Genomic DNA, 72,089 nt, shown 5'->3' with positions numbered 1-72,089 from the left:
AGAGAGAGAGTAAACTGGGACTGGGAGCAGCAGGCACGTGACGTCACGTCACCGACACAGCAGTAAGTACTGCCAGTGCAAGTGCATGCATGATCATCGAAGACTAAGTGAATGAATCAATCAACAAGTTTGGCAGTACAGCAGCAGCGCACACTCTCTGTGTGTGCCAGAGTCACTCACCGAGTCACCAGTCAGTGCGCAGTGACACGCACGAGTCACGTCCTTTAAAAAATTAAATTCTGAGGCAGGAGGACAGGTGCACTTAATGCCGCGTGATAGACCCGGCCCCCATAATTAAGTGCCGGTACTGAGCACCGGCAGGCTCCGGCTCAAATTAAGCCCTGAGTAGCACTTAATTAGAGTGTCTTTTTATTGGTAGTCTCAACAGTAAGTCTACAATTGAGGGTTCATATGTACCCCTCAGCCTGAAACCTTGGTGGCAATGGGTACCGATATTCTGGCAAAAGGTAAACCTAGTGGGAGAAAGAAAACCTTCCGTCTATCATCTTCTTGAGCCTAAGTGTAGCTTTAACTGATTTAAAAGGATTTGATCACAACTGGCTGTATTGTAAATTCCAAATAAATGTGTGTATTACCTAATGTGGGGGTGCCACAGACACCAGGCATCACATAAACCTTTGGAAGACGATACTCTGCCAGGTCTATGGTCTTGTGCAGCTCAGTTGCCCTCTGACCCATCACAACTTGAGTATAGTTCATAACCACATTAAAGTGTTCCCCAAGAATAGTCCATCCACATAGCAGCTCTGTCAACACTAGCCCTAGGTCATCAAAGTCTTGGTCGACAAAAGTAGGACATAAGCGCTGACCAGGTAATATTTTCTGTATTCTGTTCTACCCATTGTCTCGACGTAGTGGTCCTTATTATCAGATATCAGTTGTGTTGTTATCTGGGGAAGTTAACTATGTAGTAAGATGGCTATGCATCTGTAGCCCTTAGTATATCCAGAGCAAAACACACGGTCATATCTGAGTAATACCAAAAAGGAGCATTTGAACCCAACTAAGCGAGATTCTTGGAATGGTAGCAAAGCAGGGAGATGCCTTTTAGCAAAGTGTAACACCACCCGCGTGGTAATCCATTAGTTCAAACCATTAGCATCCCATGACCAGATCTTACCATTGGTATAGGTCATCAATCACATAAATTATAGATGAGACGTAGGCCCGGTTGCAAAATATAATTGCATCGAACAAATACGGTGTGACAAAAACTGAAATGTTATGTGCTTGCATAGCCTTATGATATAAGGGATATAGTAACTCCTGCCTTACATTATAAGGATAGTGCAAGTCACCAAAGAGTTCCATAACCATATAGAAGAATGAGGCCAAAGGCCGAGTTCCTTTCTAAAGTTATGGAACGCCGAGGTAACTTAAAATATCCTTATCATGTATGCCCGGGTGTAGTTTATCACATATATTACATGGTCACGCCATCACTTTTCCCACAAACCATTAAAAACCTTGGTGCATAGCTCTTTCAGATGAAAGAGTGAGCATGTTTGCAAACATGAAGAATACAAGTAAAATTTCAAGTGTAAAATTAAACACATCAAAACCGTGTTAGATATTTGTGGCAAACAGATATTATAAACAGTTCAATACAAGTCAGTGTAAAGAAATTAAGCTGCAGTGGCTCAGAATGTGTAGGAACATGCAGAAAGATTCTAGCTTATCTCTTTCTAAGGAGTGCAATAAATAAACATAATATCTCTGCTCGTCATTGTAAGCTATTAAAAAAGAGCAGAAGAAAGAAAAGCACCAATCTGTTTTCATTGCTTTAAAATGGCTGCCTCAATTATACACATGACCTGACCTGCCTTTCACCTGACCACCACAGAGGCACAGTATAAGAATTGGCAGTTAGCATAAAGGATACTGTAGGGTGACAAGTATAGGTGACAAGTATAGGATGTAGGGTGACAAGTTAAAACACGCCCATCATGTTGGCTTTTCAAGTTACACCCCTTTTCATACAATCTTAAATCCAATAGGTTTTTGATTTTTACTGATGAAACATGTATTGCTAAGGCTGTGGGCATGTTACATTGATTGTGATTATCTTGACAAACAGGACAAGAGAGAGGGCCCTTCACAACAAGGATACGGAGTAGCGTTTGTAACAGTAGAATCAAAAACTCCCCTTGGTAAATCACTGTGGGCCCGATTCACAGAACTTAAGACAAAATCCTAAACTTACTACTTTTGCTATTCACAGAAGGCATTTAGTAGTAGTAACGTTAGGATTTTGTCTTAAGTATGTCTAAAGTCTGTCTTAAGTCTGTCCTAAGTGTGTCTTAAGTCTGTCTTATGACTGTCTTGTCTGTCTTAAGTGTGTCTTAAGTGTGTCTTAAGTCTATCCTACTACTTTTGGTATTCACAGAAGGCATTTAGTAGTAGTAAAGTTAGGATTTTGTCTTAAGTCTGTCTTAAGTCTGTCCTAAGTTTGTCTTAAGTTTGTCTTAAGTTTGTCCTAAGTCTGTCTTAAGTTTGTCTTAAGTCTGTCTCAAGTCCGTCTTAAGTCAGTCTCAAGTCAGTCTCAAGTCTGTCTTAAGTTTGTCTTAAGTCTGTCCTACTACTTTTGGTATTCACAGAAGGCATTTAGTAGTAGTAAAGTTAGAATTTTGTCTTAAGTTTCACTTAAGACAGACTTAAGACAGTCTTAAGACAGTCTTAAGACAAACTTAAGACAAACTTAAGACAAACTTAGGACAGACTTAAGACAGACTTAAGACAGACTTAAGACAGACTTAAGACAGACTTAAGACAGACCTAAGACAAACTTAGGACAGACTCAAGACAGACTTAAGACAAAATCCTAACTTTACTACTACTAAATGCCTCCTGTGAATACCAAAAGTAGTAAGTTCAGGAATTTGTCTTAAGTTAGTTCTGTGAATCGGGCCCTGTGCCACTGCTACATAGACATCCCACATATGCTTATAAATACACCGCTTAGACTAATGTCACAAACACAATAATGCTTATTTAAAAGCCCATCACCCTGCCGGTGTATCACTTTTTTTTACACACCGGAGGCGCAGTGTGCCTGCCCATATTTACACACCCACCAAAAGCCACCCTGAGTGGCTTTTGGTGGCCTTGTAAATATGGTTTCCTTTCACGCAACACTCTGCGTGAAAGGGGTGTTTCATGGGTGTTGCTGTGGGTGCTCCCACACAACATCCATTGAACCTGATGCATTCCCAGATTTACAAGAATTTATAAACCTGGGGATGGGTCAGATTCCTGTGCCTCCCCAGGGGAGGTGTAAGGGAGGCACAACAAGGAGAAATATCTTTATTTCTCCTCATTTTTCCGTTTTCAATGTGTGCAGCATTCCGCAGCACACATGGAAAGAGGAAACTACCTCTTGTGAAGGTGTCCCTTCCTGCACAAAAACAATCACCTCTACAACGCAGACACCCTTGCACCATGGCGCAAGGGTGCCCGCATTGGCGCATAGACACCTATTGTGCGCCAGCGCAAGGGAAAAGGACAGGAATGCGCCGTATCTTGTAGATATGCTGCAATCCTGCCCATTTCTTTTGACACACGACAGTGCAGCAGGAAGGCTTGCTGTGCTGCAGTGCCTCAAAATATTGTAAATGGGGCCCTGAGATTTAAGTCAAAGCTGCCACGCTACCCTAAGGGTTAGGAGCTAAAAGAGGCACTTTGTCCCAGTTTGAGTCTGTGGGTCTGTGGTATGGCGGCCTCAGTTCATCAGAAATGAAAGGTCCCTTGAACCCAGGACTGAAGCCCAGTAACTTCTGATTAATCTAGGGCCCCCTGAACAGGATTTCTCACTTTGGTGTAAAGAGTCCTTTTATAGGCGTCTTCTTGGGACCCACAAGTTGTGCTCCACAGATTGGGTCTGGCAGACTCTTGCGTTAAGATCTGAACTTGTGATCAATTGGAGCCACCATCATAGATTCAGTCACTGTGCAAGCAGAAGTTATCCTCAGCTCTCATGCCACCTGCCTCTGTGAGCACTCGTGTCTGTTTGTCTGTCCTGAAGCCCTGCGTTATGGATAATACCTTTATTTATCACCATTTTAATATGGTGCAGACCATACTAGACTGGTGACACAGCACTTTACGTGAGAACAGATTTTAACACAAGGAACATTTTGTCTAGTTTAAATAAATATATATTTTGTTTACAAAAGAACTATTTTGTTTCATTCCGTATGAACAATGAACAACAAAAACTCACATCATGTGACTATACTCTGAAATACAAAAGTGGTTTCTACTTGAATACACGAATGAAAACACCAAAAATATGGTGACCAACTAATAACCAGTATAAGTAACACAACATAGTTTGTGGCTCCGTGAGATATGCATACATTTAGAATATCTCAGGAGTAAACACTATCTCATTGGCACTAAGATATTTCGACCAACTTTCATAATATTCGGGATGCTGATGTAGCAGAAGGGACTCTTACTTTAAGTCGGGTGAACAGAGGCGGCTCCTATGCTAAGGCGGATGAGGGTTGCTCCACTACATTTTGAGCAGTGGATAAAGGAAACATAAAATGAAAACAGCACTATGTTATCATCCTTTTATTTTTCCGGTTTATGGAGCGGAGCGGGGTTTGGCTATGTCACAGCCAGCAAAAGGAGGCGTGGTGGGCACTTAGGTGCCCCATACTATTTGGCCCAGCCACCGATGGCCAGACAAACAGTCATACGCACTTTGCATGTTCCCCACCAGGCTGTAATACCCAGTCTTGTGGGGGACATGCACAGGCTCCCACTGCCTGTCTAAGCGCCAAAACACGGAGCTCAGACCAATCACAACACTGCATTGCGGCGGTGTGATTGGCTAGGGGAGCCTGTTTGTGCTTCTTGCTTCAAGCTGGAACAGAAGAGTATCACGCAAGGCAAGGTGGCAGTCTGGCACCAAGGTAAGTCATTTTTTAAATTTATTTTTCTACCCTCTCCCCCCCCTCCGCCTCACCCGTGCTACTCTGTGGCAGTCACCACTGTGGGTGAACAGTCTAGTTTGTGCAAAAACGACTTCAGCAAACGTGGCCACTTCCATGAACAAGCATTTACAATGCAATGGTTTCGCCTTTGGAAAAGTTAGAGCTATTGGCATTGCTCATGACATTTCTTTTTTTTTTTTACTTATAAATAAATGGCATTGTTATTTACATTGCCAACCTCAATGAAGGTCGAAGTCTCACAATGCCTGTCTCACAAGGCACACAGATACACAGCAGTCACCCACTTCACAAGGCATAACATACACTCAACTTCCGGCATCACAAGATACAAAATGCACTGCAGTACCTTATGCAAAATGCACAAAGTGGGAGGGGGGGCGGGAAAGGCACGGACACCGGGAGGGGGGCGGGCAGGCACACGGACAGCGGGAGGGGGGCGGGCAGGCACAGGGACAGCGGGAGGGGGGCGGGCAGGCACACGGACAGCGGGAGGGGGGCGGGCAGGCACACGGCAATCTGTGTTACATTTCTCCATCACAAACAATTAGATGTCCAAATTGATAAGCCAGCAACTGGATAAAGCCGCAAGCCGCCACAACTGGTACTCTGAATTTTTCAAGTGCTGGGGGTTATGGGGCGAGGATTGTGAAGTGTATTGAGGTGGAAGTCACCCCCCTGTAGGGAAATGAAGAGAGATTTTGGCCCCTGAAGGGAAAGAAGCAATACGCAGGGTCAGAGCTGCAGGCAGAACAAACATCAGGACCTGGAAGGAAGGTGAGTGTACCCATACCTGCAGAGAAAGGAAGACTGTGTTGATGTTAGCATGAGCAAAAGAAGAGAAAGATGGTATTAGTCCATGTAAAGAGAGAGAGTGCCTCTCAGCCCCTACCGTAGGCAAAGAGAAGTCTCTGTCCATCTCTGCAGTGAAGGAATGGAGTGGAGGAGCGCCTTAGTGCTTTTAGGAGGAGATGCAAAGAAGGCGTGTGAGTCCCTGCTGGTCTAAAAGAACCAGGTATTATTCTCAGCAGATAACACATTGCGTGGTGCCAGTTCCCGACAGAAATTAAAACGAGAGGGGTGTCAACCTGGATACGGCTCAGCCTACTCTGTTCCCAAACGAGGGCCCCAGCTAGAACATGTCTGGAATGCGGATGGGGCTTGGCTGGTATTAACGTTAACTGCAGTCATTTCTGCAATGGTCTGAATATGTCCTACATGCGGCATACAGGCTTTCAAAAGGAAATTCCAGGCTAGCAAGCGGCGGATCTTTTAAAAGTGAAAGGCGTGCACAGTCTGCCAGGCTTGAATTTCGAAATGAAAACAGTGTGACATTTTAAAAAATGGTTGCACGGAGGCGAAATGTAAACCGTTTACAAGTTTATGTTTAGCAGATGCTCACTTTTTTCGTCCAAAGCTTCACGGGAGTAGGGAGAAGATGGAGCTCAGAGGTGTTGGGAGGGGGAGGGTGAAGGAGCGCAGTACTGATGCTGTGGGACCCCCAACCGCACGTTCAGGCTGGTGTAGTTTACAGGCAGACCCATAAAATCCGCAGGCAATCTCCTCCTGTTTTGGGTAATTTACGTATCAGTTTCAAATACCGAACTTGCTTTATTTTCTCCTCTGAGAGGCTGTTTTGGGCGGAGCTCTGGGACCAACGAGCCCATTGCGTGCTTTGCAGTGAGGTATTTGTTTTGGTGCTGGAACGCTTTTGTGCTGGAGGGAGGTGCAGTAATTATACGAGAGAGCATACAGGCTTTCATGCCATGGGAGGGGGGCGGGCAGGCACACGGACAGCGGGAGGGGGGAGGAAACGGCAAGGAGGGTGGGCAGGCACAGGGACAGCGGGAGGGGGGCGGGCAGGCACACGGACAGCGGGAGGGGGGAGGAAACGGCAAGGAAGGCACTCACCTGGACTTCCTCCGGCGGCAGTCGGCCGCAGAATGGCGAAAACAAACACATAAAAAAACACGAAACTCCGCCCACCGCCGCGATGACGATCGGAGAGGGAAAAAATCGCGGGAACGCCCACGAATCTGGTCCAGCCTTGACGGACAGATCCGGCTTCCAATGGCTAGAATCCATTTATGGAGCTAGCCAATGGGAGCCGGGGAACGTTCCTATATCCCATATTGTAAACATTAGATTTCGCCTGCGCGAACTGCTTGCGCAGTAACGCCAGGCGAAACCTAAAAAGATGTATTGTTCATCTGTTTCTCCTTTTGGAACAGGGCCATTCCTCTTAAACAGAGGAGGGGGTAAGTGATCAACATATGCTCTGGAAATTCTGTCCTCTTCCAGCTTGCATCTCATGGGTCCCAGCATTTTCTGAGAGGGGGCATAGCTCCACCATGATGTGTACACAGAATAGATCAGAAAACGGAATCTGGATAACACAAACCAGGATGTGTTGTCTTTGGAAAGTAAAACAAATATTGACAACAAATGTTTAGTGGACTAAAAAAGCGTCATAAAATATGTAAGAATTTAAAATATTTAACATTATATTAACTTTAAATAATATATTCATATTTAAAAACATATAGGTATAAAGTAGAAAAAACATAAAAAAATTATACCTAGAAGATACAAAATGTAAATATATGCTTTAAAATAAATGTAAAGAAATAATAGTGTGGGTATAAAGGTGTATAAACAACACTAGTTAGAAAACATTACAGTCAATTCTCAAATAAGACATTATGTGACCTAGGCTAAAAATGGCAGCGTTTATCGGATATAGCTTAGAAATGTATTTTTAGCAAGAACGTGTACACTTAAATTACGGGCATATGACAGTACACAGGTAACTTAATCAAAAAATACATTAACAATCAATATAATACAAACATAGTCGATGTCTGGTTCATTTGATATTGTATGTAAATATATCTTCAAGCCTTCCACAATATGTTGTATTACTATCAGCTATTGACTAAAATCAATGAATTAATATCAATGTCTATAGGGAATACCATGCCTAGTTGAGAATATGTATAGCGGATAGCAACATTCAATTCTATCTATATAATGTTGTACTGTTATATGTCTATGAAATGAAATTCTGTCAGATTTAACACAAAAGATGTTTGTGAAAAGCTAAATGGAATGTCTTCTAAGGATATTTTAGCATTTGTCTTAATTGTATATTAAGTAATTTGTTTTGCTATTTTTTTTTTAAGTCTTTATTAGAAATTTCATCAGGATGATACATTCAGTATGTTAAGAAACAAATGTGAACAACAACTTCTCCATAGATGATGTCATAGATAAAAGTTGAGTCTCCGCCTGCACAACACATCATTGTAACATATCTTGCGACTTCAATCCGACCTTTCCCAGCCCACCGCCCACAACCCCCTTTTACATCCCATCTGTGTTAAAAGGCAATATGTCCAGTGGCAAACAATCATGTCATAAAACCATCCACAACAGTAAGGCTGTGATCTACAAGTGATACATGCATTCAGGTATTCCTGGGCCTCCCCCATCCAGGCGTCGCCGCCCTGAACTTCTCTCCCAGGTATAATGAGTGCGCAATATGTACACTATATGAGTTTACGGGCTATTGCCAGCTTCCGGGGCGGACTGTGGTGGCTCACAAATATTCCCTCGTGCTTCGTTCCATTTCCCCCATATCCAAGACCATTTTTTGGGGCATCCCCTATGGAGATAGACAGCTCTTTCCGCCACCATTGTGTTTTGCTATTTTTAATATAAAATTAACCAGATCACGACTATGTTTGTTATTATACAGATTGTTACTGTATTTACCAGTGTACTTTCATATGCCCGTAACTTAAGTGTACACTTTCTTGCTCAAGATACATTTCTAAGCTTTATTGCTCTCTTCCTGCTCTTGACAAGTTGCCCGTAAGCAGGAGACCCCTTTGTTTTTTCAAAATAAGAGTTTATCAAATATGCCACTACACCACCATTTCATAGGGCACAACATTATCAATAAAGATGCCCAGGAAGTAACACTTTGTACTGTATGATTATCATTATTGAAAGGTAAAGATCCACTTGTTAAACAGACATTTTTCAAACCCTAGATCCAATCGGCTATTTAAGGGCCTTGCTGAACAGGGTGTGCTCTCATGGAGGTTGCTTAAGCATGAAAAACCATCAGCAGCACTTTTTGCAACACAGTCTAAAAGGTAAATAAAGGATCACTTATTCCTGATCAGTATGCATTTTGGAATGTTTTATTTGAACTCATTACGAATAGAATCTAGATTCAGATAAAAACAAATAAGATAAAAATACGGGAAAAAATACATTTGAATTGAGAAAGCAATATGACTGCCAATGCCTTCGTCGATGTAACTTAGAGGGGACCTTTTTACACACATTATGGGAATGCCCAATCATTTCGAAATACTGGGAACCGGTTACAAACCGTATGGAAGACTCTGCCTAATAAATATATGGGAGGCAATGGACTTAACCCAAACTGAACATTCATGGGTCTCAGTGGGGTGGGCCTTGCCAAATGTAACATTGCACAAAAATGGGGAGTTGGGAATCCACCATTACTGAAGGGGTGGGTGGGGGACATGGGCAGGGCCATGGTCGCAGAGATGGACGTTTTCAAAAATAGAGGATGCCCTAAAAAATGGAATTGAATATGGTCATATGGAATACACATGTAGGCGGGATATGCATGTCCCCTTCAACTGAACTTAATCGGCAGTCGGATGGGATGCAGGATTTACCAAATGAAGGATAATGAAAGAAGGATTGAATGAACACAAAATAATATGTGGCTGATTCATTGTAACTATATTGTGCTTGATAATGATCAACTGACTACTCCTTGTACTGTGCTATTTTTGTTTTGTTCAAATAAAAAGACTAATAAAAAAATACATTTGAATTGAACTCTAATTAGACTCTGTAGCAGTTAAATTCACTAGTCTCACTTCAAACTAAGCAACAATAGAGAAAGTGTTGGACTTTGGAGTGGGTCAGATCTACTATTCCCCCTCCAACCTGAGCAACAATGAAAGTTTTGGACTTTGAAGGGTTCAGATGTACTACTTCCTCTCCTGCATGAGCAACCATGGGGAATACATTGGACCTTGGGTAGGACATATTTCACAGTTACTATTCCCGTTCCAACCTGGCCAACTGTAGGAAATATTTTGGTTTTTGGGGAGGTCATATTTACTACCACCTTACCAAGGGAAAGTGCTAAACTCCGGAGGAGTCAGATCTACTATTCACCCTTCGAACCTGATTAACCGCTTCCGTATGGCGCCGATTCCCCCCCTGTGCTGGACATTCCAGAACAGGGTGCGGTCGTGACGGAACCGTTCCGTCATCAGCACAGCTCAACCGTGACTGATGACGGAACGGTTCCGTCACAAGCATCGAAGGGGTTAACAGTAGGGAAAGTGTTGAGATTTGGATTTACTACTGCCACTCCCACCTGAGCAACAGAAAGGAATGTATTGGACTTTGGAGGGGTCAATTGTACTATTCATTTGCCAAATTGAGCAGCAATAGAGAAAGTTTGGCGAGGTCAGATTTACTATTCCCACTACTAAATTTAACATAAACCGAAATATACATTAAAATAAACAGATAACGCAATTCAATAAATATTCAAAATGTATAATATTATTACAATTATATAATTTATATAACTAACTAAAAATTAAGATAACATAAAAAATTATTTTTAACTTAAATAATTGTAAAAGTTATTTACCAATTGAAGAACATTAAAACATGAATACATTTAAAACACTTACTACCCTAGAAACCCAAACCCACAAAATCAAACTAAAAATAAGACTATAAAAGGATTAATAGTGCATAATAATGTAAAAACATAAAAATACTATGAAGGTAATTGTTATATAAAACACAATACATCCAATGAATATAACATGATTGGAACAATTAAATTATTTGCAAATCTAATCAGCCAATACAAAGTAAAAATAATTACCATTTTTATTTAAAAGCATTTCTGAGAATGTGCATACATAAATTAGTTTACATCTTTAATAATTCAATTAAAATGTCTGAAATAAACTATTTATAAACATTTATGAAATATGTGTTAAAAAGACTTACCACCTGACTCTTCTGCAAACCAAACAATCCACCAATAAATGAATACCTTCAAATAAAATGAAAAACGTCTTTATACATATCGCCAAAGCAAACATAAAATAAACATCACCAAAAAAGAATTACACATAATTGACTTTAAAAGAATAATAACTTATAATACAAAAAGTAATGAAACATAACAAAATAATCAAAAAAATTACATTAAATACAACAATATCCGAACACAATATTGAGCACATGAAATTATATTCTTACCTGAGATATTCTGTCCCACAATATTCTTTATACCATAATATTTTTGACATGATATTTGTGGCCAACAATATTTTTGCAAGAATATCAATTTGCTGCACCTTGGAAACACTAATAAATGGCACACTTGTGTTTTAAATATTTACACGAGTAGAGAGTAGATCGCAGACATGGTTTGCACATGCACACTTTTGCAACTTGAGGCACAAAATGATATATGGTCTGCAAAAGGTGACATGATATTTGAGCCATTGTCTTCACCAGGAAACGCACGATCCCAAGGCCTTGCACTTAGGGGCCGAATACAATGTTGGGTGGAAACTTTCCTCCAGACACCATCTCGGAATTAGGACCAACAGACTCGCGTTCGGCGGTTCCGTCCGACCGATTACTATGCGACCGAATAATGTTCAGTCAGACTCCCATTGACTCCTATAGGAGCCAGTCTTCCGCCCGACAACACAGGCTCCTATGAGTAAATAGGGTGTTTGCGGAAAACCTACACCTTGTCACAGGCACCCCACGGTGCGTGTCACACAGAGCAGGGTTTTACAGAGGGTCCCTCAGGTACCCCCTCATCCTTCAACCGGAGGCCATGGGGCCCAGGGCTCGTGGAGGTAGTGCAGCGGTGAAAAGGGGCGGGGAAGAGCCAGGGTGGGGGGGGTAGTAAACTCCAGCTCACTGCCGACCGGCGTGATGTAAATAAATCAATAAATAAAACAAATTTCATTGCACGCACTGAAATGCCAAATGCATTTCAGCGTGCGCAGTGAAATTCGTTTTATTTATTTACATCACTCCGGTCGGCCATGAGCCAGAGTTTACTACCCCCCACCCTGCCCCTCCAATGCCCTGCCTCACCGCACCGCGGCAGTCCCTCCACGAGCCGCTACGGCCCCAAAGTCACTTTCCGACAGTCTTTTCGTGTCAGTCAGACCGACTCGGAAAGGCTGTTGGAAACCAACATCATAATTAATCGGTTGGAAAAGCAGTCTGTAGAGCTGTACAATTCATATCTGAGTGACACAAATTTTCAGAGAGCTGGTCGGAACCGATTCGGAAAGACTGTGTGGTTTACCATCCAACCGCGAACATCGGAATCGATGGGTCAGATTGTAAACCGACCGAGTTGGTTGGACGCGTTCCGACACAATCTAGGGGAATCCAACTGTCGGGAGGAGGCTTTCCGCCCGACATCGTAATCAGCCCCTAAGTCTCTCATTTAGAGACTGCCAGGCCTTTCACTATAATACCACAAACCTGGCAATTGCATCAGCACCGCTGGTAATAATGATATTACTAAATTCTTTTACTGAATTGGGAACAACATCCTAAATTGTTTTCCTGAATGCTCCTCTTCGTTCATAAGTGAAAAGTCAAGCATGCACGCAGAGAAGTGCTATTACCATATCATTTGATGGAAACATCCAGTTAAATAGACAGAAGTTCATTTCCTGCACATTTATCGTAATTGCACAGACTTCTCCACATTCTCAAAATATGGAGCTAAATGTAAAAGCATTAGGAAAAGAAAAAAATATGCCCCAACCTTTTTTTTTCATTAATTCCAAACGTTGAAGGGGGAACTCATCCTCACATTTTGCTTGCCTGGTAGGATGAAAGAAGTGCATTAGTGTCTGACACATCATTAAAAAGTTTTATAAAAATGTACAATCATAAAATGTTCATTTACTGACAAATGAGACGCCACACTCCATTCATTTGCCAGTCACTTTCATTTATTTTAGCAATTATCATCTAAAACCACACAAAGGTCTCTCATGAGATGGAATCATTACTCACTTATAAAACGTTCTCTTTTCAAGAAAGTCTGCTGAGACTTTACGCAGAGTGCCCTCTGCACGGAAGTCCTGTTTGAGATGTCTGTGGCTCTTGCAGAATCTGGGAGTTCATGGCATTACGTGCATTATTAAAATGTACAATGAAAGCAGTAATTTGATTGGTGCCTGGCACGCCCTTCTCGGGTATTCCATTGTATATTTCCTGTACATTTGCCAAGCGGTACGCAGCTATTTACTTTGATTTAAAACTATAATTTCCCATTTTCTGTCTTTTAGCATTTTTTCTGCTGAGCATAACCAAAGTAAGTTCTGGTATGTGCCTACTGCCTTACCCCCACCACAGAGCATTGCTGGGCAAAGGCCAGACCCTGCACCCAGAGGCCACTAAGCACAGGAGCAGTGGTCTTTGGGCTCAGCTCCAGTGTTCAACAGAAGAAAGAAAACCCAAGATAACCCTCCAAAGGTAAGTTTGCAGGGGCTCCAGAGCTCTGCTCAGGAGGTCAAACAGACTGCTTAGATATCAGAACCTCATGGTTGTCACTGCATATTAGTATGCCATCAGCAGCTCTCTAGCTTATTCTAGCACTTCAAGGCACTCTCCTGCCCATGGCAGTGATGTCAGAGCTGAAGGAGAAGGAGTGGGCACCGCTGCAGCTTGGCCTTCCTGGACCCACAAGGAACAGCCCCTCAGGCTAACAAACTCTCTCCATTCCTCCCCTCTCTTGGCCCCAATTCCTTTCAGACGGATTTACTCAGGGCTTCAAGTGGGATGAAGAAACTGGGTGAGTCACTCAAAGGGGCGGTGCCTATGCGCGTATGAGCGTGGCCATAAAGCACCCAAGTTAAACACCTGTGCCGCATGACTGGTATTCTGCTGTTTCTGTCATTGCATCAAGATATATAATACAGAAAGTAAAATTACACCTACAACAAGCCAGGACTATTGGCTTTGTTAATGGTTGTTAGTTGCATAAGATAAATAAGCAACAACCATGGCTTGGTTGTATATAACATTGAAAATGCTCCAGTTCTGAAATGATGAGACTCTGCAAGAACTATAACGAGTTTCTTTGAAGTTACATCAAAGGCAGTGAAGGGTGGCACTGGTGCAGAGTTAAGATTTGTTTTAACCCTGAGGGAAAGGGCAAAAATGAAGAGCCCGATAGGGACCCGTCTCAGTACCTGCTTTTTAGAACTGGTGGTGCTGAGCACTGGCAGGACCCGGCCCACTTAAACCCCTGGACTTACTCCACAGTAATCCACAGTCTGCCTTCCAGGATCAAACTGGGAATCAAGAGCATCACTAGCAAAAATGTTCAAACCAGACATAGCTAAAATGTTCTAAGCAGTCCCCACGCCCTATCGGTCTATTTATTTCCTGTCTCTTTCTTTCCGATCTACCTCTTCCCCCACTTCTTCTATATTTCTCTCTCGTTTTACCTGCTGTGCGTTCTCCCATAAACCTGGGGAGTGGAGGCAGAAGCTGTGGTCTTTCACAAAGCAACCTTCAATGGAACCAGCCCCCTGGGGAAATGTGCAATAGAATAAATGGCCAATCCTGCCCAACCCATATCCACCAGCTGTGGGTCATTCATAGCACGAGATACGAGTCCGATCGACCTGAAGCATCACTAAGGTGCGTGGCCTTGGGTTGGAGGCTCATAAACTCATCAAATGTTTCTCCTGCTCGACTCTCCCTAGGCTTGTGGCCTGACACAGGCAGAGCAGGGCATGCATTACAGCAGCAGACAAACTGCACCATTCCCAGTTCACAGCTGAGCCCATCTGCACAGGCCACGCCTGAAGTACCTAATACAAACACCCAGGGCCTGATTCACAAAGGGCCTCCGCACTCATGGTAGAGGCCCCTCAGTTGTAGGCGAGTATATGCACTCAGGGTAAAATCTCTGCAATGAGAATTCTCATTTCTGCGATTTTGCCCCAAGTGCGGAGACTCCCCCACAACGGCGGGGCGTCAGCCGCCAGTGCAGAGCCCCTTGGTCCTCAGCAGTGCTTAATTTGAGCTGGTGGTTTCTGGTGCTTGGCACCAACACTTCATTATCAACACGAGCACCTATGACACTCAGCCACATGGTGGGACTGTTTGTCTTATTTAGAGATGAACACAACAGTTGTTTATTAATTCAAAATACACTAGAAATGAGTAATACCTGGTGCCCAAGCCATACTTAGACCTCTGAGGGCCTGGAATAGTCTGAATTGTCACACTTGTAGAAGTGTGATGGTTAGTAGTTGTGTTTATATTGTCATTGGCCCTGCTGGTTGGAGTAATGAGTGATGCGAGCTGAAGTAGCCTCCTGATAGGTCCCGGCACTTATGTTTTTTACACATTAAGCACTGGTCCTCAGTGTTTGATCAATACCTTCCCTTCAAAGGGGGCGCAGTCAATCATTACAGCACTTCCAAGAGGACTCATTAGACCACTCCGGTTCCCCACTAAGATATCCTCAGGCACTGTAAAATGGGGAATGCGTCGAGGGTTCTCTAGATTGTCTGCCTCTTTGAAGGGCAATACCTGTGCTAACTAGACCCTGCACCTGGACTTCTGGCATTTCTCCATTTCCATAGCGGATGCCCTCATGCAAACAACGTAAAACTCCCTCAATAGTGTGTGGGCACGCAGGTGTATAAATAGCACCTGGTAATATTATGAGATTATACAACCTGGGCTTAAAAAATGCAGCGGTAATCGAATACGCCACCACACCCCTATTTTAAGAGGCAAATATTATCGATAAAGCCACCCAGGAAGTACCAACGTGTACTGTATGATCCCCTTTTGAAACAGACATATTTCAAAATCTAGCTCTAGTGGGAAGTTTAAGGTGCTAGATTAGCGCGTTGGTTCACAGGATGTGCCCTCATGTGAGAGGAGGATGCTAAGGCATGATAAAGCATCAACTGCATTTCTCGCAACACAGTCTAACAGGCAAATAAAGGATCACTTATCATATATTTTCAGCATGTATTTCTGAATGTTTTATTAAAACTCATTAAAAAAATTGAAGAATGATTACAAGCAAGGTTTGTGAAAGGCATGTAGAAGGCTACATAAGCTGTGTTTAATTTGAACCGGTGGGTCCAGTGCTCGCCACCGACACTTAATTGTCAACACTGGTAGTTGTGACAGTCTGCCACCAGGTGGTGCTGTCTGGCTAATTTACAGATGACCGCAACAACAGTTAATTGTTAATTCAATATGCATTGAAAGTGACTATTACCTGCCGCCCAAGCCATTCCTTAAACTTGGGAGCCTGAAATAGTCAGAATCGTCACATTTGTAGTTATGTGATGGTTTGTAGTTGTGTTTTTACTATCACGTGCAGCACAGCAGGGGTAATGTGTGGTGCAAGCTAGAGTGGCCTCCTGACGAGAGCCCTGAGACTTTTTAACAAATTGAGCACTGTACATAAGCCCTTGTTCGCCAGTTACTAGTTAAGCTGCCCCCCTTTCACCCCACAACATCACCAGAATGCTCCTCCTCCCACAGGGCCTTCCAGAGTGGTGCTGCTGTCAAAAGAAAGTCTGGACTGTCACAGGAAAGGGCATTTCTGTGAGACTGAGAAAGATTAGTTTGTCTTATTCACCATCTTTCTCAAAACATCATTGAGAAACTGCAAAGCCCAGTGGAAGTCCAGAATCCGTGCCAAGGCGTGCGTCCCCTCACTCACGTCCTCCAATCCCTTTCAAAGTTATGCAGATCTTGTTTGGTTGCAACAACAATCAGTATTTCCAGATTTAAATCTCGGAGACATTTGTGGATAATGAGATTACAGTACCTCGGAAAATGTAATGGATGGCTCTTTCGACACATCACACAGAAACTTTGAAACTTCGTAAACTTGCAAAGTTGATTTCCTTTCCAGACCTGTGGACAAAAAGTCTATACAAACTGCTTTTACAGAAGAATTTTCTGGCAACAGTCTACGTGTGAAAAGTCTGTTGCTGAATGTGGGTTTCTGTACCCTACACAACTTACCTGTGAATAATTGTTTTTTACTTGCTAGCTTGGCTTGATAAAAATGTAAGTTTTTGTGATCTTCAAGACACCTGCCATGCTTCTGAAAAAAATCTTCTAGAACTTTGCAAGAGAAAGTCTTTGGAACTTTTGAAACCCCTGCACAAAACCTTACTTGTTTCATTAATGGCAAATATTAAAGCCCAGCGGGGAGGCATTGAAATCGATGTATTTGTTGCATCAAACACTCAGAGTGCAATGGTAGTGAAGGAGCTGGGTTCCACATTCTAGATCTGCTCTGGAACCCCAGGTCGGTGACTCTTTTTATCAGCATGAAAACATGGAGGGGAGAGAAATCGTTAGCCAATCAATCATTGCAGTTCCAATGAACTATGATTTCGAAGAATCACAGACTTCCAATTAAGTTTAGTTAATTTATTACAAAGCCAAGAACAGTTGGACATGCAGACACCTCAGGATGAGAGTGTAGAAATACATTGGAACTAATACAAAGCTAAACCTACGGGTGGAGTTAAGGAAGTGCAGCATGCACAGGATAATCAGTTTGAGTACCAGAATACGGAAGATGACAGCGCAGAAGTCGAGATTCCCCTTCATTGGAAGTTCGTGGGTATAAAGCATTACTCAGTCTGAAAACTGCAACTAGCGTGACATCCCTGCCTAGCATTTCCAAAGGTAAGATCCATTAAGATGTCAGCGTGTGAAATCTTCCTAGGAAGTCTCTTCACGTTAGATTGGTCAAGTAGCATAAAGCCACAGAGCTAGTTCTAAGATGCTCTCTCTCAAGACAAGGAAGAAGTCCCCGGGCACTGTCCCTTACTTCGATACATCAATCTCACAGGTAGTATCCAAAGTTCTATTGCAGCATCACATCAAGCCACCTCCTCATAGATGATTTTCCATTAGGCAGAAATGCTCCAAGCCCTTGGCGAAATGACCATGATTCCCAGGCTTGCTCCGATGAGAGAGTACAACAGTTCTCTATTATCAGTATCAACACTCAATGTATCCTCTTCTCCCTAACCCTAAAGCCCGAAACAGAGACATTATTCTAGCTAACAAGGATACATTCTCCACCTGCAACAGAAACATAAGAAAGAACAAATCCAGCATCTACATGAAATTCACTATTAAATCTAATGCGAGAGCTTCCAGGGGAAGAATACACCAATTCAGGCCTACAGAAATCAGCCATCATAAGAAATAGCCAATTGCCTCATGAAATTACACATATGAAATTAACATTATTTAATGAGCACATCTAAATTAACACATTACATAGGCAAACCAAATACCTGAATAATTGTCAATGTTTTCAGCTAAACACACATAGTTGCAACGTTAATTTCTTCATGTTCACATTGAAAATATCACTAGCACACCACCATTCAAGTTATTACAGTTCACATTCTAATGTCCTAAGTTAATAAAACATAGGATTGTATGTAGGTGTAGACTACCTAGGATTATAATGCACCCCTACAAATGAAAGAGCAAAACTTGTGCTACAACAGTATAAATAGTTCTTCTCGTTTTGTGTTGACGGCATTTCACTGCACATGACAAGCATCCCTCAAAACAGTAACTAAAATCAAGAAAGCGCTTGGGTTGTGAGCTTCCAGCACCAGCCAGGATCCTAGGAGCCAGAAGGCAAATAACACACATCCTCAAAGGCCACATTACAGCACCACTTGCATAGTTTAATGTTAACAAATCCCACATTGTCACATTGATTTTTCAATGGAAATATTGGAACACAAACCTTTGTGTAGATTCAAAATGGTGGGTGTATTTTAGCTTACGGTGGTTCACAAGAAGTGATAAATCTTGAAGATTATTATTCTTTCGTACTTATTCAGGACTTATTCCATAAGGTACAGACCCTTTCTGCGCACACAAATCTGGGCTATGGACGGCAGAAAGATTTCCCCCAGCCCAGACGGATAAGATCTCTGCCCACCCTTGCATAATTTAAAAAAAGAAAAATCAAGAGGTAACTCTTCACTATTGTTCGGGGGTTATTCAATAGAGGGGTGCAAATTTACAAAATAGTTTTTAACCTTAACCAATTTTACCCCAACTTTATTATTTACCAGCAGCCCGTCCCGACGTTGTCCGGGTATGAATTGCTACCGGCCAGTAGTATATTGTTTTATAGGATTTCGTTTTGATAGCATTTCTTATGTGAGACAGGCCTGTGAAACGCTCCGATTCACAGTGCACTGCTGATGCACTTAAGAGTGCGCGTTCAGTAGTGTGTGAACTCGAGTTTCCCTACTTTATTTTTCCTTGCAATATTATATAGCACGAACTCGACAACATGGCATGAGCACAATTTACATTACAGAAGAACACATTCATTTGTGGTAGCCACGGGGAGACAAAGCGATTTGCCTGAAATCACAGGATGTTGAGCTGATGCTGAGATTCGAACGTAGTTCCCCAGCTCTAAAGTTCCCAATTCTAGAACTTGTGGCGGGAGGTGTGTCTAAAAGTGTATGTCGGAGCTGGCCATCAATGAGAGAGACCTGTGCATTTATCAAATGGGTGGTGAAAAAATATGAGTATGTTGCTGGAGAAGTGGGCCGCCGTGCCACCAATGTACTTACCGGGGGAGGGTAAACACTCATTATTCCGCAACTTTCTTTCCGCATACCATCACTCCGCATACTTTCATTACGAAAGTACCATGACTCCGCAATGCCATTATAACGCATGGCATTACATGTTATATGCTTTTACCACACATACATTTACAAAGAAATTCGTTGTAAATGCATGAATGGTAAAAGCATGTTTTTTAAAATGTTTGGATATGGTAAGTATGGGTATAGGGGTATATGTTTTGGGGTACTGAGGTATATGTTTTGGGGTGTTTGGGTATTTTAAGGGTTCAGATATAGTTTTGGGTTATGGATTACAGGGGTAGTTTTAGGGTTTAGGGATAGGTATGGGTTTTGGGGTACAGGGGTATTTTTAGGGTTCAGGGCTAGGTTTGGATTTTGGGGTATAGGGGTATTTTTAGGGTTCAGGGGTAGGTTTGGGTTTTGGGGTACAGGGGTATTTTAAGGGTACAGGGGTATTTTTTACGGTTCAGGGTTAGGTTTGGGTTTTGGGGTACAGGGGTACATTAGGGTTCAGTGGTAGGTTTGGGTTTTGGGGTACAGGGGTATTTTAGGGTTCAGGGGTAGGTTTGGGTTTTGGGGTACAGTGATATTTTTAGGGTTCAGGGCTAGGTTTGGGTTTTGGGGTACAGGGGTATTTTTAGGGTTCAGGGGTAGGTTTGGGTTTTGAGGTTCAGGGGTATTTATAGGTTTCAGGGCTAGGTTTGAGTTTTGGGGTACAGGGGTATTTTTAGGGTTTAGGGATAGGTTTGGGTTTTGGGGTACAGGGTATATTTATAGGGTTAAGATGGGTTAGTGTTTAAGGGTGTTGGGGTATTTTAAGGAGTAAGGGTGGGTTATGATTATGGGGTGCAGGGGTATTTAAAGGGAGCAGGGTAGGATTAGCACACGATATGAGACGTGGCATGAAGGGCGGAACGTACCACACGCCCCCAGCATTTGTCACGCCCCCCAGCACACGCCCACAGCACAACGCAGACACGCCCACAGGGGACTACTTTGCTGGCACGATTCTTTTACCTTTTAAATGTATATGGTGGGCGTCTGCATAGCCTATGTCCTTCTGCTGCAACTGCCCTTTCCAACGCTGTATTGGGTATTGTGATTGGTGCTGTGGTTCCTGAGATTACTCGCCTCAAAGGTTTGGGCTCTCTCTTTATTATATTAGTATAGATGAGATAATTAATGCCTCTTATATCCTTATTTAATGCAGAGAAAAAAAGTTTGAATATGATATGGTGAGCAGAAAACTGTTGGTACCTCATTCTCAAAACAGTAGTAAATCTGCTTTCGCAGATTTCCTACCTCGCTAGGGCACCAAATTAAGACTCTATGAAATTCAGAAAAAAATGCAGAGGTTACAAATGGAAACCTGCACCATGTGTAACCTTTCAGAGGGGTAATCCTTAAAAAATGTCCTAATTCATTTTTTTCAGGCTAAAATATTCCTTTACATATTTACTTCAGAAAAAAAACTGAGCAAGTTTTGCACTTATTTTTTTTTCCTTACATATAAAATATCTTTTATCAAAGGAAAACCCCCTTCCTCTGCACCCACACCAATCATGCGAGTGTTTCAACGCTAAAACGGGATTTACCACTGTCCTTGACAGGAACTCCTACCAGAAAATGTACCGGGTGGGAAAATGTCGGGAAATGGTTTGTGAATGCTCACAAGTCTGTAACTTTGTGGAAGTTCACAAACTTCCACATCATTCCCGCCATGAAAATCTCGATGAGAGTAAACCTGTTTAGGAGTGCAAAAGCAACGTTTGTGAATTTAGAAAGTGGTACTGTACTCATCAAAAGCGCCTTATTTGACATGGTAACTTACACCTGCAAACAGTTTTGTGAAACAGGTGCTCAACGTGCAACACAATGGTGCACAGATATGCTTTGCACAATGTAAAGTTGCAGAGGAGTTTGCAAAAGTTTGTCATTACGCATAAATCAACTTTGCAAAAGATAAGCAAAGAAAAAATCTGTACGAACTTTTCTGCTTGGCTGGGTTCTTTCAGAGGGAAGATTATTTTGCTCTGCTGTGAAAACTAAATTATCACATTTAGGAAAGGCCAAAAATGTGAACACTTCAACCATCAAACACCTCTGGCACCTCCACCCAACCAAAGAGGTGTCAATGAAGCAAGCTCTTTACCAGCTACTGACTGCCACAGCAGGCATTTGGGATCATGATGTGACAAAACAAGTTGACAATGAAAAGCGCATTGAGACAATAAAGTTCACAAGGAGTATGCAACATGATCAATATAAATCAATTGATGAAATACAAATATAGTTCTCTTTTCCATCTCTTCTTTGTTAGAATTTGCGCAGGCAGGTGGATGCGGCTTCCACAGGCATGGACTGCTCTGGGGCCAGACTGGTAAACAGAATCAGCCCTGACAAGAATGTTCAAAGAAGTCACAAACTACAGAAGGGTGTAACTAGAGAAGTGGCCTTGGGGGCATTATTGGGTTATGGGAGACTACGTGCAAAGGCCATCATTATGAGCAGGGCCATGGGAATTATGCGATTGTGCGGCCGCTGCGATTTTCGCATAATTATAGATATGTCGCATTTACCACATAATCCATCATCTGTCGCATAATTTCCAGATTTTTAACAAAAAAAACAATTCTAGCTCAAATGGTTCAAAAGTTACTAAAACTGCTGCCACACGTGTTGCTGCGCAGTGGAAGGCCCCTTGAAAAACTGGACAGGTCACCTTCCTGTTGCCTATTGATGTATTTGGCTGTTAAACAGGTACTAATGAGGTTCAAACTATGCCCAAAAAGTATTTCCAAGTTTAAAAATGATAAAACAATGAAGTAATACTTTCACAAAATGTACCGAAATATGCCGCATATTTTGCCTTTTCTTGATCCATAATTTACTCAATCCTGCCGCATTATTTGCCCCTATCCTGCCGTTATCCCAGTGGGCCTGATTATGAGTGCCCAATGTTTGCGGATAATTGGGCACCTGTACTGGCGGGCTTTGTGATGGAACCGGAGAACACTTCGCCAATGAGACTGGTTTCACTGTGGTTACCATCTGCCCCCCCCCCCCCCCCCCCGCCCCCAGTTACCTGATTGATGCACACATCACTAGAGACCAAGTACAAGATGCCCCCTAATATAAACCCAATTTTATCATTCTGTTACATGATGTTTGTTGACACACCCACGTTGTAATGATTGATCATTAGCGACTATGTGCTACCCAACTACTTCCAATGATGTTGACCGAGCCCACAGACCCCATGATCCTTTACATTCTGTGAAGAAGAAGAAGAATACTTTATTGTTTGATTAATAAAAATCATTACAATAGTGGGCATGCATCAATGATAAAAAATGACGTATGTCGAACAATTGGTAAAATATTTACAGATAAAATAGTAAACACGCGTTAACTAAATCCTGTGTTTTTGCTTACATTAGTTCCTCTTGCTTTTTTAGAATCCACCTAATTGCGTCCATTTTATGCATTAATACTGTTGCAAGCAAATAGGAAAATGTGAAGTGAAACAATAATTAATTAAAAAACCAAACAATCTATATTAATTCATGATGGTAAAATGTAAACTTCATCTAGACAATTGGGCCTTTTTAAGAAACAGTTAAGAAACAGTTGAGAGCCGTAGTGGTCCGTTCTAACTTGGCGTCAACTAAGGCTGCAGGGCAAGACATTGGTAATCATTAAGAAGCTGATAGCTAAACCGCTAATAGTGCAATTCTATTCGTTAAGTAAAACCCCTACATGCATTCAGTGTATACATTGCACAGGCTGCCAGGGCTAATAGTGAACTGTTATGGTTCTGTCATCGTTGACAATTACTATGCATATGAATCAGCCTGTAAACTGTAACGTTCGTAATACTGACCATGTGTCGCCATGTTTAGGATGTATCATGCAAATTGTCGGACATAACATAAATGGCTATAAATATAGGGCCAGATTTACTAACGTTATGCGTCCTGTTTAACACCACTTTTGAGGGGGAAACATCCTTAACAACGCAACTTTTACCACGCAGTGCCTTTACGACGCAACTTTTACAACGCAAACCATTACAACGCATTGCACTGGGGGGCGCTCTAGGATAGGGAATAGGTTTAATTTACTATCCAACACCTTCCCTACTATTCACAGGGACTGGAGTTGGAATAGTAAATTAAACTATTCACTATCCAGCGCCCCAAAGCACTATGCGTTGTAAAGGCATGCGTTGTAAAAACAGCGTTGTAAAGGCATGCGATGTAAAAGCATGCGTTGTAATGTCATACATCCCTTTTGAGGTGCATGAATGATTTAAAATGCTAGAAAATATTTGCAAAGCTACACAAAGGGCGATTTGCACAGCCTTGAGAGGCTCTGTAAAAACAAATGTAACGAAACACAGCGGCTCGAGCTGCATTGCATTACATTTTATTCAGAGAGGCGTTCCATGGGTGGGACATGGATTTCTCGCAATCCCGGATTGACAAAAGTTTGTAAACCTGGAATTGTGCGATCTCTCTAAGCCTCCCAGAGGATGGTGTAACAAGGAGAACATCTTTATTTCTTCTCGTCAGTTCCTCTTCCCATGTGTGCTGCAATCTGAAGCACACATACAAAGAGGAAAATGTCTCGAGAGATTGTTTTTGTGCAGCATGGTATCCCTTCTTCCACAAAACCAATCATCCTTGTAACGCAGGATCCCTTGTAGGGTGGTGCAAGGATCCCTTGTATGGTGGTGCAAGGATCCCTTGTATGGTGGTGCAAGGGGGCCTGCATTGGCGCAAGGCTGCCTGAAGTGCGCCAGCACTATGAGAAAGAAGAAGTGCCCCATAACTCAGTAGATATGGCGCATTTCTGCTCCTCCACTTCACGCAGCACAGGAAGTTGCTTGCTACACTGCGCTGCGTGAAAGGTTAATAAATCTGGCCCAAAATTTCCAAAAAAAGAGTGGCCCAATGTTTGGTGCTATACTTATCCCCAATGTATCCAGAGTTTATTGGCCTCGATGATTATCAGCTATTGCTAATTTAAAATGGAGATTAACATGCAGATTGTGATTACCACACCATAATCCACATGTCCTGGTATTTACAAACTAGTTTTCACCTCATAAATATTGCCATGTTTGACCTGCTAATATTTATTTAGAGAATGCCATTTTAATTTAAAAACTCATAATTCCAAGGTATTCAGTAACACAAATTAGTGCCCATATTGGAATTTATCCGGCCATTCGTAGCAAGGGCCTAAAACTTTACACTATAAGAATGCAGACCTATTAGCTTTGCCAATGCTTGTTACCTTGATGCCATTTCAAAGCAGTCCACGCCATCCGGGAACAACTGTTAAACTTCGTGTTAGAAAACTTAGATGAAAAGTAGTTCCTTCTCTTTCACAAACCTTTTCCCACGGAACACCCTTCCTTTGGACAGTACATCAATGCAGGGCGAGGGACTATTTGTGTACAACTTTAATGAGAACTGAAAACGTCACTTCCTAATCAAAAGACTATTTAGCTCTCTCTTCTGTCAGCATGTTCCTTCTGGTGCTTCCTCTTACGTCATACTTTGATCCCTGATCAGAGTTCCAGACGGCTGTTATTTAGCATCCTTCAAAGCCCTTAAATAAATGAAATCAAAGTACGTTTTTACCAGCATCTCTTCTTATATGATCAAAAATCTTACTGGCAGCTGACCACATGGTAGCCAAGCTCTACCCAGATCGTATCTCATATAATAGGAAGAAACGAAAAAAAGGCAGACTTTTACAGCAGATGGTAAAATTGTTGACACTACCCCTCTCTAGAGCGACTGCAGATTGTGAGAACGTCAGTGTAGATGACGTGAAGGGCAGGAAAAGTTCTAATAAGTGGACACATTTTAAGAACCCTTTTTTGGTGGCATTTCTTGTCACTAAACCTGTAGGGCCGAGCACATCATTGTGTCAGAGATTGGGGTGGGAGGTACCTTCGATGGTGTTGAATTTGCTGTTCTTTGGAAAACAGGAAGACCCACTGGGGAGGGGTGTGGGGGCATGCTCTCGGGGTTGTTTTGGCTGGGAGGTCCTCATCTTATCACCCCAAAAGCAGCCTTAAAAAGAGCGGAAGACCCTTTTATTTTATGGCCAGGCATGATTTGCTGCTACAGAGAAATATTCATCTTTGGTACCGCCATCAGAAACCTGGAAGTATTTGGCTACTTTACATATTTGTCTTCAGAACTGCCTATAAAACCTACCTGTGTTTAGCTCAAAAATATAAAAAAATATACTGTAAAATAAATGTTAAAAAAATCCTGGGCACACATGCACAATCTTCCCTGAAAAAAGTTATCTCATCTGTCAACGCTAGTGGTATGAGGGATGAAAGCATGCACCATCAACAAGCTCATTTGACAAAACACGATAAAAAAGGAGAGAAACTTTCACCCCACCTATGACACCCAAAAAAATATGGCACCCCCAGGCGACTCCACTACAGGATGCCTCCTTTAGGGGGGACTCTCAGTGATAATATGTAGAACTATTTCTGCTACTATAATGTTCCCCAGGTAACACTGGGACAGAGTGCAAGGCATCCAATGCATTCAAGGCGATGGTGCAGCGAGCTTGTACTAGGCGCTAAGGGGTGAGACTCACAGATCTGACTGTGCCATCGGGCAGGATTCAGGACTTTCTGTTCTGGTGTGCATCAGACTTTACATTCAGTGTAGAGCTTTTGGAAGACAGCTCCTGGAAGAAGGGGGTTGTGAAGCACTGATCCTACCTCATAGACAACCCTGGAGCGGGTCTAGATGGGGAACCATACATGGGTGTTACACAAAATTAGCAGGATAGAATTGATAATAGGTAGGGTTAGAAGGGAAGCAGGCAGCAACTAAACTACCCAATCATTCCAATTTGGATGGACACAAAGAAGTATCCTAGGCACTTCACAATCATCAGAAGTTACTTTGAAGTGTGGTCCACCACTATCTCAATTTCTCTTCAATAAATATTCAATAAACCACTGTTTTGCATTATCAGAGCAATATCACTTCAATCCTGAAGATATGCAGATTTCCCTGCATGTCAGGGATCTGGGGATGTTTTCGCCCCTCTGAAAAGACATCCAGAGGATGTATGTAGCCTGCTCGATGAATAATCGAAGACTAAATCTAAATGAAGCAACATCTGATTATGAGTAACCTCCCCAGCCGCAAGATCTCTGTCTTTTCACCGCCACCACCATTTTCTAAAACACCAAAGAGTGACTATGGGTGTTGTGTGGGATTCATGTGAGAGAGCACAAATCTGAAAAAATGTATGGGTGCACCATATTTACAAGCACGTAGTTAGTTTAAATATATTATGCACAAGAGTGTCTTATACTCGGTAGTGAAAAATATAGAGTGTTCAAGTAGAATAACAATAATCATAGTAATGTGAAGACTAATATAGAAATGTTAGAATGAATATGGAAACCTCACGTTCTCATGTTAAAGTGATCATGTAAGAGAAAAATAGAGTCTTGCAAACCAGTTGAAATGTGTAGGCCTTATGGCAATTCACAGTAAATCTAAACGTGCTGCTAAAATAATGTGAGGTGGGGTTGACATTGTTCATTTAAAGGTATTATTGAATTTAGTACTGAAATATATGTTTTATAGATGTGAGGCATTATAGAAACGTGTGTTAGTTAAGAATACTGTTTAAATCAAGTTAAATGTTTTCAGAGTGCAGGGACCCGCTTCATGTAAATCAAGTAGGCCCGAACAGATAATGTTGTTCCTTTGATCTGCAATGTGCTCGTTAGAGAAGAAGTCGAGAGGCGCCAAGTACTGTGCTTTACATATGTTTTACGACCTATAGATATGGTGGAGCCTGGAATTTGAGGCCCACTGTAGGAGGGCCTGTATGCAGGTGCGAGGGGTCTTAATCAGTTGAAATGAATGGGGCTTTGTTCAGTGGCGCTTGGCGCAGGCCTGTAGGAGTCTTCAGGAATTTCAGGGGGTACCGGCGCGCTGGAGAAGAAGCCTGGGAACCAAGGTCAACTTTAACGAGGGTCCCGAAGAGTACCATCATGGAGTCTACCGCCAAATTTGATACCACGTGAGGGGCGTCCCGAGGGGCGTTCCTATTGGAAATGTGATTTTGTATTAGGGAAAGCGACCCGGGAGGAGAGTAGAGCAGATGATTTTGGAAGCCTAAGAGAGCGGTGGGGTAGGCAGATAGGCTGATCACAAGAGACCTTTTTACAGAAGAGACAAAGAGAAGTGCGTGAGCTTCTTAGGAAGACACCACGGCTGACACCTTTTGGGGTAAAGATCTTGTTAAGTAGGGATGTCACTTAGTCTAGTGTAGGGACAGACTAACCTGAATATTCTTTTCTGTAATGACTCTTAAGTTGCAACTTGTATCCATTTTGGCAACTCTGATGATTTTCGAACTTGTACTTATTATTCTGTTTTGTAGACTCAGACTATTCAAAGAATTTATGTTTATAGTGATACCAGTATACCTTTTAAATCTTATCCTGAGAAGTTTGTATCTTCAGTTATCTTTGGCTTTATATTAAATCTTTAAACTTTATCACTGGTCAGTGGTTATTTAGAGTGGTGTAAGTTCTTAATTGACTAACCTAGTAGTAGATTATCTTTTACTCAATGACAGGTACCAACGATTCAGTCGACATGATTTGGGATCTGGTAAGGTAAATAGAGACCAGAAACCCCGCGTTAACAGTTGGTAGCAGAGTGAGGATGGTTATCTTCTTGAGGAAGGTAATCTAGAGAGGTTAGTTTACCCCAAGGCCCCTAGACATCGAGAGACGAGCAGCGGAAGAATCGTGCGCCGAAGGTGCAGACGGGGCGAGAAAAGCAGCAGTATCGGAGGAGAGTGAGTATAACAAGGGTCATGCGTGAACAGATTGCGGTGTTTTGTGTTGTATTTGTAGTGTAATGTCTTGCGGAGTTGAATGCCTGTAGCGTGATTGTGAGAAGGTTGTGAGCGCGCGCAACCTGGTGAACTGGTCACCTGGTAAACGGGTGAACCGGTGAATCTTAAGTTCAGGCCAGAGCTTAAGTGGTTTTGGGTGTATCGAACATCCAGAGTAGTTGTCGACCATATTACGGAAGTCATGAGGTACCATTGACCGCCGTGGGACCGAGATAGGGGGAGTGTAAGAGTGAGCGTATGAGTAACGGACGCTGGTCGGAAGTTACTGTGTGTGAGTAACCTATCAGAGAAGGCGATTGTCTGGAAGTAAACGGAAAGACATTTCGTCAAGTTAAGGGGACAACTACAGAAAGACTGTGGGCGTACAGTCAAGAAAGGTGATCACTTGGACAGAAGTAATCATTTTTCAGAGTATGAATGGGATGCAGGCATGACCGAGGAGACGAGCTGAAAAAGGAGGGGAACTGCTGCGAAGGGGGACGAGTGACGTCAGAAAGAGCCGCGCTGAGATAGGGTGGCGAGTGAAGAGCCGCGACGCGATAGGACGGTTGGTGTGACGTCGGCAAGAGCCACGACGCGATTGGGCGGCTGGTGCGACGTCAGTGAGAAGTCGCGATCGGATAGGCCAGTTAGCGAGAACAGCGCGGTGATTGGTAGATTGTCATCAGGAAGTAAACAAACGCGAAGAAAAGAGAAATCATGAAGTGCTTTAAGTGTTTGAAAGGGATTTTTAAAAGAAAAAGAAGTGAACATTATTACGGGGAAGAGGCACCGCCGGAGGGTACACCAGCTCATTATATGGCAGCGAATGTGGGGTTGCATACGATATTATGGATTGGGGCTTGGAATAAGCTTACGGAAGGAAATGAGGAAATGCAGTTCCCGAAGTACGGGACGTTTAAGTTAGAGGTGTTACATCGGCTAAAAGCAACCATGTCCTCATTGAAACCCTCACCTAGACCAACCCAGTTTGAGGCCCTTAATGCATGGATTAGGGCGGCACACGATAGAAATTTGAACAGGCGTCAACAAAGATTGACTTGATCGGTAAGAGCAGTGCGAGATTCTAAATGGGATGAGGAAGCAAAGAGATGGAGGGTACAGGCTATTGAGGTGGAGAAGTTGTATCCAATGAGGGAGGTGGTAGATGGGAGGAACCTCATGGAAAAGGATGAGGAGAGCGAGTCGGAGGACAATGTGATAAACAGATTGTTGATAGACAGACCACCTCCGAGGGTTGGGGAAATTGAAGATAGAGGGCTCGCAAGGGAAGATGGGACTGACATAGAGGGGTTTACACCACTCCCTATATCGGAATGGTCACCTATCAAAGGCGAGGAGACACCTCAAAACAACACCGTACAGAGTGTAGTGGGAAGGTTTGTGGTACAAAAGACGCCAAACACCGAAAAGGTTGAGTCTTTTGGACTACCGGATGCTCTTCAAGTACCTGTTACCATAGGACCTATAGTGTCGATTTACAATCCAGATCATGGGAAAGGAGAAGAGCAGGCACGGTTAGATAGAGAAAGGATTGAGATGGAAAGGAGGAATAACACGACAAATGCATGGAAGCAATTGCCAGGATCGGTAACGTGGAACACCCCATTCGATACGACTGTGGGTCCCATCACAGGACAGGGAGGTCAGAGAGGACCGATGGACCTGAGGGGACCACGGCCGAAACCCTATACGGAATTAAGGGCTGACTTGAGAGAATGGGATGGGTCCGCAGTAACCCCGAGTAATAGGTTAAGAACAGAACCTGAGTGGGAAAGCCAAGGTAACGGGACTGTATCTCATTGCGGGGCTAGCGAAAGCAGTCAGGGCCGAGAAGGTCAAAGTCAGGAGAATAGAGGAGTTACATGTCCTATGAATGGGAGGGAACAGCAGGAGCAGAATGGTAGGAGTATGGAGTGTGAGGAGGTGTCTCGCCTCATGCAAACCGAGGGAGACCAAAGAACACAAGAGTACAGGGATAGGTTTAGGTGCACTCATCACGCACCTGGGGAAAGTGTACAGCACTGGCAAAGAGGGAACAGTGAAAGGTCCCGTCATGCATCGAGTGATCGGAGGTCACAGATGCATGAGGAAGAAAGAGGGAGTAACGGAATATCTTACCATGTATCCCGTGAAACTAGACAGGATGGGGAACGCGGGGCTATGAGGCGCGAAGGAGTGTTTCACCATACAACCCGAGAAGATGGAAAGGCATGGGACCTAGAGAGATGGGAGCATGGGAGGACTCCCCATAACTCACCAGTGCCTAGGCGCAGGACTAGGAGCTGGCATGGGAGAGATGCGGAAGGAGCACCTGGAGCCGAAGTACTAAAAGCTGCGATAAAGGTTAAAAGGCTTGATGTCTCCAGCCTAAAATCCGATCTTGACGAGATTATAGAAGGGACGGTGCCTTTAGAAAGGATTGATTTGTACGAACAAGATGAGCTGCTGTTCATAGCGAAGGATACTACTAGGAAGGCTAGAGCGATTCATGAGAAACTGACTAATTTGGCAGACAGGTATGCCGTAGATTTATCTAGGACAAGGGCATTGCAGAGTAACCACAGATTGCAGTACTCAGACCAAGACCTAGATGAGAAGAGAACTACTGGATTAAAAACTCACATAAGAGAGTTGGTATCAGGGATAAGAGTGTGGAGAGAACTGGACAAATGGGAAGAAAGGTGGTCGAAAAAGGGCACAGTTAGATGAAGTACAAATGTGATGACCCCCGAGGGAAGGGTAATGCAGATGGAGGCATTCCCTTTGCGAGAAATATCTAATGGGAACTATGTACATGTACCATGGAGTAGGGGAGATTTGGCTGCATTTACCAACTCGTTTCCGAAATTGAGGGAAAACCCAGTCGAGTGGTATAAGCAGGTAGAAAGGTTTGTAAAGATCTCCAAAGTATTGTGGATTGATTTGAACACCTTGTTCGACATTGTGGTTCCAGGGGATTTGTGGGTAACGTGCAAGATTAGTGTCCAGTGGCCAAATGCCGAGCCTGAGAGGAATGCTAGAACTAATGGACCATCGGACAGTGTCATGGAGAAGTACGAAAGAGTAATAGCCTGGTTAAAGGATAAAGTGCCTCCACAAGATATAGATTGGGTAAAAATAGACCGAACAAGGCAGGAACCCAAAGAGACAGTTCACGAGTTTTATGAGAGATTACTGAAAATATTCAAACAATATAGTGGACTCGATGTAATGGATCCCAAAGACATAGGGCAGTTTGTGTCAAAGTTTGTTTTGGGGCTGAGACCAGATATTTGTTTGATGATTCAACAACATTTAATTTGTTGGCAAAACAAACCACTAGATGAGATCCTGCGATATGCAAAATACTGCAGTGACGAAATAGATTCTAAAGCAAAGAATCTAAAGGAGAAGTTGATGGTAGTGCAGATGCAGTCAGCAGGGAAGGGTGGACAACAGAAGCAGGGGATGGGACGAAAGCCAAATGGTCAGAACAAGGATAATGAAGAAGGCCAGAGACCTAGAGTAGACTTTGCCACTTTAAAGAAAACGACAAAGTGCCATTTGTGTCACCAGGTGGGACATTGGCGACGCGAGTGTCCCTTTAACCCTGAAAATGGAGAGCTGGAATTAGAGGAGCAAGTTCAAGAGGTTCCAGCTCAAAAGGCAACAGTCCCAGGAAGCAAGGTGGTCAAAGGGGGGACTTTGGCTCCACGAGCTCAGTTCCCACAGCCACCGAAAATAGCGACAGGGGGAAAGGTCTTTAAACAAATGCCTCTCTTTATCGAGGAAGAAAAGTGTTATTATGTTGATCCGTTGACAGGACAGCGTGTGAGTAAGGAAGAGGACTGTACCCTCGGGGCAGTCCTAGAGGTGGATCAAAGGGGGCCATTTGTAGAGGCTGAAGTGGCGGGATGTCCTACAACGTTCTTGGTGGATACTGGAGCTACTCGATCAACGTTGAGATCAGTGGTGGTTCCAGATTTACCGATGTCGGGTGAAACAATTCAAGTGGTAGGAGTTGCAAACAAAAGGATGACTAGTCCTCTGACTGAACCAGTGTCTGTGAAAATAGGAAACCATATGAATGAACATCAGTTTGTGGTATGTGATTCGAGTCCGGTATGTCTGTTAGGGAGGGATTTGTTGTGCAAATTGAACTGCACAATATACTGCACCCCGCAAGGGGTGGAGGTACAGACCACAGATGATGACGCTACCTTTAAGGTAGCCAATTCAAAATCTTGCATAGAACTATATCCTACTCTGACTGTAGAAGATCTTCCCCAGGACCTACGAGATGCAGTGAAGTCAGAGGTATGGGATTTCACGGGTGAGGAAATAGGATTGATTAAAGGGGTAGAACCAGTAAAAATAATGGTAAAACCAAATGCCGAGTTTCCCAGAACACCGCAATACAAATTGTCCCAGGAAACGATTGCAGGAATAAAGCCTGTGATCGAGTCAATGATTCAGCAGGGAATACTAAAAGAAATCGTGGGAAGTCCTTGTAACTCCCCGATTATGGGTTTGCAGAAACCTAGTGGGAAATTTAGAATAGTTCAGGACCTTCGGAAAATTAACAATATAGTCGTTTCATGTTGTCCAGTGGTACCGAATCCATCAGTGATACTGTTTCAGATACCATGCCAAGCAGAATGGTTCACAGTGATAGATCTTTGCCAGGCCTTCTTTTCAATCCCATTGGATGAAGAGAGCAGGTACCTTTTCGCTTTTAAAATGGAAGATCGCGTTTTAACATGGTGTCGAATCCCACAAGGATTCACAGACAGTCCATCCATCTTCAACCAGTTGTTGAAGAAGAACCTCGAAAATCTAGTACTGCCCCAGAATTCAGTTCTGGTCCAGTACATAGATGACCTACTTGTTACGTCAGAAACTGAGGAAGCTTGTAAAACAGATTCCATTGCCTTATTGAACCATTTAGCTGAAAATGGACATAAGGTATCTCCGAGCAAGTTACAGTACTGTTTGACAGAAGTGCAGTATTTGGGACACCGGTTAGAAAAGGGAAAACGTAAGGTGTCTCCAGATAGGATTGAGGCGATAATGAAAATGAATGCGCCTACGACTCAGAGAGAAGTTAGGATGTTTCTAGGAATGGTTGGTTATTGTCGACAGTGGATAGTTAACTTTTCACTGAAAGCAAAACCTTTACAGAAACTGACGCACAAGGAGGTGAGTGATCCGGTACCATGGGACGATGAATGCCTAGTGGCATTCCTGCAGCTGAGAGACGATTTGTGTCGTGCTCCGGCTCTGGGGATGCCCGATTACGAGAAGTCTTTTTCACTTTATTGCTGTGAGAGAGAGGGATGTGCTTTGTCAGTCTTGGCACAGACCCATGGAAATGCCCGTAGACCAGTTGCATACTTTTCGGCTACATTAGATCCAGTAGCCGCAGCGTTGCCCGGATGTCTCAAATCCGTTGCTGCAACGGGTGTCAGCATTGAGAGGTGTGAGAGTATTGTGATGGGACACCAGTTAGTGGTGTATGTACCACATTCTGTAGAATTGTTAATGACCAGGACCAAGACGCAGCATCTGACCAATAGCAGGCTCACGCGCTACGAGCAAGTTATCCTTGCTGCGGAGAACGTGACCCTCAAAAGATGCTCTGTTTTGAATCCTGCTACATTGATGCCACTACCTACTGTAATAGAAGGCGAAGAATGTGAAGACCACGATTGCCTTGATGTGACTGAACTATGCACGAAGCCCAGACCAGATATTGTGGATGAGCCGTTGTCTGACCCTGATGAGATTTACTTTGTCGATGGCTCATGTTTAAGAGACGATACTGGTCGATTGAGAGCAGCTTATGCTGTTTGTACCATTACTGGAGTTGTGGAAGCCGCTTGCCTGAAAGGAGTACATTCCGCACAGGTAGCAGAAATCATTGCCCTAACTCGTGCCTGCATAGCAGGAAACGGAAAGAAAGTCACCATATACACTGACAGCCAATATGGTTTCGGTGTGGTTCACGATTTCGGGCAATTGTGGTCTCAGAGAGGTTACATGACCTCTTCTGGTTCACCCATTCGAAATGGAGAATTTGTGCGGCTGTTGTTGGAAGCATTGCAAGGTCCAGCCGCCATTGCGATTGTAAAGTGTGTAGCTCATACTAAGAATACAGATTTCGTGTCACAAGGTAACCGATATGCTGATGAAGTCGCCCGCTATTGTGCGGAGCAGGACTATTCCTTCACAAAGGTAGAAATAGATGGGGCGGAAGAGAAGACAGAATTGAGTATGATGTTGGAAACTGTAGACACTTGGGAGGATTTAAGAGTGATGCAGGAGAACGCACCTGAAGCAGAGAAAAAGGCATGGGAGATAGCAGGTTGCGTGAGAAGTGAGATGGATTTTTGGATTTCAGCAGATGGGAGGGCTGTGTTACCTGAGGAACTAGCGAATCCCATGGCAAGGCAAATACATGGTCCAGTACACCTAGGAAGAGACGCTATGCTGAGAGTGTTTAGGCAGACTTGGTATTGCCCTAAATTTAGGATAGCAGCAGAATCAGTATGTAAGCGATGTGTTACCTGCCAACAATTAAACATAGGGAAAAGAACACCAGTTACACTGAGTCACATTGGGAGGTCTGGGGGGCCTTTCAATAGAATGCAATTGGACTTTATTGAAATGCCAAAAATCAACCGCCTTCGGTATGTTTTGGTGGTTGTATGCATATTTTCCAGGTGGGTTGAAGCATACCCTACACGCAGGTGCGATACACTCACAGTAGCCAAACTGTTGCTCAGGGAGTTGATACCACGCTTCGGGGTGCCTGCCTCTCTGGAATCGGACAGAGGAAAACATTTTAACAGCGAAATTGTGAAGATGTTGTGCTCTGCATTAAAGATCGATCAAAAACTGCATTGTAGTTATCGACCAGAAGCCTCAGGGATTGTGGAACAAGTAAATGGCACTCTGAAGAGTCGACTAGCTAAAGTCTATTCATCCACATCTTTGAGTTGGCCAGATGCTCTTCCTTTAGTGCTCATGAGTATGCGCAGCACACCTGGCAGGAGGACAGGTCTCTCTCCACATGAGATTCTGATGGGGAGGGCCATGAGACTTCCTACAGTTCCAACTGCTGCCCTATTGAATATCACAGATGATCTGATCTTGGATTATTGTAAGGGACTGTCTGACGCCATCCATTCTGTGTCCCTTCAGGTGCAGGCGGCTGAAGTTCCATCATCAAGGAACCTGTGTCATGATCTGAGCCCAGGGGACTGGGTGCTGATCAAGAAGCACGTCCGGAAGAACTGCCTAGATGTACGTTGGCGTGGGCCCTTTCAGGTAATCCTGATCACGAATACCGCGGTGAAGTGCGGAGGGCTGCCCAATTGGATCCATGCATCCCATACTCGAAGAGTTCCAGCACCTCTAGAAGAAACAGCTCCTCTCCCAGACGAAAGTCCAGTAGTGGAAGAAGAATCCCAAAGGGGGACCAGTCAAGCTGAGGGGGTGTCGGAAGAAGTTGGGAACGCATCTGATCCAGAAGAGGAAGGAAAGCAGGACGGCAGTGAGACCGAAGACGCAACTGAAGGGGAGAGCTGCAGTGAATACGACTCAGACACAGATCAGTACCAGAGCGAACAGGAATCGAGTGTGAGAACGAGAAATAGGAGAACAAGGCGTGGAGCAGCCACCTGGCCAGAAAGAAAGAGGAGGTTGAGCTTGAGGTCTGCTCAAGAAGAAACGCTTGCTCCTATATCCGAAGACTCAGATCCGGAAGAAGATACGCAGGATCAAGCCCAAGAGGGTCCCAGAAGATCGAGGAGGGTGCGAGTGCCTAGCAGAAGGTACTCTACTCCTGATTGGACCTACCTCATTGCAGATGTCCGTGGGACACAGAACCGGGAGGGTCAGGGAAGTGAACCTGATCAGAACTGATCCGATCATCACAGTGCAAATAAGGTTCCTGCTACCAGGAGCGGAGACCGAAAGGTTGCTGACACTCAACATCGTCTATCCTCCTCTTTTGAGCGGAATAAGAAAATTGATTTTAGAGACAGTTGACTTTCCGGTTTGCTGTTCACGATATCCAGTATTGGAGGGAACTCTTCTTCGACTGGAAATGCTTGAGCGAGTAGTGGAACTTCTTGGAACACTCATAGTTTTAGACTGATAAAAGACTTTTGAAAAGAACTTTGTAAATATTGCTGTAAGATAACCTAGCGCCGAGTAGAAGAAGAAAAAATGGTAGGGACTTCCTTTTAGAGGATGGAGAAGGGCTAGGGTTGTCTATTTCTAACTGTTTTGCGGAGTAAATTGTCAACTTCCAGGTGTTCAAAAGAGAGACATTTTTCGGAGAGAAGGAGACGTTGGAGATAGAAGAACACCAAAACTACACTGTTTGAGATCATAGAGGCTGGCAACCCGAACCGCAGGGCAAAATGCATAGTTGGCACACTTTTAGGAGCGTGATTTCACTTATAGTTTTGGTGGTTACTGTCTCATACATAGTGGGACATGAGAGAGATGCAACTGCAGTCAAGGAAGTCAAGGGAGTGTCAACACAGAGAACAATCACTGTTAGTCATAAGGGAAACATCAACGATAAAGACAAAGCTTTGTTAGATGCGGAAATTAAAAGGTTACATACAGATGAATCACAGGGGAACTTCAGGTCAAATGCTTGTGCCAAATTGCTTTACGAATACATTGATGTCATGGAGGCGAAGAATTGCTACGTTTGTATGCAATTACCAGCTTCGGTGGAGGAGGGTATCAGATACCATCATCTTCCATTGACATATGGAATCACATGTAGTTTGTTGTTAAGCATATTCTATGGACGAGAGGGGTTCGAGTATTATTTCTCGAATTTTGACTCAACATTGCCAGAGGTCCCAAATTACAAGCATCTGAACAGGTGGGACTATTACAAGAGCGAAGACAGACTACACAATTGGTTCATTCCATGGAAAACGTTAGATACTTCACATGCCCGAAGAAATAATCTGACTTGTCAAGTGTCAGAAATTGAGAAAAAGTTTATAGGGCAGGTGGATACTAGATACAGGAGGCAGAAGATTCTAAAGGCTTCAGGACAATGGGAAACAGATTGGACCAAGGAAGAAAGGATACAGCAAAGAAAGGGTAGCTTTGGTCCAATTGCTTTAGACAAGGAGAAACGGGGGAAACTGTGCATTCACAGGAGTTACTCCTATTATGAGAATCTGTATGTAGGTCAAGTCAGTTGTGAACATGCTTTCCAATTGGAGTACTACTCCAAAGATTTTTTGAAAGAGATGCAAGCAATTCCAAATGTATATTTTGTATGTGGAAGAAATGCATATGTGAAGCTACCAGATAATTGGTATGGATCATGCTATCTAGCAATTGTCTTCCCAAAATATATCATGTTGAGAATTTAGAAACGACAAAGAGAGGAATACCAACAAGAGGGAAGAGAGGGTTAGGTGCTGAAGAAGTAATTGGGGATGTATTTGGTGCTGCATTCCCTATCTTGGGAGTGATACTGAATGACATCAAAATTAGAAGATTGGCTACAGTCGTAGATAGGTTATCTGCCAGTACTGCTAGATCATTAATGCTGGTGGAGGGTGAGATGCAATCGATAAGGGCAATGGTTCTTCAGAACCGACTTGCTCTAGACGTTCTGTTAGCCAAAGAGGGAGGAGTTTGCAAGGCTTTGAAGGTCCAGGAATGCTGCACTTACATTCCAGACAATTCAAAACCTTTAGAAAAGTATATACGAAACATCACTGCAATTCACCACGAAATTGAGGATCTGACAAAAGTGAACGTGTGGGAAAAAGTAGGTCATGGAATGGGTAAAGTTGGAGGTTGGTTTGCCAACCTAGGAAAAGGTATCGTTTGGTACATACTGAAACCCATCATCATAATTGTGATTTGTGTAATCACTTTGTGGGGATTGGTGCGTTTGTATCAATGGTATAAAGCAAACAGGTTGCAGAGATCTATGAGAGAACAGGAGAGAAGGTTGACAGCGATGCAAGATACACAATATAAGAGTCTGAAGGCATTGGAGACAATGAAAAGAAGCGGTACTGCCATGACTTCACTTTGAAGAGTCCTACATTTAGAGATGGTGTTTTGATGGTGATGACTCCTGAAAGTCATCAAAGGGGGGACTGAGAGAGCACAAATCTGAAAAAATGTATGGGTGCACCATATTTACAAGCACGTAGTTAGTTTAAATATATTATGCACAAGAGTGTCTTATACTCGGTAGTGAAAAATATAGAGTGTTCAAGTAGAATAACAATAATCATAGTAATGTGAAGACTAATATAGAAATGTTAGAATGAATATGGAAACCTCACGTTCTCATGTTAAAGTGATCATGTAAGAAAAAAATAGAGTCTTGCAAACCAGTTGAAATGTGTAGGCCTTATGGCAATTCACAGTAAATCTAAACGTGCTGCTAAAATAATGTGAGGTGGGGTTGACATTGTTCATTTAAAGGTATTATTGAATTTAGTACTGAAATATATGTTTTATAGATGTGAGGCATTATAGAAACGTGTGTTAGTTAAGAATACTGTTTAAATCAAGTTAAATGTTTTCAGAGTGCAGGGACCCGCTTCATGTAAATCAAGTAGGCCCGAACAGATAATGTCGTTCCTTTGATCTGCAATGTGCTCGTTAGAGAAGAAGTCGAGAGGCGCCAAGTACTGTGCTTTACATATGTTTTACGACCTATAGATATGGTGGAGCCTGGAATTTGAGGCCCACTGTAGGACGGCCTGTATGCAGGTGCGAGGGGTCTTAATCAGTTGAAATGAATGGGGCTTTGTTCAGTGGCGCTTGGCGCAGGCCTGTAGGAGTCTTCAGGAATTTCAGGGGGTACCGGCGCGCTGGAGAAGAAGCCTGGGAACCAAGGTCAACTTTAACGAGGGTCCCGAAGAGTACCATCATGGAGTCTACCGCCAAATTTGATACCACGTGAGGGGCGTCCCGAGGGGCGTTCCTATTGGAAATGTGATTTTGTATTAGGGAAAGCGACCCGGGAGGAGAGTAGAGCAGATGATTTTGGAAGCCTAAGAGAGCGGTGGGGTAGGCAGATAGGCTGATCACAAGAGACCTTTTTACAGAAGAGACAAAGAGAAGTGCGTGAGCTTCTTAGGAAGACACCACGGCTGACACCTTTTGGGGTAAAGATCTTGTTAAGTAGGGATGTTACTTAGTCTAGTGTAGGGACAGACTAACCTGAATATTCTTTTCTGTAATGACTCTTAAGTTGCAACTTGTATCCATTTTGGCAACTCTGATGATTTTCGAACTTGTACTTATTATTCTGTTTTGTAGACTCAGACTATTCAAAGAATTTATGTTTATAGTGATACCAGTATACCTTTTAAATCTTATCCTGAGAAGTTTGTATCTTCAGTTATCTTTGGCTTTATATTAAATCTTTAAACTTTATCACTGGCCAGTGGTTATTTAGAGTGGTGTAAGTTCTTAATTGACTAACCTAGTAGTAGATTATCTTTTACTCAATGACAGGTACCAACGATTCAGTCGACATGATTTGGGATCTGGTAAGGTAAATAGAGACCAGAAACCCCGCGTTAACACATGTCCAAAATCGGACACCCATGTATGTATGTATATATGTATATATATATATAATTTCTATAGCACGACCCTCGCCAAAAGGCAGCAGAGAGCTGTACATGAGAAAAAGCAAGCTTAAAGTTGGTGAGTAACAAAAGAGGAAGCTGAGTTGTGGACGGTTAATGCACTGTGATGTAGTGTTCTTTGAAGCTGAGGAGAGGAGTTAGCCTAACGGCTAGAGCGGTTGACCGCGAATCTGGGGAACTGGGTTCGAGTCTCGGCAATGACGCTAAGCATCCTGTGATTCTGGGCAAATCACTTAATCTCCCCATGCCTAACAAAAAAAAAAGAATGTATCCTCATGTAACGCAACTGGTGCTATGTAAAGCGGTCTGATACGTGATACTTTTGGGTCAAGTTCGTGCTATATCAAACTCCGTAAAAAAAAAAAAAAGCTGTCAGTCTTCAACTCTTTCCTAAATCAGAGAGGCGCTTGGGCGGCCCCTATGAATACTGGGATGCTTAAATGGAAAATGCCGGTTGACTGGCTTTTCTCCATTTTTACACTTCTTAGTCTGCAGTCTGGTGAGATCTGGGCTGCAGGAGGTCTGAGAATCATTAGAGATGGTGAGCTTGGCTGTAATATAAACAGAGGTGCTGGTTGCTATAGCTGTGTAAATGATACAGCTGGTTTTGATGATGATGTGGATTGACTACGGGAGCCATTGGAGTTCCATCAGAGTGGGGATGATATGATTATATTTCTTCAGGCCGTGTATGAGACATGCTGTGGCATGTGGGGTGCCAAAAAGGGTTTCAGTGTGGAGTCTGTGAAGCCTTCAGTGCTCAATTTGAGCCCTCGGTTTCCCGTGGTCAGCACCGACATTTAATCATCAACCCCAACACTTTCCATGAACACCAGTTAAGGACACATTCATTAACGGGGAGATTGAAGGATTAAGCCAGAGTCACAGGATGTTGAGCCGACACCGAGACTCGAACATGGTTTCCCAGCTCTGAAGTCAGCAGCTCTGGCCATTACGCCACATCCTCTCCTCACTTTCGTAGTTAGTAGTTGATTCTGTTTCAAGCTGCGCTAAGAGGAGGAATGGGCTGGTACAAACTGCCTCCTGACGAGTGGCCCCGGGCACTTCTGCTTTTTACAAATTAACCACTGGAATCCATGGAGCGAGACATTACCACCACTCAAATGCAAGAGTATAAGGGCTTGAACACCGGTTCTGAAGTTGCTTCCTGGAAGGCATGGTTTGACTTCACTTAAAAGAGACAGCTGGTACCAGGCTATCATTTTTTGGCAGTGATTTCCTTGAGGGAGAGGTTGGTGTTCAAGGTAAATCCAAGTTTATCGGCATCTGGTAAGAGTTGCGGTACGAAGCCTTCAAGGTTCAAATCATTGAGACAGTTTCATACTGTACCTTGTTTGTTGTTCTTGACAAATAATAGGAATTCTGTCTTAGTTAGATTGAGATTTAAGTGGGTGCTGGAAATCAAGGTCTGGAAGATTTTCGAGCAGTATTTGTGGAGTTGGATGTCTGAAGCAGAGGAGACTTTCAAAAAGAGTTGTGTATCATCAGGAAATTGGTGAATATTGATGCTGTTATCTGTAAGTAGAGCAACAAGTGGTTCCATGTAAATTGCTGGACCTGTCATCCTTAGGGTGGTCTTTCCCCAAACCCTCTGCCTGCTTACCTTCTCTTTTTCCTGTATCTTGTTGTTGGCTTTAAGACTCTGGGCATGTAACCACTGCAAACCAGTCTTCAAGTGCATGTGCTTCGCCCCCTAAACATGGTGGCATTGGTGTATACATGATTGGCATATTTAGTTGACTTATAATCCCTTTGTAAAGTGCAATACCATGTACCCATGGCTTGTGATCTAAATGCTTCTACTTGGCTTCCAGCACTTGTTGTGTACCCACACAAGTAGCCTTTCAAACCTGTCTTAGACCTGCCATTGCAAGGGCTATGTGTGCAGTTTACCCCTGCATCGACTTGGCATTTAAAACCACTTACCAAGCCTTAAACTTCCCTTTTATAACACATAAGGCACCCCTACGGTAGACCCTAGGTTGCTCTAAGGGCAGGGTGCTGTGTAACTAGAAGCCAGTACACGCAACTTTAAGTTATACATGTCGTGGTAGTAGCAAACAGCTAAATTAATTTTTCACTACTGTGAGGCCTACTCCTCTCATAGGCTAGCATTGTGAATTCCGTACAACACTTTGTACACTGTAGCGCATCATGTTTCATATCTCTGGAATGGTAATGATAAATCCTCTTTACTGGTAAAGTTGGATTTAACATTATTATGTTAGAAATGCTACTTTCAAAAAGTGGGCATTTCTCTGCCCCTTAAATTAGCTCGGTGTACCTGCAGCCTGTCTCCAATACACATCTGGGGTGGGTGACAGCTGTACTCTGCATACCCTCTAGACAGCCACAAACACAGGAAGAGTGGGTGTGACAGAACTCGTCTGCAAAATCATCTAGATACATTCTGATAGCTCTTCCTGGGCAGAAAGAGGGAGCTGACATTTGCACCTGAATAGGCAGTGTCCTATGACCCACACAAAGGGCTGATTAGCCCCCACAGATTACCTGGCAGACAGGGTTAGGATGGAAGGGAACCTGTGCACTTCAGGGCTTGCTTTATAGTCACTCCCACTTCAAAGGCACATTTCAGCAGAAGTACTGGGGCTCTTGCGCTAACAAAGAAGTACATTAGTGGACCTTTGAAGAACTCTGCCAGGAGTAAAGAATACTGTGCTACAAGGATTGCCACTTTGCATTTCTGCTGCTCTAAAGGAACTAATTTCTGATTTGCTGAGCTGCCCTGCTGCCTGCTGATCTTTGTCCTGTGAGGAGAAGGACTGCAAGGTTCGATGACGATACACCACCTGCATCGCAAGGGGTTCAATGACGATGCGGGACCCAACTGCAAGGGGTGACATCAACGTATCCACCCAACAGCATGGACTTTTGTCATTTGGGTCTTGTTTTATTCATAAAATAATTCTCCATTGTTCTAAACCTGTGTGGAGTAATTTTGTGGTGTTTTCATTGTGTTAGTGTATTGCATACATGATTTACAAATTGCCTCTTTAGATAAGTCTGACTGCACTGTGCCAAGCTAAAAGAGGGTGAGCACAGTATATCTTTTAGTATGTATCTAGCTTACACTGACTAGGATTGTGGTCCCTACCTGGACAGGGTGAATACCTCTGCCAACAAGAGACGCCAATTTCTAACATAAATGTTCTAATAACTTGAAACAGTATGGAGTCATGGGGGATTGCACATGTTTTTGAGATCTTTGTGACCTGGTCATTCCCATGCGAACAAACTAGTGTCAGTTGGGGAAAGGTAGGAGAAGAATCAGCGAAGGACTTTGTAGGTCAATCCTATTCACGACTCTTGGGTGTGTATAAGGGTGGGATGATCGACTGTGTCAAGGCAGCCAAGAGGTTCAGCAATATTAGAAGGCAGGGATCATCTTCATCTGTGGCCATGAGGGGATGCTCTACAATTTGTAAGGTGGAGGTCTCCATACTGCAGTGCAATCTACAGCCTGACTGTGAGTCGTTTAGGAGATAGTTAACATTAATGTGATCATTAGTTGAACATACACTGCTTTTTCAATGATCTTGCTTATAAATTGTTGGTGAGGGACAGTGGTTCATTCAGAGCTTGTTTGCTTGAGGCAATTTAAGCATACCTTACTCTATTTGGATACTACTCACCACAAACAAATTCTGGGCTAGTTAACACATTCAAAGTTGGACTATACCAATGCTAATATTGTGTGGACTACCTATAGGTAGATGGTATGGTTGCAATTTTTCCTAGATATGTAGATTTGCACACCTACTCGTACTAGCATAAGTTTGAAGCTTTATAAACTAGTTCAGATGGAAATTGGAACACAAACCTATAAGGCCCGTGACAATTGGAATAAACTCCTAGACACTCCACTGTCAGATGAGGATTGGTCAGCGTGCTGTGCACTTATTACATTACTAACGCCTAATGGCAATCTTTGTATTATTCATTATAAATATATACACCAAGCCTACCACACCCCAGCCAAGTTATACAAGTATGGGTTGCGTGATAGTGCGCGTTGTAGAAGATGCGGAAATGATCAGGCAGACTTCGCTCACTTAGCATGGAATTGCGATAAGATAAAAAGGTTTTGGGAAATTGTGACTCATCACCTCGTGTGATGCTTTCAACTACACTAGTATGTACACCGCATTTATGTCTATTGGGCCTAAATATACCTGTGAAATCGAAGAAAAAGAAACTCATTGCCATTCTGCTACTCTTGGCAAAACGCAGGGTGGCGATGCATTGGGACAGTAAACGAACACCAACTCTAGTGAACTGGATACAAGACGCTGTGTACTGTAGAGACAACTTTTTAATTTACGCGGAAGAACTGCCCACCGCGTCAAAGCTGTCAGATATATGGGATCATCTTACAACATATCTGCGAGACCACCCTAATTTACTCAAACTAGCCATTGACTCAACTTTTGTTTTTGTAAACATGCTACCGCAATGTTGAGGAAATGCTCACATGTGTGCTATTGGAAGATGTAATTTACAGACTGTGTATTGAAGTGACCTTACTGAGATTGTCTTGGAGATTGAGACTGTTATGTATGATCTTCAGAAAACTTTAATAAACAAAATTTCAAAAAAATAAAATAAAAAAAGATGTGTAGATTTGATGCATTTGACCACAAATATTGAACCTTCCACCAGAGAATATTAAGTTTAGTACTAATTTATGATGTTTCAGGAAAGCTATTTAATCATCCTTCTTGAATCTTTAGTGTTGCTCCGTGTAGACTCCCTTTTCTGATGCACTATAACCTGTTTTCCTTTTTTTCATTTAAATATTAAGACAATTAGCTTTGTGATGTAGGCTGGATCAACAGAATGAAAAATAACTAAATAAATAGATCACTGGTTTGCTCAAATGATGATATAGGTAATGTTTTCGCTGATTAGTATGCCCCACTGTAACCCAACCTTCTGCTTCATACCAAGAGCAAGGGTCAAGAAGTGTTCATTAGATTTAAAAAATTACTTCAATTTTGGACATGAAAAAAACACATGTGCAGCATCAGCTGCATGTTCCCCACATCTGCTGCAAGATGTGCCCACCGTTGTCCGCCACTTCGAGATTTTTCCGGGGGTATAATACAGATCAAATATTGCCATATATTGTTGTGCTCGTGAACGTCCTGTAATTAAGATTTCATTAGCTAATCTAATTGATTCCTCTAACTCAACTGATTCCTGGTCCAGTTTTGCTGCCCATTTACTCTGATATATCCCCATATCATCCGAGCATGATTCTAACAGGATTTTATAATATATTCCAATTGAAGTCTTCCTAAACATGCAATCAATAATAGGGATTCTGTTTAGGTGTGATTCTAATTCATTAATAAAGCTATGAATTTGCAAGTACTTAAAATAATCAGAGCCAGATAAATTACATTTTTCTTGGAGGTCAGGAAAAGAGAGAAGAGATCCATTACTGATTATATCACCCAGCCAATTGATACCCTTCAAGCGCCATCGATACATCCCCTGATCATAGCAAATTGATGGTAAAATGCCTGATGTATTAGAAGGGGTATACGGCGTTACTTTCGGAATTCGTAAATGACGTTTAATTACTCTACATACCGCGTACGCTGATATCAATATCTTGAACCTAGTTTTTTTTAAATAACTAGGCTCAATTATTTTAATCCGGCAACCCCTACAATCCGCTCCCAAAGCAAATTCATAAATAGAAGGCGAATGACTCTGTAATAATCTTGCCTTTTCATCAATCACTAGAGGAGAGATATATTGTAATACGGAGGCCAAATAATAATTAAAAAAATACGGTATGCCCCAGCCTCCTCTTTCTTTAGGCAATATCATTTTTTATGCGCCCGTCTATGTCGCTTATAGCTCCATAGGAACCTTGCAGACATTCTATCTAACTGTTTAAAGCAGCTGGAAGGGAATTCAAGCGGTATAACGCGGAACATGTATAAAAACTTGGGGAGAACCACCATTTTTAAAACATTGGCCCGGCCTGTTAATGACAGATGAAGATGATCTATTCTTTCCAACATTGAATTTGTCACAGATACATGCTTCAGCATCCGAGGGTACGGAAACAATATTGATCACGGATATGGAGCTAGACGTAACTGTTGCCGAAATCAATAATCTATCCATTCATGAAAATTTCGTGACTCAGGAAACAGATGTGCTCATTACAAGCCAAGCACAAGAAGCTAAGGGACTCTCTGAAGACTGCACAGAGGGATTTAATGATAAACTATTGGAATCTAATGACGAATATGAGGAACTGGTCGATGAAGAAGATAATATCGGAGAGGGTCTGTCACAAGATGAGTGGAAAACTGTGTCTCGAAAAAAAGGAAGAGGGAAGGCTAAAAATAAGCTGAAAAACAGGAAAAATACCAATCCTTCTACTCTTTCCTCAGTTATAACCTTAGCTAACACTAGGGGCAAACCTATTATTGATGATAGCCCTCTACGTAAGTGGATCCAAGCTAAAGGAGGGGTAAAATCAATGGCTTTACGGCTGTCGGGAAACAGTTCAATGAAACTACTAACACCAACTCTGGATAAGGCAAACTCGTCTGAACCTTTAAGCCAATTAATCTTAGATAACTCCATGGGGGCAAAGAACCCCCAAGAAGACAGTAATGTCAGAGAAGGTGTCAATCAAAAGGATCTCAATTCAAGTGATCTCGCTGTTATGTCTGCTTCAGTCAAGGAAAATGGCCACTTGGTGAAAGATAGGCCACGGGAGGTATTACCCCCTGTTGAAGCATTGGGAGAGACCTCATCTTTGGCTTTAATTTTAAACATGTTGACCGAACAACGGCAAGAAGCGCAACAATATTTCCTGCAACTTAAGGAAGACAATACAAAAACTCAAAACTACTTATTGGAAGTCAATAGCAAAATGAATACGGTAACACAAGATGTGGAGGAACTACAACTTAGGGTCGTGCAGATAGAGGAAACTTCGATTAAAACTGAGCAGAAAAATTTCCGTCACGAAGAAGAGATTCGGGCACTCCAATTTAAAGTCGAGGATATGGAAAATCGCCAAAGAAGACAGAATCTTAGACTCTTTGGGGTTCCTGAGGGGGCTGAAGGGGCAGACCCTAGAGCTTACATAGTCAAGCTTTTTCAACGCGCGTTCCCCGATCTTGCTGACTGGGACTGGGACTCTCAGCTACAAAGAGTTCATAGATTACCATTAGTCAATAGAAACAAAGGAAGTAAATTTCCCCGCCCGTTTTTGATTTATTTTGGAAATTTTTTATTGAGACAGGCTGTCTCTTTAAAAGCAAAACCCAACTCCCCCATTGTCACAGAAGATGTTACTTTTTTTGTCAGATCAGACCTTTGTAAGTCCACTATGGAGAGACGATGGAATTTACGTCAATTAATAGACTCTTTTAAAGCCACAAGGGGCTCAGGTTTTCCTGCAAGAACCTGCGTGTTTAAAAGTCATCCAAGCCGGTCATACATACTTTCTTAACCAGGTTAAGGAGGCAGAAAATTTGTTAGAAAAAATTACTAATGCTTAACCAGGCTATGGAGGCAGGAAATGAGTTCGAAAAGAATCATTAATGTATTAAATACAATAATTCCGATTGCAGATTCTATGTGATCACGGTCTCAAAGGGTTTTGACTAAAATAACAAATTGATTATTTGAGAGAGGGGAATTGGGATTGATATACTTATTGAAGTAGGAGAGGATGATGCGGATGGCTGCACCCTCAAGAGGCTGCCCAACCAACGGCAGCAGGTATAAAGGGGGGGTGTTTTCCTATGGTACGGGGGGGGAGTAGCTTGGACCTGAGGAGGGAGGGTAGGAGGGACAGGTGGGTCGGGAGGGGTAAAAGTAAAAATGGCATGACAGGTCAAAAGGAATATAAAACGATGCTAGTAAGAAATAAAACTAATAAGAGTGATAACAAAGGGGCAGTGATCTTCAGTTTTTACATAAAATGACGAACTGTAGCTGTCTTGCATGGAATGTATCAGGCCTGAATAATAGGACTAAAAGAAATTTAGTATATCAAGAACTAAAAATGTATGATGCACAGTTGGTTATGCTAACGGAAACACATATCTGCTTTAAAGATAAAAAACTTTTGAATCAATTGGGATATGAATTAGTGGTTTGTACAACATTAAATGCACCAATCAGAGGGGTTGCTATATTAAAGAAAAGACAATTGCGGGGGGAAGTCACTAGGACTGCGGCAGACAAGGGGGGGCGATGGGCAATTATGCAAATTCGGATAGAAGACAATATGTATGTTTTTTGTGCTATATACGGGTCAAAGAAAGATGAGCCTCGCCTATTTGATTGGTTGAACTTGAATTACTATCATGGGAGGGCGAGCTTCTCCTGATGGGAGACTTTAACTGTGTTTTAAACTATCAACAGGATGCAACAAAGACAGGGTTAACTTCACGTATGTGTAAAACAAGAGCAGCAATATTAGAACTAGCTAAAATACACAATGTAAAAGACATATGGCGCTGTCTACATCCAGGCATACCAGGATATACATATTATTCGTTCCCCCATAAACTTTGTTCTAGGATAGATTTGGTGTGGGCTTCGGCGGAACTAATGAGCTCAGGACATATGCAGATTATGCCAAAAAATCTCCTCTGATCATAATCCGATTATATTTACATTTGGAGTAGCTTCTAGGGCAAAAATAGTTGTAAGATTCTTAAATATAAACTCACTCAATACGAATGCGGAGATCGAGTAGGAAAGCTCTTGGCATACAAGGTGGCTGAAAACCGAGCATCAACACTAATTAAATCTATAAAAGGTCCTAATGATATCCTGTATTCGCAGCCTATACAAATAATGGAACAATTTGCTTCATACTATGAAAAATTATATACCCCGGAACTTGAGATTATAGGTAATCAGATTCAATCTTATCTAGATGACAAACTCCCGGTAAAAGATTATTTAGATCAGGATATCCTTGACAATATGGAGGAGAGCTATACAATAGAAGAACTACGCTCAGCCGTGTTTTCCCTCTCATCTAACAAAGCCGCAGGGGAGGATACACTTCCAGTAGAATTGTATAAAATATGTGCGGAAGAAATACTACCCCTTTTCTGCTCAGTTGTGAACTCTATTGGTACAACGGGAAAGGCTCCGGAATCTTGGAAAACAGCTAAAATCATGTTCTTCCTGAAAAAAAAGAAACCACCGACCGAATGTGGGTCTTATTGACCAATCTCTTTAATAAACACCGATGCTAAAGCATATTCCAAGCTACTATCAATGCGACTGGCTCCCTATTTGCCATACTTAGTCAATGAACAACAACATGGCTTTGTAGTTGGAAGGGACACCACCACTCATATCAACATGGCGATCACGGCATTTGACGTAGCTGCAACTAATCTCACCCCACTCGGTATGATTCTTTTGGACGCAGAAAAAGCGTTTGACCGAGTGGGGTGGGACTATCTGTGGAAAGTGCTAATTCAGTTTGGATTTAAAGACCGGTTTCTGAGAAGTGTCCAGGCTATTTATAGGGATCCCAATGCTAAAATCAGCTATGCAGGGTTATTGTCACCAACCTTCGCAATCTCTAGGGGGACTAGGCAGGGGTGCCCACTCTCACCCCTGCTGTTCGCTCTCTCAATGGAACCCTTTATTAATGCTTTGCATAAACAAGATAAGATAACTCCGGTTAAACATGAACATAAAACTCTTAAGATAACTGCATATGCAGATGACCTAGCTATTTATACCACAAACGTAACGGATGTTTTAATCGGAATAACAGAGGAAGCAAAGAACTTTGGCGATATTTCAGGCTATAAATTAAACCTTAACAAAACACAAATTATTTTGAATTACCAAGCGGATCATACAATTACAGGAATTTGTGACTCTGCCGTGTATTTGGGTGTGAAAATCTCCTCTAAAATTAATGAAATTAACAAATTAAACTACGATCCCTTACTAAAAGAAGTTACTACGGTGCTTAAAAAATGGCATAAAATCCCACTTAATATCTTTAGCCGAATCAATTTGATTAAAATGAATATTTTGCCCAAATTTTTATACTTTTTTCGTTCTATCCCCCTCCGACTTAATAATATATTTTTTAAGAAATTAGATGGAATCTGTAGTAGTTTTATTTGGGGCTACAAAAAACCTAGAAGGTCAATGGCCATACTAAAATTATCATTGGAAAAGGGGGGACTGGACTTTCCGGACTTTAAGTCTATTTTTTTGCATCATTTTTAGGTCGGCTTAAGAGCTTACTAGACAAAAACCAAACTTTCTTTTTCTATCAGTTTATGTTAGGTACAAACTCAAATCAGTTCTTAGCGAGAGTACATGATCCAAATTTTTTTAAACGAGTGAAATTTAAGACAGCAAGAGATGCAGTAGGGATCTTTAATTTGATTTTGAAACACTGCGATACTTCCTTTTTTCACACAGATCTACCACTATGGGGTAATCCTGGGTTACCTGTTATCTTTAATGATAAGATGGGGAGGGAATGGGCCACTTACGGAATCAAGACATTAGGCGATTTATACGGCTCAGATGGTTTCCTCCAGTTTTCAACTTTGCAACTGCTTTATAATTTACCTGGTGCAATGACATACAAATATATGCAAATTAAAGATTACTTACTACGGACTATGAAGCTGAAAAAGACTGCCAGCTCGGACATTTGGGGCTGTTTATATAGTACTAAAAAGAAGTCGCTAATTAGCATGGGATATAAACTTCTTAGTCAGTATAATGCGGATGACTGCATAAGATTGTCACATAAGTGGACGCTAAAACTAGGTATTAATGTGACACCACAGAATATTTCAAACGCTTTCGTCAGCATTAATAAATTAGTACACTCCTCAAGCCTAAAATTACAACTATACAGGACGGTCAGTCAATTATATCATACCCCACTAAAAATATCCAAATGGTCAAAGAATAATCTAAATAATGACCGCACTAAATGCCCTAAATGCGATCTGGTGGCAGCAGATCTTACTCACATGCTTTATTCTTGTCCTAAGCTTGCAAACTACTGGAAAGAAATAGAAAATACTTTAAGTCAAAAAAATTTGATTCATACATCACTCTCTGCACCTGTGGTTTTACTTTCTTTACACATGATGGGGAACAATAACATTAGCTGGCTTAATATAGCTCTGTCTTGTGCTAGATTGGTGGTAGCTCGAGCATGGATTTCACCAAACCCACCCTGCAGGACGGAGTGGTTAAATTTACTACACGAAATCTATACTATGGAAAAGGCCCTTGCCAATGGCAGAGGTCGAAAGTCTGTAGGGAAAACTGAAAAAATATGGATTAACTTTGTATAATTCTGAAAGACACAATTTGTACATAATGTTTTCTCTGTTTTTTTTTTTTTTTTTTAACGTAAAATGGGCCTTGTCTAGTGCTTGCTGTACATGCTGTATACATGTATACATGACTTATCCTGGTTATCACTCAAAACTTGTATGTTTAAGAATATGTATTGTATATACTCTCTTTTTTCATTTTTTTTTGTGACTTGTTTGCCAAATAAAAAATATAAAAAAAAAAATTAAAAAAAAAGAATTTGTCTTTTTTGAAACCGCATTAAAATTTAGGTCCGGAATATTAGATAAGGGGGTTCCAATTTTGATACCTAAATATGTGGCCTCTGTTACCGTTGTTATTTGTGAAACGGGAGGACGATCTTGCGCTAAATATAATGTCTGTGTTTTTGAAATGTTCAATTTATAGCCTGAAAAAGAACCAAACTTAGTTGCTAAGTCTTCTATTGCCAAGATTGTCCTATGAATATTTGTCGTTACCACTACGATATCATCAGCATATGCTAATGCTCTATAATCCACCCGAGAGACTCAAACTGGTTATATATTGTCAGCACTATTCAGTTTGTTTAAGAATACATCAATATAAAGGGCAAATAATAACGGGGAACAAGGGCACCCTTGCTGTGTTCCCCGATATATCGAGAAGGAGGCGGACTCCTACCCTACAAGTTTAATGGACATAACATATAGCGCTTGCAATGCCAGAGTTATCTTTGGGTACGGCCATGCTACCCTGTGGAATGCCTTTTCGGCATCCAACAGGGTCATCCCCATGGCCGTGTTGGTCGCCTGAGCCCAGTCCATGAGAGCGATGAGCCGACGAATATGGTCTGTAGTGTCCCTATTAGAAATGAACCTGTGTTGAAAGTTTGACACAATAGATGGTAATATGCCGGATATCCTAGAAGCTAAAATCTTCTAATAAATCTTGCTATCAGCATTGATTAAAGATATTGGCCTATAAGAAGCCGGTAAAGTAGTTGGTTTATCTTACGCGCGCTACCTTGAGGGGGACTGTGCTCTAGCTGCTGGATTTTACGCAGAAATAAATTTTAAGTCAAATGATTAAGGTTTGCTTTTAAAACGTTGTGTTGTGCACTGTCATTTTAAACTGTCACGTTTACCTACCAGTTGCTCTTCTTCCCCCTACCACGGTCCACCGCAGGCTTCGCCTGATTGTTGTGGAGGGTAGTTGGGGCGTTCTCTTGGGCTCAGCCTCACTTCCGGGCTTGTGGGTGGAGTCAGGGGTTGGCGGGCTAGGCTTCTTAAGCCCATGGACTTCTCCACGCGCAGCGGATGCGCCGATGGCGCGCCAAAGGCACGCCAAAGGCAAGCCCGTCTGCGCCCATCCGCGCCAGTCCCGCACCTAGTGCCATTCATGCTGCCAGTTGCCATCCTCCTATGCGGCACCCCTGGTCCAGGTCCCAGCTTATGAAGTTGAACAAGGGGGCTTGTACACCACTGGTACGTTGTAACCTTGCGAAGCATTCTCTCCCCCTCTTACAATGTGAATGCTGCGCTTTCACCCTGTCCACCATAAGGAAAAAACGTGTGGGCCTACAGGCTGATCTCTCTATGCCACCCAACCAAGTGAGATTGTATACGGCAGGCCTACTTAACTGTCGGTCTCTCGCTCGCCACTCAAGCGACTTATGGCTGTTACTATCCTCAAAGGCTTGGGATATGCTCTTTCTCACAGAGACTTGGATTAAAGATTTCTCGAATCCAGACATCAACCTGGCTATCCCTCCTGGCTATCGGTTAGTGGGCATGAATCGTGAAGGGTCAAAGACGGGTGGTGGAATCGCAGTTATTTTACTTTCCCATTTAAAAATTACGAATAGGAAAATTATTAATGTAGGACCGATTGAAGCTATGTACTTCTCTATTTTGGATGCCGCCTCTGCCATCTTTTCTGGCATCCTTGTGTATAACCCCCCAGGAGCACCCACATCCACCATGGCCACTTTGTTGGCTACGATTGTGGATCTATCACTAAAACACCCTCACTTTACTGTATTAGGGGATTTCAATCTTCATGTAGACGTGGGTACATGTGTGCGTGCGAACAATCTCCTAGATACCATGCTGGGCCTTAATTTTACCCAGTGGGTTAGGGGACCCACGCACTCAGCGGGCCACACCCTTGATCTTGTTTTTTCTAACTGTGCTGGCCTTAATGTGCTCCCCTCTCTCCCTCTTACATGGTCTGATCACTACCTGATCCCATTCGAATTGTCCTTGCCACAGCCGTCTAATATCCCATCTAAAATTAGGGAATATGGCAGAAAATGGCACAAGGTTTCATGCAACGCATTGGATCAAACTTTCTCTAACATGAGAGGACCATGGTCTGGCGACCTGAATGCAGAAGTATCTACATTTAATACATGTCTCTCCTCTGCAATTAATCAAATTGCCCCGATGCTTCCTCTTACCTCTTCGAGATTGAAACCTTCGGCACCCTGGTTTTCCTTGGAATTGCGGGAGGAACGAAGCAAGTGTAAAAAACTGGAACGTGTCTGGCGACGGGTTTACGATCCGGCTGCCAAAGCCCTCTATAGAATGGCCCTTAAGAATTTCCATAAACTTAAACGGAGTGTTATGAAGGACCACTTCATAGAAAAAATTAAAACAGCAGAAAACTCTACAAAGACCCTATTTAATATTATCAAAGAATTTTCTAACCTCTCTGTCTTGGCATGCTCTAATGTACCTAGTCAATCTCTTTGTGACGGCCTGTCAGATTTCTTCCATGAGAAGATTGTAAACATCACGGCTATAATCAATCAGAAGAGAACAAAATCAGTACCAAACAATAAAATCATTCATAATGAACTGTTTACTGCGTTCAAACCCTTAACTATAGAACACGCTCTCTCTCTGTTTCACAAATGCAAATCAGGATCCCCTTTGGACCCGGCCCCCGCACAGATATTGAGCGAATTGGCCCCACTACTGAATAACCCGTTGCTGGAAATTTGTAATGCTTCCTTGCACTCCGGCTTGTTCCCCTCTGTGTGGAAACAGGCTATGTTGATACCAATTCTTAAGAAAGCAGATGCTGACCCGCTATGTTTTAGCAACTATCGGCCCATCTCTCTTCTCCCTAAACCAGCAAAAATTTTGGAGAAAGCGGTGCAGGAGCAATTGTCCGAATATCTGGAACTACATCACCTGTTACATGATTCCCAGTCGGGCTTTAGGCCGGGTTTCAGTACTGAATCTGCACTACTGGAAGTGTCAGAGTCGATTCGTGAGTGTGTGGATAGAGGGGAGGAGGCCATGTTGGTCCTCCTCGACCTATCCGCAGCTTTATCCGCAGTTTTCGATACGGTCTCTCATGACATCCTTTTGGACCGTCTCCATGATATTGGCATTGGGGGGACACCGCTGGCTTGGGTGAAATCCTTTTTGAAGGATAGACTGCAGCAGGTTTTTCTCAGACCGTATGTTTCCAGGGAGAAACCCCTGGTATGTGGGGTCCCGCAGGGCTCCGCATTGAGCCCTCTATTCTTCAATGTGTAAATGGCCCCGCTAGCGGAAGTAGTGGAATCCTGTGGTATCAGAGTGATCTCTTACGCTGATGATACTCAGCTTGTGTTTTCATTTAGAGATTACTCTGATGGCAACATGGCTAATTTTCGTTGCTGCCTGGTTAACATCGCTTCCTGGATGACCACCAATAACCTTAAATTGAACACAGATAAGACGGAGGTCTTATTTTTCAATCAAAAATCCCCCTTACCAGCGAATATATGGTTGCCAATAGAACTTGACCCCTTCCCTGCTCCAGTACAAACTGCCCGTTATTTGGGCTTCCAATTTGACACTGCTATGTCCTGCAAGACCCAAATTAACAAAGTCTCGGCAGCTTGCTTTGGCAAGCTCCGTATGATTAAGAAAATTGTTCCTTTTCTCCCACTTGATGCACGAGGACGGTGGTCCATGCCTTAATTACGTCCCATTTGGAATATGCAAACAGCCTGTATGTGGGAGCCCCAGCTTTCCTGATTAAGCGTCTGCAGATTGTGGAGAATGCCGCAGCCAGGCTAATCTGTAACATCCCGTCACTCTATTACCCCGTATTTGGCTAAGCTGCATTGGTTGCCGCTGAGCTACCGCATACAATTTAAGGCCCTAGTCATCGCCTTTAGAGCTCTCAATGGTCAAGGTCCGGCCTACTTGAGGCATAGACTCAAATTTACCCAATCGGTTCGTGATTTGAGATCAAACCACCTTCGCCTGATGTGCGCCCCACGGTTTCGTCTTGTACAAACTGGGGGCCGGGCCTTTGTGGTGGCCACTTCTAAACTTTGGAATCGTCTTCCCCCTGATCTCAGATTTATCACATCCGAGTCTCTGTTTCGGAGGAAACTGAAGACCTGGTTCTTCTCCATGATCTAGCTCTCACTGAATCCCTCTGGTGTCGGTTGTCTGCAGCGCCGGGACACCCCCGTCGGGGGTAGCCGCGCGCTTTACAAGCTTCAAATAATAATAATAATAATAATAATCTTTCTTCAAAAAGGCCATAATTATTGAGTGTCTCCATGACTCTGGTGCTCTGCCTTTCTGTGCTTCTAAAAATGTAAGCAATAGATCTTGTTTCACGATGTGTCGAAACATCCTATAAAATTCTAGCGGAATACCGTCAGGTCCCGTGGCCTTTCCTAGTGCGAGGGAGAGGATTGCAGCTTCCGTTTCCTCCCAAGTTATATCCTTCTCAAGAAATGCAATCTGCTCTGCTGTAAGTTTAGTCATGGTTCTATTATCATTAAAGTTCAAAAAACTATCTAATGTATAATTAGTTATTTCCTCCTTAAATAAATTACTGTAAAACTGTCTGAAGACCTCCAATACCTCACCTGGTTTTTCAAAGCTTTGTCCTGCCTGGTCCTGAATACATTTTATTAGATTGCTAGCCTCCTTTTGACGAATTTTTTTAGCTAAGATTCGACCTATGTTTTCTCCCACCTCATAAACTTTTGACTGATTGACGGCTATCTGTTCTGCTAATTTTTTTGCAAAGTTCTCGTATACCCTTGATTTAAGGATAGCCAACTCTGACATTATATCTTCTGCATCTTGTGAACGCCTCACAGCTGTTATAAGCCTGAACTCACACTCCTGTAGCATCTTAAACTGTGCTGCTATATGATCACGGGATTGTCTTTGACTATTAATGGAATATGACAGCGTCTCACCCCGTATACCTGATTTAAACGCGTCCCAAACCATTTGTGGTGAGGTAGAGCCACGATAATGTTCCAAAAAATCATTGATCCATTTCCCCATGTGTTCTATATAGCGCGTGTCCGCCAATAATTTCAGTTCAAACGTCCATGGCTTCCGTGCAGAGACACCTATGTCATCCACCACCAATTCTATCATAATCGGGTTATGATCCGATATTATTTTAGGATAGATATGATAATTAAAGTTCATACTAGCCCTAGGAGTTATAAAAAAATAATCTAATCGTACGAATTTCTGATGAGGGCTGAAAAAAAAGTATATCCAGGTGTACCCATACTTTTGACATACCCGATATCTACCAAGCAAAATTCCCTAACTAGTCCTCTCAAAGCTTTATAGACTTTGACTTTCCTGCCTAAGTATCATACATCACTAGTTATATCAAATTGTCCCTCCAAATGTATATTATAGTCTCCGCACAGTATAAGCGGGGCAGACCATCCGGCCAGCTCGAGACTAAGGAAATTCAATAGTTCTGGATCGTCCAAGTTTGAGCCATAAATAGCACAGGTAGTCCAGGATTTGCCCCCCATCCAGAATTCAGTACTCACCCACCTTCCATAAGAGTCTGTTTTTAACCGTTTACAGCTACCATTCCCCCTTTTCTTCAATATTGCTACACCTCTAGTTGTAGAGCCTTGTCTAGTACAACCTACCACCTCCATACCCAAGTCCATAACCAGATGTGTATTGCTCCACGGCAAATGGGTTTCTTGTAGACAAAGTATATCACATTTCAAGGCCTGTATAATTTGTGCTGCCATTCCTCTTTTCTTTCTGTCATTTAGTCCACAGATGTTCCATGAACAAATCCTTAGCTTAGCTATTATCAAAGATCATGTAGTTTAACAACAATAGTCCATAGCTTTCTAAATTTCTTCTAAGAATCACACTGCTATTTTTCAAAATACATATATATTTAATAGTCATTAGCTCAATACAGCTGCTTATTAGTATACATTCTGCTCTGCTCTTATTCTTGCCTGCCCCCCACCCGCTCAACCCACATCCCACCCACACCCACCCAGGCTCCCACCCACAAAAGGCAAAGGGACAGAGTAGTCCCTCTAGGTGTTGGATAGAGAAGCATGGCTTGTCTCTCTGTTCGCATCCAATTCCTTGAGAAAAAAAAAAGGAAAAAAGCAAGAGAAGAAGAAAGTAAGAGCAGTTGTCATGATCAGACAAAAAAGAGAAAAAGAGCACCATAGCGACCCTGACTCCTACATTTCTATTCTATACATACCCCACTCCCCTATATTGTAGATAAAATAAGACAACAAATAGAAAGAGCCAATTAACAAAAAACAGAAGACCGTAAGGAGGCCTCCCTAACTCATAAAGGTCTATTCTATTTAATATAGAAGATACTGTATAGGGAATGGGTGTGTATAATTATACTCATAACTATATTAAACTATCTGCCAATTACATAGAAGCAAGGAATTCCTTAGCTCTACTTTCAGAGGTAAGAAATTGGGTTTTCTCCTTATAGATGATCTTAAGCTTGGCAGGGTTCATCAAAATACCTGTGCTCCTTTGGCCTGGAAAAGAGGTATGAGTTGGCACAATTGCCATCTTAACTGTACTGTCAACTGACAATAATCTGGTCTCATAAAAAATTCTATCCCTTTCCCCTTTCGCTTCCTATCGGGTCTAGCTAGGTCGTACAGTGGTTCTCGTGCAAGAAAGTTATTCAGGGATATCAGTATGGCTCTTGGCTTAGCATTCATAGTTCCTCTAGAGTCTTTCTGATGAAATGGAAATCTATGAGCCCTCTGCACTTCTATGTCCCACTGCCACTGGGTTAGCTCAGGGAATGCTTCTTTGAAAAGATCCGTAATATACTGACGTATGTTTTGTCCATCACTCCCCTCCGGAATACCCAGGACACGTAAGTTATTTCTTCTGGATCTGTTTTCCATGTCAACCAACTTCCAATCAATATCCTCCCGCAGAGCCATTAAAGAAGAAATCTGTGTTTTATGCTGAGTCACCTCATCTTCAATTGATGAGATTCTTCCTTCCTCCTCTACCACTCTGGTAGCCAGTTCATTACATGATTTTGCTACTCTTCGCAACGTATTTTGGAGCCTACGAACTGCCCCTTGCGTTCACAGATTTTCAGACTTAGTATCTTCCCGGTGCTGCAGTATTACTCTATAGATGCTCTCTAATGTAATTTCAAAGTCTGAGTGATACTTAACCAGGTTTGTGGTGACTTCTGCAGTCTGATTCAATGTTGGTGAACCTGCATTTTCAGGATTGTCGGGCACCGTAGAAAGAAGAATATTAATCGTAATTTTGCGCACTCTTCCTTCCACTGGCGACCACTCCTCCCTTCTTATTGGTGTAGTGTCCTCATCATCGCTAGCTTCCTGTATAGAGTCCGTAATGCTTACCAGACTTCTATCATCCCCCCATTCTTGTTCTCCCTCTATGCTCTCCTATTCTCTAGGGCATTTGAGAGGTCTGACATTGAGTAAAAGTTACCTGCAGAATCCATAGACTCAGTATCTCCCACTCCACCAAGGTTTCTACAGGAGTTATCTGCTCGTCAGATCCAGTAGGGCATTTATTTCCGGACTGACCATCTACAATGTCCTGTGCATTACTGACATATAAAGCCTTTTCCAAGTTTAAAGATTCTAGAGTCTCTACTGGTCTAGGATGTAGTGCTGCTGCTTGATTTATTTGAGACTCTAGAGCCGTATCAGTGTGCGTCATATTAACACTCGGCCCCCCATTTAGATTCTGAGGCATATTTAAATTATCAGACGGTTGTTGCTTACCTTTGGGTAAGTTTTTCTTTTTGAACATCCCCGGGATTTTCGGGGTAGCCTCTGATCCTGCTTCCGTTCTTTTGGGGTCTGCCTCAGGCCTTGGAAGATTAGTTTGAGGGTCGATAGTCAGCACAGCCGAAGCCGCAGCTCCCACAGCTTCGTGCTGTATTATGCTATCCTGTGCAGCCTCTGCCATAATATTTCCTCCTACACCCTCCATAGCGGCTGCAGCTGCTCGCTTCTGCAGTCTCCCTCCTTTAGGCTGTATGTTTGAATTGGAATTCTTTGGTGGCATCTCCGAGTTTCGCCCCCACCGGCAGGTTGGCCGACCTACACGCCGACCAATACACCGCCCAGCACGCCACTTGAGCCCCTTCTCAGTATTCACGTCGCTATCAGCGCTCACAGGGCACTCGGCGTTCACGTCGATGCAGGGTACCGCCTTCAGCAGGTTGTATCCTCTGGATACAGCCCGCCTCAAACCTCCACTGTGCACACCTATGCAGCTCCCGAAGGGCTGCAGAAACCGCCAAACTCTGCGGGGGGCCCGCTGACAGAAACGAATCCAGTCCGAAATCATCCCCAATCACTAAGCGTTCTCTTGCTTCATTCTCCGAAGAAAACTAACATCGTCAAGTAGGAGAGGAGCGAACAGAGGTGAGACACTCCACTAGCTGCTCACTCGGATGCGGACGCATCCGCCATCTTGCCTCGTCCGTCCTAGGTTTCTAGTATTAATGTAATTAATGGATTACATGTTGCATAACATTTTGCATTACATTTTAACATGCTGCATTACATTTAACCTTTCTTGGAATACTTGTAAAAGGATGATACCATTTTTCAGATTGACTGATATTACCAAAATATTGACAATTAAAACCAAGAAACATGCCAAATTTGAGTTTGAGCAGTGCAGTTTGGAGTGAACTTTTAATAGTATCCTGATAGCATCCTGTAAAAGCAAAGAGAGGTGGTTCTTCAAATAGATTTTTAATTTTGTCATCATTTTGTATGGCCACCCAATCCTTGAGAATGACCATTTTAATGACGTTGGACTGCCTCGCATAGGTACATATATAATCACTTTGTTTGTGGTGTCAATAACTCTTGAGTTCATGTCCACTTGGTTTCTGTATTCTTGCACAAGATTAACAGGATAACCCTATCAAGTAATTTTATTTTAATAGATTATTAGAATAATAGTGAAAAGGTGGATTTATCATGTCTGTGCCTTAATACATATATGTACCAAAAAAACCAGCACGTATAGCTCCATTTTATTATTGATTTGCTATGTTGGCCACTAAAATATTAGCATTTATTCACAGTCACACACAAAAATGTACTGCTGGCATATAATTTCATGTTGTACAATTGCACATTTATTGTACTGTATAGAATAACATAGCTTCGTTGTGAGATTAGCACATTGAAGCGAGGATTTAAAACATTTTGGAGTCTGCACCTGTACTTCTTGTATCAGGCTGCTAAAGTCTTCGCACATTGCTTCCTTCAAGAAGAGCCTGGCATCTGCTCATTAGTAGCTATCAGTTAGTTTTAATTTAATTTAATTTAATTTTCCCTCTTCATTCACTTCTGTTATGAACAACTGTATAGATATAATGGGCAAATGTATAAATTATAGCATTAACTGCATCAACGGCTTTAGGGTGAAGCTCTAATCCACTGAAACAGCAATGGCCTTGCATTATTTTTGCCTGCTTGCTTACTCAGTATTTAGCATTAGACACGTTAGAAATTACAGGCCATCCAGATACATTTGCATCTGATAAAATAACAGTAAATGTTGAATTCATTTTCTGGAGTGGAAATTAAAAAAAGGTCAAAATACTTTTCCTATACTTGAACTTTGTATACAAAGTTGTTTTAAATTTGCTATAGGTGATCTCAATCTGAACAGTCAGATATTAATTTACAAATTATTTATGCTTTAAAGCAGACGTAACATTAGCACAATGCATATGTCACACCTTGGGGTGTGTCACGAGGAGCACAGACACAAATGGGCTACACTTATTACGGTCTTGGATGGTGAGAGGAGGAGGCACACCCCAAAAAATCAAGAATATTAGTTCAGATTGAAAACCATTAATGTGATTTACGGTTCTAATGTTCGAATCACATGTTTTCCTAGAACCCTTCTAGATGATGAAAATGTTTTCAATGAATTGTAAATGCAGTTTAAGATGAGCAAAGATCATATTGCATTGTTGAAAGCAATTCATGAACAAATTGACGTATGATGAGGCTTCACTGGATCTCAACAAAAGGTTCTTCAATTTGTAGGAAATATTCCTCTTCTTATTTGAAATAAATATAACTCAATGTGGTGTATGACAAATTGAATCACAGAAACCTAGTTTGCTCCCTTTAATTATTTTTTTTTAAATGTTGTACTCCAACGAGTTTAAACCCTCGTCGTGATGGATTGGGGTAAGATGAAGGGTGGAGGAGATACGTGGTCAACTTTTAGATATATTTTGCAGCAGCTGTGTGCGGATTCTATTTACATCTTCATTGGTATGTATTTGAGACTGGACTGTCACAGAATCTGTTGATTTCTTCTTATTAAAACCAATAATAACTGTGTAAAAACGGGAATTTAAAAAAGAACTACTATCTATGGCCAACCACCTGCAAACAGCGTTTCATTTAAAAACAATATCTGATGGAGAACTTCATAAACCCTAGCTGCACCACATTAGATGCGCTCACTGCAATATGACTTGTAACTGCAACAAATGATGGACCGAATGCTGAATGATTCAAATTCTCTCCCCCAGTGAAGAGATCTGGGTTAAATCTATTGTTTTTTTGCCCACTACGCCACCCCAGTTTGGACCCAGCTATATACAAATCAGTCTGACCCTGTGCCTCATGGGAACAGTCCAGACCGAACTGCCAAGCCAGGTCCTCCCTAGACCGGAAACAAGCATCCTGGGACCGGTTTCGGGGTATGTCACCCTTCATCAGCCAGGCTAGCTTAAAACCAGTGGCACAGTGAGCAAGGGACCCACGTCTGGGCATACCCATCCCACTTAGGGCAAAAAGTGTAACTGCAACAATTAATGGACGGAAGGCTGAATGATTCAAACATTCTCCCCCAGTCAAGAGATCTGGGTTAAATTTATCGTTTTTTGGGCCACTACGCCACCCCAGTTTGGACCCAGCCATATGCAAATCAGTCTTGACTCTGTGCCTCATGGGAACAGTCCAGACCGACCCTGGACCGGAAACAAGCATCCTTGGGACCGTTTTGGGGTATGTCACCCTTCATCAGCCAGGCTAGCTTGAATTAAGTGACACAATTAGCAAGGGACCCATGTCTGGGCATACCCATCCCACTTAGGGCAAAAGGTGTAACTGCAACAAATGATGGACGGAATGCTGAATGATTCAAACATTCTCCCCCAGTCAAGAGATCTGGGTTAAATCCATCGTTGTTTGCCCACTACACCACCCCAGTTTGCACCCAGCCATATGCAAATCAGTCTTGACCCTGTGCCTCATGGGAATAGTCCAGACCGAACTGCCAAGCCAGGTCCTCCTTGGACCGGAAACAAGCATCCTGGCACCGGTTTTGCGGTATGTCCCCCTTCATCGGCCAGGATAGCTTGAATCCAGTGGCACAGTGAGCAAGGGACCCACGTCTGGGCATACCCATCCCACTTGGTGCAAAAAGTGTAACTGCAACAAATGATGGATGGAATGCTGAATTATTCAAACATTCTCCCCCAGTCAAGACATATGGTTTAAATCCATTGTTGTTTTTGCCCACTACTCCACCCCAGTTTGCACCCAGCCATATGCAAATCAGACTCGTTGCATTTTATGATTTATATGTCTTAATGTACATCGATTATATGATTTTATTCAACCTTACACTATTAGGTTTACAGCATAATTTGAAAGAGTATGCAGAAAGAAATCACCTAAAGATGTATATTTTGAATAAAGTAATAGCTTTTAAAGCAACAAAACACTTGCCATTGAAAATGGTAAAATCATATGCAAATTTAGGAAAAGTGTTCTGTCAAAACCTTAATAATAAAGTTCATTACATGCATATAGTAAATAAGGCCTTAAGGCATGCCTTGTCAAAGCAGTTATATAAATCTTCGGGTGGATAAATTTTAAACATTATTTAGAAATATACAGAATAAAAATCCTTTCAACTCACCCATATACTCATGAATATACACCTATATAAGGCAATGGTAATTTTTTATTCAATATAAAGGAAAGATTCTCCGTAAACTGGCTTCAATAAGTCAAACAGTCCCTGTGCAGCTCCTGCAATTAGAATTCGATCGTATAAACTTATTTGCCATTGAAATGGCAAACATAGTGCGTTGGGTCTACAGTTTATGTGATGCAACCAAAGGTACTTTTAAAGATATGCTGAGGCAGGAAACACTTGTAACACTAAAGAAAGATTGCACTTTTTTCGAAAACCTAAAATTGGTTGTAAGCAAATCGGAATGTAAAATTGAATATTTATCCACTAGGAACCCTGCACAAATTAGGCACTTTAATTCTATTGCATGATTAAGCCACTTAAGTGACATTAGTCATTGCATGAATTTAAAATTATATAAATCATTGCTAGGATGTATACCTCAAAAGGATGTATACCTCAACTTAGTTCATGTTTTGAGGGCAATACTGCTTCTCAGGTTAGGGGCATTACCACTTAAGGCCTGCAAGTGTCACTGGTATAATTCTACAGGCATGTGCGATTTGTGTCAGGGAGGGATTTAAGATTTAAGATACGCACTTTACATTTGTGCTGCAGTTTTAGTAGTACGTCGTCGCTATATAATTCCTTTATATTTTATATTCAGCAAAACAAGACCAGATGAAATGATTCATTTTATAATGTCTCCACCAAATGAGTATGTATGTTATAATGTATTTACATTTTAAATCCTTCTTGAAACTGTTTTAAATATTTTACGCATGTGTATTATTGGACTCATAGTACGATTGTGTTAACATTATTTTATATTTTTTATCTCTGTAGTGCTCTTAATCAATAAACTTTGGCTTGACTTGCTACCGTTGTAGCCTGTACTACCTTGCGCAATAGATGGAAATGTAACCATGGGCTCTTACAAGGTGGTCTAAGGGATCCATAAGGGAACTGCCTCAAATGGTTGATTTATGAACCGCTTCGTGCCCGGAGCATTAAACTGTAGTTATACCTCCAAGTTTAGGCAGGTGTGTGGGGTCTGGGACATCTGCCCCATCATCGATTCTGAATTCTGCCCCCTCTGGCTGTCAAGGTAACCTGGGAGGAGCTAAGCAGTCTGCTCATTGTACTGCAGAAATATCCATGCCTATCAGTACCCCATCCACGCAGATTAGCAGAGACTAGAGCATTTCTAAACAAAGGAGCCGATTCACAGAACTAACAAGACAAAATCCTAAATTTACTACTTTTGGTATTCACAGAAGTTAGGATTTTGTCTTAAGTCTGTCTTAAGTCTGTCGTAAGTCTGTCTTAAGTCTGTCTTAACTCTGTCTTAATTCTGTCTTAAGTTTGTCTTAAGATAAACTTAAGACAAAATCCTAACTTCTGTGAATACCAAAAGTAGTAAGTTTAGGATTTTGTCTTAAGTTAGTTCTGTGAATCGGCCCCAAGTGCCGAGGGTTTTCACTATTTTCCTACATCTACAGGAAAGATGTGAAGGAAGCTGCTGCTGTGTCTTCAAGGCATGGCTATGTGTGCCACTGAGACTTGTCCCTTGAAAGTTAGACCATGTGATGCACAGTTCTCCATGCACATGGCTCCATCTGTGCCTGCAAATCAGTGATTCCCTCCCGCATTGTGTGCCATCTGCACCGACTCTCAGGGAATCCTACCCCATGGTCTCATTTGGCCACAAAGGTAGGCTCACAGCCTTTGACTTATACCCAGTTTGTTTACTCTCTGACAATCAGTCTCAGCCAACCAGGAAATCCAATTGGTGGTCTTTTGTGGCATGAGACTTGGGATGCATCATGCCACTAAGCAGATGTGTTGCGATACTGCAGCAAAATTGAATAACTTTGAAAAGTTCGAGGTTCGTGCAGTAATAGGCTTTAATACAACATTGGGCTTAAAGCAGCAGAGCTCTGTAGGACACCGTCTCTCAGCTGCTTTGTAGGTGAAAAAAAAGGCAGAACATGGTCTATTTTGCAGCAGTCAGATGGAAACAACCTAAGCTAAAGTAATGGCGAACCACATAGATCCCCCTATTGGCTAAGCACTCCAATAAGATGGGAGTGAGACACAGTGTCAGAAGTCGCTGCGAGATCCAATAGCACAAAAGCAGCAGCGACATTGATCAAGACTCATCCTAACAAATTCAGACTCTTCAAAAATTCAGTACTATAGCTAAACACCATTAGATGCTATGAAGTAAATCATGCGTTTTGCAATACTGGGTGAGCTGAACATTGACCATTTTCTCCAGCATTTTGGGAACAGACAGCAGTATGGAGATTGGCCTACAGCTTGCCATCATTGTAGGATCCGCAGTTGGCATTTTCAGTTAAGGAACCACATAAGCATGTTCCAGTTTTTTGCATTGCTAATCTGAGATTAAACAATATGTTCAAATTGGATTCACTACTGGCAAAGTTTCACTAAAATATGAGGTGGACAGGGGTCTAGCCGTAAGCTCGACCAGCATTCAATTATTGTCTGTTCAGTTTCTTCCAAGGTGATGAAGGTATTCAATTGTGCCAGAGATGGCTTTGCTGTTGAGGTATCAAACTGGGAAGACACTGTTTAGTCAGTATTAACAGCTGAGGAGTCAAATTCTGAATAGATCTTCTCAATTTTACTTAGAAAAAATAGAGATATATTCTCACCTGCAAATTTTTTTCCAAACGTTTGCATTTCATTGTTTTTCAGTCATACCATCAGCTGAAAACCAAGGAGTTGTGTTCCTGGAGAAGATTTAGGGCCAGACGTATCAGGAATTGCTTTTGCGATTCTTAAATTGATAATTTTACTGATTTGCTTTTTAAGAATTGAAAAATGCGATGTATGAAGGATTTGAAAAAACAATTGTGAATCCTACATATTACTTAACAGAGAATTTACTATTAAGGAATACCTTCCATTCATTCCTATGGGCCTAAAGGCCCATAGGAATGAATAGGATTATGTTAGACGGGGACCCTGAGGGTCGGCCGGATACCGAGGGAGAGATCCCCGAGGGGGACCGTCTCCGGCGATCGTACAGACAAGTACCCTCCCTCCCCACAAACAGGCACCACACCAAGTCGAGTTCAAGACTTTATATAAGGTTCTTAAGGCAAGGATATCAGCGATACAGGATAACTTGGACCCGGGGGTCCTCTCACTTCTAGTCTCTGTAGGGAAAGGGGGTAGCGGGACAGTCTTAGTACCGGATCGGTACAGGTAGTGGTAACAGGCGAGCTCACAATCCTCGAGCTGGAGTGTCGGGGGATCGGGCCGCGGCAGCGCCAGCAGGCCAAGGTGATAGTCGCTTAAAGCAGCGGGCCGCGGCAGCGCCAGCAGGCCAAGACGATGGTTTCACGAGGCAGGGGCCGCGGCAGCGCCAGCAGGCCAAGACGATGGTTTCACGAGGCAGGGGCCGCGCCAGCAGGCCAAGACGATGGTTTCACGAGGCAGAGGGTCGCGGCAGCGCCAGCAGGCCAAGACGATGGTTTCACGAGGCAGAGGGCCGCGGCAGCGCCAGCAGGCCAAGACGATGGTTTCACGAGGCAGAGGGCCGCGGCAGCGCCAGCAGGCCAAGACGATGGTTTCACGAGGCAGAGGGCCGCGGCAGCGCCAGCAGGCCAAGTCACGGATGAGTTCTTCTCGGGTCTCTCGACTCCAGGATACAACTGCCTTCCTGGTCTGGTCCTGCCCCAGTTATAGGTCTGGTCCCCTTTGATGTCCGGACCCTCGCGCCTGGGGGGCCGGGAGGTCCGGGATGAGGGAGTCCAGACACCCAGCATGGGGGTGGAGCCAGCGCCCAGGCGGCCGGGGGTGATCGACACCTGGCGGAGGAGAGCCGTTGACGATTCCTTTCTCCCATTGACTCGCCAAGTGGTCACTCTGCCTCCCGGGGGGAGGTTGGTGCCTCGATGTCGGGCCCGGCCGGGCCCGGGGTGAGGGTCGAGTTGAGGCCACGCGGCCTCGTGCTGTAGTGGTCCAAGATGGCGGCTGGGCCGAGGCCGTGGTGTGGATGGTGACCCGGGCCAGCTGGGTTCGGAGCTGGTGTCTTGTGGGTGAGGAATTGCAGTGTGCTTCGGGTGGTCGTCGGGGACTCTGGCTGGGGGATGCAGGGGGAGCCAGGGTCCAGGTCCCATTGCGGGGAGGGGGCAGCCCGACCATGCGGCCTGTCCAACAGATTACATTTTCAATTTGCAAATACCAAATAGGTACTCACAAATTGTGCATGCAATTTCAAGGGTCCCAAAAGGACACCCTGTTGCACCCCTGAAATATGCATGTGTGCACATGTGGCGCACTTACATTCCCTAGGGGAGATGTGAGCTGGTTTAGTGCAGAATTTTGATACTGTCCTGAGATGGAGGGAAATCCACTATGAAGACAGAAGAAATATTTTCTCAAGGGTTAGAGGGAACTTTGGGTGTCAATAATATTCTTGCTTTTCTTTGTGTTTCAGATTTATTTTGAGTGCATGCTTCACAGAAGTTGATGAATCTTGTAACATTGTGGTGATGGTGGAGAGAAGGCCACCAGAACCTTAAATCCTTACACTTCGCCTCTTCTAATGTGTCAGGAAAATCAGCAATGAACATGCTAGCATAGTACCTTTACCCAGGCATGCAGGGTTTAGACCCTGCTTTAAGTTCAAAAGAGGTCAGGCTTGGCGAGTATAGTGTAGTGTAGTTCCTATTATCCCAATAGGCTCTGCGCATTGGAATAATATCTTCAATAGTATAGACGTAGGACTGGGGTTAACTAGGTCTTCTACTGACGATATTAGACTTAAAGTTTATGTGTGCCAGCTAGCTCAGAGTTCACTAGAAACTTTCTCGAATAGGCAAGGAGGAGTTTAACCTCCCTGGATAGACAAGAAGGGATTTAGTTTCTGACAACCATAGAACATGACAACTTTGCTCTCCCCTAATCAAGAGTATATCTCTAGAGTCGTGTGAAAACAAAAGACAACTTATTTTACTCAGTCAGTACGTGCATTCTTAGTTTCACCAGATTGTAGAGAAAAGGAAGAGACGGGCGTGTTCAATAAAAAGGTGTTATTTATTGCTCAGTCTCTTTTCTCATACAAGAGAAATGAATCGCTATTATTGCAATACTTATAGTTAAGTACAGTGCATACAGTAAAAGCAGAATTATAAAATAATACTGTAAAAGCATTGATATGGTTTCTTAGCCATATGATACTTTAAAATGGATAAAATAGATACATACATATATACATTGACTAATCGTACTCAACTGGTGCTTCTAACTACACCTACCCCAGTGTACCTGACCTAAGCCTAATACGTGGGCGGGAGTAGATAAGTAGCAGTTTAAGTTAAGTTTGCTTTGCCAAGGGTCTGACTCAAGAATTCTCTGTAAGGGGTTATTCAGTTCAGTACCTGGGATTTAGAAGGCTGGAGGGCTGGTATCTCTATCTCAGGACTTGATATCCCAGCTGCCTGCGAGGGCGGCTGGAAACGCCGGAGCTGGATTTCTCGGCAAGAGAAAAGGCAGCGTCTCTCTCAGCGCGTCAAAAGGGAGGGGCAGCGTCCGTGGGCTTTCTCTATCAGCTGGGCTCCTCGGCAAGTCGCGCTGCTCCAATCTCGTCACCACCACCGTGTGTTGCTTAGGGCAATGTCGGTAATATTTATACCTGAAAGGTGCCGAGATTGACGTAAGGATGGACATAAATACGTCAATAAGGATGTCATAAGAACTGGTCGTTCTTACATTCTCTACTGGAGTTCTTGGCTAAATCAAAACAATAGCTGCGGGGGATTTCCCAGGTTGCTGGAGGTTTGATTTGTTTTAAGAACTCGGTATGCTTTCCAGGGGGGCTGGAGGAATAGTGCTTGCTTAATGTGGTAGCATGCGCTATGACCTAATCAGAAAGCGGGTTTCTGTGCCGTTGTATGGCCACTATTGATTTATTAACCGGACAAGGGTCAGAAGCAGGAATATTGATACAGTTCCCATAGGAAATACATCACACCCACTCCACGGAATCTATGTCCATATTTACTAACCTAAGCATAGTAAACATAACTAATCATGAATGTGTATTTTAACCGCCCCAAAATACATTAATTTGCATTAATTGGATTAGCGTAACACATGAAAAATATGAATATAGTTACTGTATGCATTCAAGCAGTGTAATCATTCAAAGAGGATGCACTTTTTATATCAGCACGAATGATTTGCGAAAATAACACATGAAATGGCTCTTAATACAGAAGAAAAAGTGCGAGACCATTTCATCACATAGAAATACAATTGTATGTGTAAATAACCTAGAGGTCGAGGTAACGTCTTCTAGAGGTACCTAAAAATAGAAGTTTCTGTTCTCCAAGAATAGTTTACTTTAAGCAGAAGATAAGTGCCTGAAAGGTAAATATTTTGGATGTTGGAGAAAAAGTTCCTGTTTGCAGGAGCAGACTCGAAAAAATTCTCAGTGGCTTTGTTTTTTAAAATTGAAGGCCAAATTCAGGGTTCAGGGAACGCTGTGTGCATGTTTGCTCAAAGTCATTCTTTCTGTTCTGGTGAAAACATCATATCATTTAGATTTTCGAAAAAACAGTCAACAGCTTCTGGTGAGAGTTCGACTAGGTTGGAAAATGACGCTACCATGCAGTCATGAGCATGATTGCTTTTAGTGATGGTTTGATCAGCATTGCTGACAGACGGTCGTACCTGATCGATGCTGCTTTCATCTTGTACTTCACTACCCTTCAATCGTAGTGGTGAAGTCTCCACGAATGCCGTCATCAGGATTGGTAGCCGCTGGGGACAGCACAATGCATGAGCCTTAACTGGACTCAACAAAGTCTCTGCATCCAATGGCACTTCTGATTGTAGTGTGAGACAGGTGTCCAACACGCATTCCTCGCCGCATAGCAAGCACCTTAATACAGGCATAACATAAGACTGCCACAAGGGTCTGAATGAAAGAAACCAAGTCATATTTAAATCTCGTAGCCGTGCTAGTCCAAGGACTTTAGTTATGCGGTCCCGGTAGCGGATAGCTAGGATCGTTTCTTCCATTGTTGCTGGAGTCATGTCTGTGACATGGTTTGCCATAGCGAAGCAAAAGTAGCAAAAATAGGACGCCTGCTACTAGTCCCAACAGGAGAGGAAGTCCGCCAAAGATGGAATGGACGAAGTTAGGAAAAATACCCAGGATGGCTTTGAATGGGGTCAAAGCTCCCGAAAAAACTGTCTTAAATACACTTGCGATACCATTTGTATCAGAAATATTTAAGATTTCGTTTAGTATTTCTGCGAAGTGTAGGGGGCTATTTGTTGATAACAGTGAATGAATCTCTGCCGTTGTCCTTGCAACTTGGAGATCATACGTTTCTTTGGATGACGTCAACTGGGTTGGCGTCTGTAGGAGCACAGTCTTCATTCTGCTTAAAGTATCAATTCGAATAGAAGAGAAATTAAAACTGGGCCATAACCTTGCCTCCCTGTCTGGAGCATCATTCGGGAACAATACTCTTTCACAGCACATGACCCTGGTAGTCACGCTTACGAGATAAGGTTTTCCGGGCATTAAGCCACAACACTTGTGATCTACAATTAGAATGTAACTCCCGTTCGAGAGTCTCATAAAGAATGGTTCTATTTGTGTTGCAGGTGTGCCTAGCTGGTGACATGAAAGGTTATTTGAAGTCCCTTCACAGGCCCCATGCAAACTTATACCCTGACACAGAAGTATACCGCTTAGTGATTTTGCACAATTATTGCCACTAAGAAATACACTCTGTCCTTTATTACTGACACATGTGTGTGTATAGGGCAAGTTCCATGTTGACTTAATGGATCCTTTACCCAACCTTTCATACTGGCCTGCCTGTATATATTTTTGGCAGTATTGAAACTGGAAAGTCGTTATCGGAATATTTATTATCCCATGTATTATCCATTCAATGACAGGTCGTTCTGACATTGTCAATGGTAATCTCTCAAGTTTTTCAATGCTCAGAATTGTATAGTCAGCACCCTTCTGTGCCAAACTGATTTGTTTATCAGTAAGGTTAAAGATATTAAATAATGACGTTGTGTTGATTAAACGCCAAGGCACATAGCCTGAACGCAGATTTTGTAACG

This window comes from Lissotriton helveticus, chromosome 2_1 (assembly GCF_964261635.1).
Source record: "Lissotriton helveticus chromosome 2_1, aLisHel1.1, whole genome shotgun sequence".
NCBI classification, from domain to species: domain Eukaryota; kingdom Metazoa; phylum Chordata; class Amphibia; order Caudata; family Salamandridae; genus Lissotriton; species Lissotriton helveticus.
Note: the sequence above shows the minus strand (reverse complement) of the source record.